The 56,167-nt window shown below is 43.9% G+C and overlaps 1 protein-coding gene across 1 annotated transcript; it reads right to left on the bottom strand.

The window, feature by feature from the left end:
* Window positions 1-1,053: 1,053 nt before the first annotated feature.
* On the bottom strand, window positions 1,054-51,620 carry Adss (adenylosuccinate synthetase). The gene is made up of 13 exons (XM_070527735.1): window positions 51,331-51,620; window positions 31,296-31,398; window positions 28,551-28,661; window positions 27,484-27,541; window positions 26,700-26,745; window positions 26,125-26,186; window positions 21,683-21,764; window positions 18,784-18,907; window positions 13,588-13,742; window positions 12,519-12,643; window positions 9,896-9,993; window positions 9,175-9,324; window positions 1,054-4,479 (listed from the first exon to the last, which is right to left on the bottom strand). The coding sequence occupies exons 1-13, from the start codon at window positions 51,523-51,525 to the stop codon at window positions 4,427-4,429; spliced, it is 1,362 nt and encodes a 453-aa protein (XP_070383836.1). The 5' UTR covers window positions 51,526-51,620; the 3' UTR covers window positions 1,054-4,426.
* Between the last annotated feature and the right edge of the window lie 4,547 nt (window positions 51,621-56,167).

The following is a 56,167-nucleotide window of genomic DNA, read 5'->3' as shown; positions in this document are numbered from 1 at the left end:
GACTATGAATCACCCTTGTTACGCTGTGGCTTGCAAACCTAGCAAGTGGCAACATGTCAAGCTGCGGCACTGTGCCCCTCTGCAAGGGCATAGAGCTGTCGGTATCCGATCGGCACCAGGATTTATGCATTTGCAGCCGTTACATCACACGGAGGATTACTACCACAATAGTTTTAGTGTGTCCAGTATTCCGGTAAATGTAGGCGGACTGGATGTTTTGCCAGATGAGAGGAGGCACAAATGTGAGTGGCCCGCAGGGTGCAGCCACCAGGTGGCACAAAGCTCATACTAATATACAGCTAATACTATTCAGTATAGTGTACAGTAACCATGTGTATTCTACTTTGTTGCTGGCGTAAATTTTCGGCAACAGTGTAGTTGTGAACACATTGTGTGTTTCATAGTTTAAAATGTTTACACTTTGTTTCAAGCAATATTAGCTCTGTGCCACCACATGGCTGCACCTTGCTGGCCGCTCACGTTTACACTAAAGCCCCTTCATCACAGCGGTAGTAGTATGAAGGGGCTTTAGTTCACGCGTCCGTCCAAGCCCTTGGCTAGCTTGGATGCTTGGAAAGCTCTTGCTGGGGATTGATGGCCAGGCAGCTAGCGGAGCGGTTGGAGAGGCTTCGTGCGCTGGCTCCAACACATCGGAAGTAGATGATATTGTTGCATCACGATGCAGAGCCAGTGAAGGTGGAGCTTGGCGAATGAGTCGAGGAGAAAAAGCATAGCTACGGAGGAGGGTAACTCGTAACCGTCCATAGCTCTATTAATATGAAACACTTAAATTGAGACGCGAATATTTTACTGTAGCTGTAGCTTATGCGTATACAAAATTAGTCCAAACCGTTTCAGGCCTTAACAAAGTGCTTTTGATTTCCAGATACATATTCAGACAGCCCAATTATCGAAAGGCTTGAAGCGACTTTATTACATGGTAACATCCTTAGAGGCCACTTAGCTTGCAATGCAACAAACAGAGGTGGCCGATAATGTCTCCAGTGTGCCACCTTCCAACAGCCCCCGATAATCACACCAACACTTTGCAGGTCACATAAAAGAACTGTTTTTATATATACATAATTTTTCATGCATCACGACCGAGGCATTACAGAACACCTCTCCAAAGTGAACCCCACGGCAAGCCCAACTTGCTCACTTCTAGACGCACAAAGAAAAGATGATGACATCAAAACTGTGGATATTTGTATGCAAGCACAACAACAAAAAAAGGCAACCATCACAGCTAGTAGTTTGCATGCTTCTTCGAGGCAGCTACGATTACAACAAGCATTGCATAACCGTTCACAAAGCGCTGCAGAAAACTTTAAAAATAGGGTTCCTCTCGGGCTCTTGGCTGTACACAGCGTGCAATGCCTTAAAAGTGCAGAGTGAACAGTACACCAATGAAAATTGCCTAAAGAAAATAGTGGCTGTTTCAGTGACGCCCACCCACAGTGGTTAGAAAAAGAGAATGAAAAAAAAAAAACCATAAATTCTGCTGGCCCGAGTTTCTGGCCAGTGGCAGACACCAGAAAATGTGCAATAACTGCTTCTCAATCACAATAAAATTTCACTTAACTCTTCAAATATTATTGCCTTAACCTTTGACTGTCCAAGGTATCCTAAATGCTATGCTGAGTTTGATACCTGAAGAATGTGATTTGAGCACAGGAAACAACTCAAATTAGTGTTTTTGATAAGCTGGAGCAACTTTTGTTCAGTTCTGGATAGTTCAGCAAGCCAACTGCTAATTACCATACTAAGTAAGGTTCTACGGAAAAAAAAAATGTCACTGTTTTTTGTGCAAATGCGTTCTCAATGGCCTGAGATAAATGAACAAGTTGTTCTAGTTTTCCTGTATGTGGAACTGCAAAAATGAAGCCGGTCGGTGTTTTACACATGGCCACTTAGTAGGAATCATTCCTGACACCAGTTTGCAGATACCCATCTGTGAGCTTAGAAATTGAATTGGCATTATTTTCCCACAACACCTTTCTAATCCAGGCCATAACTGTGTGGAGCGGCAATTTGTTTCACCGACTCATTTCAACGCTGCATGGGGACACATGCACCAAGTTTACGAATTGTCACTGAAACATCCTATACAAAGAATGAACACACACAGATGACTACACAAGAGTTTCCCAGGTCAGTCTCACTGCAGCGACATCACAGTTGTGCGGCAAACATCCACACTTTCCTATTAACACAGATCTAACACAAGTGATAACGTGAAGCAGGGCTCATGCTTTGGCCAGTGTAATTTGACATATGGAGGTATTGCATTCATACAGCTATGCTTTTTGTTCAAACGCAGGCTGCCAGGCTTAACAACAACAACAAAAAAGCCTACTCCTTTCCAGATTGGCCTCAGACTCTGAGAACTTCTCTAAGGTTAGTGCAATCTGCAATTGGCCGTTGCTGTGGAAATTGGCCCTTTATCGTGCCAATTACTGCCATAAATGGGAGGTGCTTGAGCACCTACCAGTGACCACTTCTTTTTTCAGGCAAATGCCCACATAGACACGTATTTAAATAAAAGCATGTAGACACTCAGGTAGACATAGTGGCTTAGCAAACTTATCGTCCACGAGCAAATCCCAGTAACTGTCTCTTACATGCTCCTACACAAGACGAGATTTGCAAGAAATGCCCCAATTTGCGGATAATCTGTCTGGTGCACTTCTACGGAGATTAGCCACGCCACCATAACTGTGTATTCGCCATTTGGGTGAAGGTCCTTAACAGGCTGTAACTCTATCACTGGGGTGTAACTGAAGCTGTCTGTTCAGCGCAATGCCAACTTATGCAGCGCTAGCGGTTACAGACATTTTTTAGAGAGTTTTAGCATGCCGCTAATGCTCTGCTGTTGCTGCTTTGGCCAGCCGCCAGTTCTGCATGTGCAAGACATTCCGCATCACCCATACACCTAGCATGGACTCAGTAGCACACTCAAAGCTGACAGGTGCGTTGGTAACAAAAGCGATATGCTAAAACTCCCTAATAAGTACACACTACTAAGTACAAATTCAGAGATCCTCAAATGATTACATCTCAGTCACAAAGAAATGGATGGCATAGCAGCAAATGATTAGCTAGGTATGGTGCAACCCATATTTAATGGTGCTCCCATCCACTAAAGTGTACGGCCACACCAAGAAAGTAACAAGTTCTTGATTCATAGAAGTTCTTGGCAGTTCTCGGTGCGTTTCTGCGCACCTGTTCCTAGCTATACAAGGGTTTGCACTTTCGATAATGTCGTTTCCCGCGGAGAAACAAAGCACACAAACTGCAGTTCCCCATCAAAGCAACCATCTCCCTGCTAATGTTTTCAACTGCCATTATAACAGCTGATTTCATTTCGATCTAAACAGCCACGAAGTCCCAGCGACAGTCTTTGTACAATGCAATCTGCACATAAATATCCAGGAAACCTAATCTAGGCCTGTGTTCACAAAGCTTCTCTTTTGTTAAGTGCTGCCTGCAAGTGGCAGCCACGTTGTTATCACTTCAGTCACTTTTGTGAACGGCAGGTACCTTTGCACCAACCAATGAGCAAATGCTTTTATGTAGTCTTGTGAGCACAATGCCTAGTCATTATCACAGGCTTGATGTTCATCCTTGAATATATGTGACAAAGCAGAATAACCCTGTCACTAAAACCTAATACAGTTAAACCTTGATTTAATAAAACCCAATTATGCAACATTTTCTATTTAACAAAACACTTTCGATTCCCAGACATATATTTGTAAAGCCTAATTACTGAAAGCAACGTAGTGAAGTCTACGTCTAGCCTGAAAGATCTGGGGGAAAAATAGGGGTAACATGGGTATGCCAGGTTTCAAGTTGGCGATGGATGCGATTGATTTGTTCAGGACATTTGTTTCTCCCACAAAGAACAGAAGACAAGCTAAAAGGGCTCTCTGTCTACAATAAATGCTAGTGCAGGCAAAAATGACCATTTTGGCTCGCAAAGAAATCACATTATCACGAACGTTATAGGCGATTTAGATTTACTGAAGTTCTCAATTTAACAAATTTGCGCAAGGCAGTGGGAAACTTAACACAGCCCTCAATTCAATGCATCGACAAATGGCTGCCATGGAACAGGTGGGGTGGCATTTAACATCTGCAGAATTCTGCCAAGCTGCGCATCACAAAAATGCATCAGAAAGCGTGGAGAACGTCGTTTGCTGAATGCAACTTGCTGCTGAGGGCTGACCTGAACAAGCGGCAACCACATCAACGATGGCTGGTGAACAACAATGACTGGATATTTTCGCTTTAAAACAACAATGAATTAAAAACAACAAGGGCAGGGAAACAAAGAGAAAGAAATAAAACAGCTCGGCTCTTTTAAGTGTGCTAAGTTCATCGTCAACACGTGCAGTGCGCAGTCTTGTCATTGTGCCACTCATCAAGGAATTGTGATGATGGCTGCACGAGACTTTCCAACGCCGATCCACTTGACTGGAATAAAGAAACAAGTGAAACTATCAATTTTCTGGTATTCTGTTCCTTTTGTTTTTTGCTTGCCCCAACACAATGAGCCAGTACAGTGCTAGCTCCGTACTGCCCAGTCACGCGCACAAGTGCTTGTGTGTGTGACTGGTGTGTGACTGGTGTGTGACTGGTGCGTGACTGGTGCGTGACTGGTGCGTGACTGGTGCGTGACTTGTACGTGACTTGTACGTGACTTGTACGTGACTTGTGTGCCCACACAAGCACTTGTGCTTGTGTGGGCTCACTATATATATATTTTATTCATTGCTCGGTTATATACAGGCTGTGTTGCGGAAGAAGCACTGCCATAAACAAAGTAGCAAGACTGAAATGCATTTTTTTAAAGCACACTGACACACATGAACATTAAACCGTGATTGGATTAGACAAATACGCCTGGAGTAAAGGCCGGGCTACATGGAGTGAGAAACTGGCATCAGCATGACAAACTTCGCTTGGCGGTGAATGCCCGACCCTCGGCGGCCAAAAATTTGACACCTGCCCCCGACCTGGCTTGATCAGAAAAACTTCGCCTCGCGAACTTTGCTGCCAAAAGTGGGAAGCATGCCTGGCGTGCTCGCCAGGTATGCCCACTGCGCTGAGAACGACAGGTCAGTGTCCTTGACTACACGTGAAGTAATGGAACACGCTATATATAGTTGTATTATGTTGCCTCTAGTTAAACACAATCTATTAAATGGAAACAAAGACCGATTTCGGCAGGGTTTTGTACTATGCAGCTTGTAGAATTCACTCACGATTTGGCACTAGCAATAGACAAAAGGCTTCTAGATTTTCATAAAGCATTTGACATTGAGGCTTATGACTTACTTATTAGCAAATTAAATGCCTACAAATTAGACAAAAAGGTAATTGCATGGATATCTGAATATCTTTCCCATAGACAACTGTCTGTGGTTCTCAATAGAATTTCATCTGATGTTGCTGCAGTGACCTCTGGAGTACCCCAAGGCTGTCTTGGGGCCTCTCTTACTTTACATACATATCACTAAAGGCATTATGTCGTCTTTCAGGATGTTTGCGGACGACTGCGGAGTGTATAGTGTTTTTGATAGTGATTGTGATTTCTATGCCATTCAGAGTGATTTAGATAAAGTTTCAACTTAGTGTGCGAAATGGGAAATGTAGCTAAACATTTTGAAATGTTTAAACATTACCTTTACAAGCAAACATTCATATAAGGCATAAGAGTACGATAAATAGCGTTACTCCATGCAAGGTTACGGAATGCAAATATTTAGGAGTTTTATTTACCTCGGATTTAAGTTGGAACAGGCATATACAGGAGGTAAAAGGAAGGCTGCACAAAAATTGGGCTTCCTACGTCAAAATTTTGGCCAATACCAAGTAAATTTAAAGAACGGCTGTATTTCACTCACATCGTTCGGTACTTGAGTACATGTGTACCTGCTGCGATCCTCATATACGTGTCAGTTAGTCGATTTACTTGAAAAAATTCAGAATAGGGCAGTTTGATTTGTTCTGGGGCATTACATCAAAAACCTCAGTATCACCGAAAGCAAGCCTGCACTTCATTGGCAGGATCTAAAGGACAGAAGAAAGGGCCTCAGACTCAAATTTTTTCAGTGTTTACCATTCTAAAGCAGGCATTGACAGGAAAAACATATACGATCATATATCTCGCGTAGAAGGGACCGTGACTTGAAACTTCATGAATTTCCTTTTAAGGGTGATACCTTGCATTATTAATTTCTTTATAGGACCATGACGGAGTGGAATGCTCTTCCATCAAGTATTGTAGGTATACAATGCAATGAAAACTTTTACCGCACTTTGTGTGTTGAAATGAGTGACAATTGATGTAGATATGTATGTACCCCTCACTGTAATGCCTTCAAAAACGATACAGGTACTGAAAAAAAAAAGAAGCTCGCTCAGTTACCGATGATGTCAGCAATGGCATCCCTGTTTTTGTGAGAAAACTACACGGTCTATAAGTGAGTGCTTATGCCGGGCATAGCTTTCTGTAATAATGCTTTATGGCATGCGCAAACTAAGTATGATGAATTAAAGAAAAGCAAGAATCGGTAATAAATTAACAGTCCATTATATGTATCTGTTGGATGACAGTTTCCATTGTTTAAGTGGCTCGGCCGTTCATATTGACTCATCTCAGGGTGGAACAATGCAGCTCATATGTGGAAATATGTTCTGCTAAGTTTTGACATTTCATATCAGCAAGGTGCCATTTCCACAATATCCAAAGCTCACAATGATCTGTGGCTATAGATGTTGATGCAAACAAATGCACCACTTTGGCAAATACGACGCGGAAGGCTGCATTCATAGGCTTCTTCAATTTGTGAAGTGTCCTATGATCATATAAAAAGGAATACAAGAAACGACGTGCAAGAGCAGACATCAGTGACAAAACAACCTGCAAGGCAGCCACGTCAACAGACGGAACTCAATGTACCTTTATTGGCTGCGCTATTAGCACAACAGCACACTCAGGCCTGATCACACAGCAGTCAATGAGTGCTAAATAATTTCCAGGAATGACATGCTGCTCTGGAGAAGCCATTAATAAGTAATAGCGATCCAGAAAACGCACAACTTGGGCACACTAAACATGGACAAATCAACTGGCGAAAGCCTCAGCACCCTTCCAAAATATGTTTCCAGCGGGCAGCATAGGAACATGAAAAAGGCAGATTCTCGTCGATGGTTTCGAAGCGCGGAAAGCTTGACGCGTTGCATGATGCCGGTCGCCGGAAGTCAGCTTCACCGCAGTAAAGCGATGTTACGGGGTGAAGCATACGCGATGTATTGCGGTGAGGCATACTAAGACAGACTAGGGGGCAACTGTCACAGGACCCAAGTACGTATTCTTTAATTATACAAGTGTGCACCGGTCGTCTCCTGTCACAGTAAGAGCACCGATACGCCTAACAAGTGCACTGGCAGGCTTTCAGAGCTATTTGGAATGTGTCTGTGGCGATTTGAGCAGTTTGGGCGCAGTAAAACGCATGCATTCATTCTTTTTTTTGGACTGCCCGATTTTTCAGACGTTCTCGCTGTCCCTAGGGAGTCTGAAAAATCCAACGCCAACTGTACGAGACATGCATGGTAGGCGAAACGAGGGCTCCAATTGCTACAAGAACGTCAGAAATATATCTGAATGGCTGCCAGTATGCTTAATGGGCATCTAGTCATTCGTACTGTGACTGGAGACTGTCCGTGCTTGCACACTCCATGCAAGCCTCTTGCTTGCTGACCAGTTGCCGGCCAATTTTGAGATCGAATTAACGGAAGTTCGGATCCATGGAAATGTATAGGCACTGGCCGGGACCTTCGGTAGGGATCGAATTAACTAAACATTCGAATTAACTGGAGTCAAATTAATGGAAGCCTACTGTACTGGATGCCTGTTGTTGCTTTCAGGAACTTTCAGGAAATTAAAACAAAGTAAACATGAATCATCACAATGGGTTTTTACACAAAAAAGTCAAGAACTAATGTCACAGTTGGAGAATAACAAGCCTGCGCAACGTCTGCGTACCACTGTGCCGCTCGATTTCCGCGACCACAGTCGCTTGCAGGCTTGCACAAGAAACAGGAGGCACACACGCACTATACATGCACCAAGCTCTAAGCTTGTGCAATGGCACAATGCCAGCCCACTAAAATGCTTACAGCTTTAATAGAATGCGCAGAAATTGTTTGCAAGTGCATCTACAAATTAAAAAAGAAAAGTTGCTCAGCAAAACTACTTTTATCATTCTGGTGTAAAAAAAGACAAATTTATCGAGTCTGACAACACTATCAGCAAGGCGGCGAATGTGCAGCAGCGTATGCCTCTTTTTCTCTCCATGTAGCCAAGCCAAGGAACAATCAGAGTCATGCCGCGGCGACTATTACTGTGGTGCGACGTTTGCCATGAATGTGCACTCCATGTGGAGCTCCTTAACAGGAGGAGCTGGGAGTGGCATTCATTCTGCAGTTTGGCATATCATGCTAACTTCCAATGCTTGCTCAGTCACTGACAATGTAGAGCAATGCAATCTCATTACGATAACGTCTATGGGTGCTGAAAAACATGACAAGTGCAAATGTCATGGCCACAGTCATTGCACCACTTAACAATACGTGTGGGAAAGCCGCCTTATAGAATGCCGTGTAGTATTCATAAGGAAACAACTCGTAGTGTAGTACCGAATATAATGCGTCCTCTTCAGCATCCGGCTTTTCTTCCACTAGAACTCAATGTACAATGATACCCCGTATCTGCTTCGTAATCTATAACACCTTCTCCCTGTGTCTTGATTTTATGCCTACTATTTTTTCGTTCAGTTACTGGCAGTTTGGTTTTTAGCTTCTCTAGCTTCATGGTTATCCTCGAAATTTAGCGCTCAGTGCTTGTACAATGCAGTGACTGTACACTTTTGAAGGATACCAGTAAGTTGGCATTCTCGACTTGGGCGTGCCTGCTGAATGTGCTCAAAGACAAGTAAATCCACAGACACTGTTCTCATGGCTCCAGATCAGCTGCACCTAGTAACTAACCAACCTAGCAGGAGAACATCATATGCTCAATATATCGGAATGCTTCAGGTGCAATCAGACGATCCCTTGACAGACGCTCTCCACACCTTGCGTGCGCCAAAAAGGACTACTCACACGGAACGCCGAGCAGCTCCTGGACGGTCTCAACGTAGAGGCGGGCATTAGCAGGTAGGTCAGAGTACTTCCGGCACTCGGACGTCGATGTCCGCCAGCCGGGCATGACCATGTAGTCAACTTGCACCTTGGACATCTCGTCGGCACTCGCTGGAAGAAAAGCAGTTGCAAAGCTTGTTGCAGAGGGCTCATACAATTTACTAGACACAGCGGCTCTCAACCATTAATGTGCTGGGGAACTATTGTGCGTTAGTGTAAAAAAAAAGAGTGGTGTCCCCCAAATTTGATCCCATTAACTCAGTCTCAATAAGTACGCAGAATACATTGCACACTCTAGTACAGTGTAGTTCACTTATAACGACACCAAGAAGAATTAAAATTTGATCGTTATAACCGATTGTCGCTACATCTGGACTGCCGTTTAAAAAAATATCTGTCATAATCACATCACCATAGTCATCAGTGAGAACTGTACAAAAATGATATGATACCATAAAACCACTTTGCATGGAAGAAGGAAAAAGCTGTTGCTTTGCGTTTCTGCTGTGCACAACACCACATTAGCTGCTTATCTTGAGGAGGGCATGGGCATCCTGTTGGAAAGAGTTAGCACCAACGTGCTTAGTATACCGAGAGGACCCCTGACATCAAACTTAAACACCCTGTTCTTGAGTCAGCAGTCAGTGCTATCCGTTATGTACATATGGGTTTGCAACCTCACCTGGTGGGTACTTGTACACCTTGCCGTCTATCCGATAGGCGTTGCCAATCTTGATCTCCTCAAAGGTGTCCAGGATGTCGAGCTTGGTCAGGGCCAGCCTGCGGGTAGGGGGAGGCAGCGAGTGAGATGACATATTGTCAAATCTCGCACACCATGAAACAACAGGTCCATACGATTCGCCTGCACTTTTCGAACTGGTTCACTGGGTGCCGCACTTTGCTATTTCCTTCACACGCTCAACATGGATGCATCAGCACATCGGCATTTGTTTCACTCAGTGCAGGCCTCGACCAGGATGAGTTTGCAGCATTTCCTGCACTTGTCAGACAGCAAGTGCAGCATGAGGTGCCGTGGCGGTTTTGCACAAGCTAATAAAGAAAAATTAAATTATGGGGTTTTACGTGCCAAAACCACTTTCTGATTATGAGGCACGTGTAGTGGAGGAATCCGGAAATTTAGACCTCCTGGGGTTCTTTAATGTGCACCTAAATCTAAGTACATCGGTGTTTTCAAATTTCGCCCCCACTGAAATGCAGCTGCCATGGTGGGGATTTGATCCCATGACCTCGTGCTCCGCAGCCCAACACCATAGCCAATGAGCAACCACGGTGGGTCTGCACAAGCAAGAACTGGCACTGAACTGGCAGGAGCTAGTTCCCAAAATGTGGGGTGAATCGAATGGACCTAATGCTTCCAAATTTCAGTAAACTCATACTAAACTCTTTTCAGGCAAATTTTTAGATAGGCTGAGTGCAGGCTGACACTAAGATATGTTAGTGATTAGTGAAAAGGACTACAGTAAACTCTCAGTTGTACGAACGTCGGTTTATCGAATATTTCAGAATAACGAACTTTTTAAAAATCCCCAGCAGTTTTTTTTATAGATTCTATGCAAACATGTTTCACTGAATGAGTCTCAGAACAGTCAATATTTCAGTTTAACGAACTCGCTCAGAGGACCAAGGCTTATTTTTAACGAAGTTTTGTGCCCTGTACTGCAGGCGCAACCGATGCCCACCCTCATCAAACCACCGCTTCAGCGGCAATGTAACGTCGCTGGCGCTACAGCGCCCCTGAGGCAAAGCGGTGCTGCAGAAAACGAACGGCAACGAGGCATGGCCTTCGAGATCGCCCGCACAAAACGAGCAAGCATGTAGTCCCGGAGGCCATGAAAAAAAGCAACATTGCTGGCATTTACAATGCCGCCAGAGCAAAGCGGCCATCTGTCACACCACAAACCACGTGGTGTGCGTTTTTTTTCCCCACCGGCTAGTCGTGGTATGGTCGTCGTCTCTTTCTTTCCAGTCTCGTTGGGTTCCGCGTGTGCACACAAAGGTAGCATTATAACTGATAACTGTTATGAACCTTGCACTTGCTGATATGTACAAATTCCATTTCACACATTTCTAACACTATGGATGCCATGTCTTTTGCTCCATGAATTGCACTTCAAACTTTTGACTCTGTAGCCATGTCTTATGTTGGTCTAGTGAATATTCAGTTTAGTGAAGTTTCACTTAACTATTTCCTTCGGTCCCTTGACGTTCACTCTAGTGAGAGTTCACTGTATTACATTAAGACATTTAATAACTAAACAACAGGATTATTCAATATTAAAATTGAAACTAATTTTTATGTATGCCAAACGTTCGTGTATGTAAAGATTAAATTAATTAACAAGATTAATTAACATGGTCAATATCTTGTGATGTGGGGGTCCTCATATTGCCTTTGCTCTACACAGAGTAGTAAAACCACACAACAGCCAACGACAGAGTTTCTGAATGCCCCATTTTTCGGACATGCCCAATAATTCATATGCCTTCGTGGCACCGCCCCATACTCTATAGAGTCAATGTATAAGGACATCTGAAATTTGGATGTGAAAAACCTTCACTGTCCAACTTTTCTGACTTGTAGCCATGACCACAGGTCCGAAATGGTATTAACCAAAGCCACCACCACCACCATGATTTTGATTATCTCATGGCCTTGAATCGGTGCTCTCACACGCAGATCTGCTGGCAGCCGTAGCTACCCCAGCGGCAACGCTAAGCCTAGCTACTTCGACACCTGCTACCAAGCTTCTTGCTGTTCAGTGCCATGCTTTTTCATTGCAACCATTCGGCGCCGACTCTGCCTTTGTAATCCTTGCCAACGACTTCGAACCTCGGAAAGCACAACGCGTTGCATAATGCCGGTTCCCGAAGCTCAGCTTCAACTCAATACAGCAGTGTTACGTGGCGAAGCACAAGCAAAGTATTGCGGCGAAGCATACTATGAGCGGAAAAAGGGCCACAGTCATGGGACACAGTATGTATTCCTCAATCATACACGTAAGCACCTGCTGTCTCTTATCACAGTATGAGCATTGATACGCTTAAAAAATATATTGGAAAGCCTTTACAGCTATTTTGGATGGGCCTGTGGTGATTTGGTGCCTTAGGGGCCATAAAAGGCAAGCATTCAATTTTTCGGACGTTATTGCGGCCCCTGGGGAGTCTGAAAAATCGGATGTTGACTGCATTTCCCTGGTCGACCTCCCTTTAATGTTATCATTTTCTCTCACAACTAGACAGACAGTCAGATGAACAGACAGACAGCATGAAGAAAGCCTACTTACGCAGTGTATCCATTAATCATGCTGGAGTAACGAAGCAGCACTACGTCAAGCCAGCCGCACCGCCGTTTTCGCTTGGTCGTGACTCCAATTTCCCCACCAATAGTTTGTAGCCGCTCACCGATTTCCTGCAGCATGCAAGGGGAAAAACTGAGTTACTTGGTTGCGCTTACAATCAACCTAGTTTCACTGATCCGGTTTAGGCTTGTGCGAATATAAATGTTTTGGTTGAAAACTAAGTCAAAGCAAAATAATATAGTAGAATAATTCCGAAGCAAATAGCTCAAGAAGCCGAGGGATTTGCACAAAACCTTTGATACAACAGACAAAAATTGACTTGTCTAAAAATACTTCTTTGCAAGGCAAAGAGGAAAAGCATTTCATTTTCTGGAATCAGTTTTTTTTCTGAATCCTGTAATGCCCAAAGTATCATAAATGCTACACTGAGCTTGAGGCCTCAAAATGCGAATTTAAGCAGTGGAAACTTAAAGCAAAGCTAATAGTTGTGTTATGAATATGCTGGAGCAAAGTTTCTGTTGTTAATAGTTTACCAAGCTAATTACTAATTTAATATTTCGTAAAGTAAATGGGTCATAGCTGAAAAAACAAGATGGCAAGGGGGTGCACGGGAGAAATGCGCCGCCGGCCACACCTGAAGGCGGCCACCGTAACGATGCCAAAATCTTCATCTCAGAGGCTGCACGCAGCAACTGTCACGTTTAGACCAGCAGTGCAAAGATGAAATGGTTTCTATGAACGTTTGAGATGGCAAATATATATATTTTTTATTTATGTAACTCAAATGAGCAATCATTGTATCACTGGGAATGTTCTCACGATCATGAAATCAGCCAACAGCTGAAGTGGGCCCAGCTGCTTGCAATGACAGTGCATGAGATTGCGTAAGCGAGAGCAAGCAATATTTCACTGTTTTTGACATGAAATTGCAAATTCCCTGCAGTATGCGGTGCAATAACATTTGGATCGCATGTTCACAGAAGCCCCATTAACAGACGGGCGAAGATTTCCAACCGTGCTCAAAAAGCGTTTGGCAAACATGCCACCTACTCACATTCTTCTGTTCGGTGGGAAAAGGGCCATCGCCGACCCGTGTCGTGTAGGCCTTGACCACTCCGTACACGTGGCCGATGGCTCGTGGTGGAATGCCGAGGCCTGTGCAGACTCCGCCCACAGTGCAGTTTGAAGACGTCACAAATGGGTATGTCCCTGTTAACGAGGCAATAAAAGAGCAGCCACACATAAGATGACAATGCGAGGGCTACCAGCAGAAGGCAAGTAGAATGGGCAGAAGTGCACCGCTATTTATGAAGTGCAAGCATGGCAGAAACTGACACGAAGATGAAGACCGAGGCTTCTCCCACACCAGTAACTCGCAGAGGTTGTGAAACCAAGTTGGTCACAAATGGTCGAAAAGAGACTGTTTTGGGGGAGTAGCTTGCTGCTTGATTTTTCAGCTTTGAAACTATGCTTACTAACTTACTGAACCAGTAGTGGCACAGAATCGGGACGTCTGTACACGCTGGCACTTATTTCACGTGGTGATATTGGTGCGAGCGGACAGGAATGGCACCCATCGCGAGACATTTCGATTCGGCAACAGGCAGATCATGCTTGATGGTGCGAACATCGGCTGCAGTGAGTTGCTCCTTGGTCACCAGTCTCGGTTGGTTGTGCGACCTCTGTCCATCACCAGTGCGAATGCATTGAGTGAAGAAGAGATTTCACAATGCTAGCCTGAGACAGTTCTCGCCTGACCACTGTTGAGATGATTCGAAGTCACTTGCATAATAGATGACAAGTTCTAAATGTAAGAGAATTAGGGAGACCTGTTGGTCAAATGCGGGGGGAGGCAGGGGCTGCTACCATGAAAATAGCACAAGTAAAAAAAAAAAAGGCCATGGCACCATTCATTAACCTACCCAATTACTTTTACCAAAAATTTATCATGGGTGATTGCAAGAGTCAAGAAAAAAAGGTGGTCTATCAGCATTGCAGAATGGCTGCTAAGAAAAGGGGAGCACAGTCTAGAAAGGCATGTTATTAGGCGGTGTGATGCAATTAGGAAATTTGCAGGAATAGGATGACATAAGACAGGAGTAGTTGCAGATCACTGGGAGGTCCTTGTCCTGTAGTGGACATATATAGGCTGCTGCTGCTGATGTTGAGGATGAACCTTTTCAAGTGCGCTGTCGCCATAAATTGCGATGCCAAATAATTGTGATTGGCATAAATAATGCATTGGCTAAACAAAAATCTATGCCATAAAATGGTCATCAGGATCGTTGCCAACGCCTCTGTACACGGAAAGACACTGCGGAGTGTAGAGTGTAAGCATGACCTCAAGAGACTCTCAATGCACTGCACATCGGCATTGCACAGTTGCAAATTCTTAGAGGCTATGTGTTATGCCAACTATCTACAATGCATTCGGCGAGGGCCACAATTTATTTGTTGATGGCCGCATGGTGTCTCTTATCTATCTGGCTGAAATGACAGTGTTAGAGTCACACAATGGCTCCATAATAGCAGGTCAGCTTTGTTCAGGTACACCAACTACGTTTATTTTTTTGCCCCACAATGTATAGGGCAACACCAATAAGTGGTCCTTGCTCACGAGAATGCGAGAGCCAAATTTCAAGTAGATATATGTTTTTTATCTGTTAAACCGTAAAAAAAACCCATAAAAATTCGTACACTGTAGAGCTACTTCAGGAGGCTTGGCAGGTACGTCTAATATCTAGTGATGCCTTCACTTAAATGCTAAGTTGCCTGCCACATGGGGATATTTAATGCTGCTAGACGAAGAGTGTGTTTGCAATTGAAGGAGCTTGGGAACTCATTTGAATGTGCTTCGGAACCTAATACATACTATCCACCAAAAAGAACCTAAAACACACACACACACACTCACCTGCATGTCTGACTGTCAGACTCAAACAGGGAATACTGGGTCTTTCTATATATAAGCTGCAAAATACAATGACACGAACATGCAGTGGCAATGGGGTCGCTTTACAAGCAGGAAAGAAAAGCATGTCCCCAAGATTTGCGACAACAGACAGTTGTGTGCCACATATTTTGTCCCACAGGGAATGACAAATGCTTCGTGGAAACACAATACAGTCGAATGTTTTATAATAAAGTGCTCGGAACCTCCAAAATCCTTCGTTGTGAAGGTCACACAGCGTACCATGGCACTCAGCAGGCTAAGAATGCTGAACAAAATACCGTAAAAACCAGACTATAGGTCAGACCGGAATATAGGTCGATCCTCCAAGTAACGAATTCTAAAAATGAAAAAAATATTTTTCAGTGGCAAAAGTACCGAAAGACATGACACCCTTACCTATAAACAAATGCGACTCAGTGGGTTGCACAATGGTGACAGTATTTCTTTAAATGCTGCTCGCATGTGCACCTGACCAAGTTTTTAGCGGTATCGCGCGACCATTGACCCGCGTGCTTGTCAACACCGTATTAACGGCGCTGAGCAGTGAAACAAACGAGATACGCGCATGTGTACACATGCCCTTACTTTCGCTATTTCGCCGCTCTGTGCCGTGATGATAAGGTGCTGACAAACATGCGGGTCGACGGTCGCGCGATACTGTTAAAAATTCGTCGGGTGTACAGTACACAGAAGGGCACGAAGTCCGCAAGCGCTACTCCGAATCAGAGCAACACATTTGAACAGAGTCGGATGACGATTGCTTCTCGCTGTCCAGTCCATAGGTACGTTAGATCTCTACCGCTTTCAAACGAATGCATTTGACAACAGGCAGTGATCTTACACGCAGCTCTCGGACGGACTCCGCAACCTTGCCTTCCAGTTCTGCAGTCCGCCGCGATCCGGCCACGAAATGACGTTTTCTTTTGGTTGCTGCAAGTTGTAATACGTTGCTTTTGCCTCCGCCACTACCGAATGCTATTTTCGGATACTCCAAGTTCGCACTGTGCCGCCAGGTTGCCGTGGGCTTCCGCGTACTCAATCGCCTTTTTCTTGAAGGTGACGGTGAATTGATGCTGGCTTCTGCTCATTTTGAAACAAAATGAAAATGCAGCCTTTAATTAATATACCTTTGCGACAGTGGAAACGCAAAATGCCGGTGCCACAATGTCGCCATGCCATGGATGGATGGATGGATGGAAGGTAGGAGCGTCCCCTTTGAAACGGGGCGATGGCAGTTGCCACCATGCTCAGATTTTTATTTTGCCTTTTATTTTCATCTGTGTTGTGTGTAATTGAATTTCTCGATTTTCTTTAAATACGTCTTCCTACCCTTTTAACCTTATGTCACCTCTCTGCTTTTGAGCCACCAATCCTCCAATCGCCTTTTGCTAATTTCCACCGCACATTTATTTACATGACTATCATTATCTCTGAACCCTAGGGCCTCAAGAAGGGTGACTGTGGCCGCATCGACATCGGGATTGATACCATCACATTATAGTATGAGGTGTTCCATTGTTTCTACATATTTACCACACACAGTACATGTGTCTTCTTCTTCTTTAAATTTCTTTTTATAGCTCCGCGTTCTAAGACATCCTGATCTAGCTTCATAGAGTAGGGCACTGCCTCTTGAGTCCATAAAATAAAGAACCAGCGCCGCGCTGCTGACGATGGCGATGGCGAAGGCGGCTGTTTACTTTATCCGCCCATTGTTGCAAGACTTCCGTAGTTTTTCCGCCAATGTCCGGTATTTAAGTCGAGGGTCGACTTTTCGCGATGGTTTTTTGAAAAGACGTTCGACCTATATTCCGGTTTTTACGGTAAAACGTTTATTTAAAAAGAATTCAAGAGAGGCTTTGTGAAGTAAGCTGCTAACTTTTTCGTCCACACTGACAGAATGTGCGACTACAGCCAACTTTATTGTACCAAGGTTCACAACATGTTTCACAGCAAAATGCAGAAGCTGCACAGCAGGCTGCCACAAAGTTACATCATAAGGCGAAATTTACACTGCTGTGAAGTCCCACCTCAAGGTGACATTCACACATAACCCACACCGCGCCTTTACTGCTAAATTTTCCGAATTCTTGGCGCGGGTTATATGCGCAACAATATGATACTGCCTCACCTTCCAAGGTGAGGCAGTATCACCCTTCCAAGGGTTATTAAGTTATCAGTAGCATAAATGTTCACTGCTGCCACCATATTGAAATAGTAAATATATCAGCCTCACATAGGCTGGGGAATGTCTTCAAGACTAAACATTTTAGGGAAAAACCTCATCTTATATTTGAATAAAGATGATAAGCCCTCATCTTACGAAATGTATCACACACAAATTTGCCTTTGTTATGAAATGAGAAAATATTCTGTATACAATTTCACATTTAAAAGTCTTCTTTTTGTTCAAACACTTCAAATATATATAAAACTTAGCAAGGTATTCAATCACCCTTAGTTAACTGAAAGGTGCTCGTGTATTTTCATGAGCACACGCAGGGCAATGAGCCACGGTGACACCACCTGTCTGACACCACATCTCTTACTGTGGTAGCAATTATATAGACACTCCAAGCACATTTTCACCATTGCCGTGACATTCCATATAAAGCCCAAGGGTGCTAACATAGTCACTGCGTGCTCTACGCTTCACGTGCGAGCGAAGGTGTGTAAGGGGAGCCGACGATTGCGATTCAATCTCACTCGCGTGAGAGAGACGAAACTGGTCAGGAAGCGCGCCATCTCCAATCATGTGCGAGGCACCCAACGTTCCGAGACACTGGGGAGAGGGGAGAAAGAGGAGGGTTCTACTCCGGCTGCAAATGCGCATGTGACGGCTGTGCGCAGTCGCTCGGCCGGATCTTGAGAGTGATTTGTGTTGGCGGCAGAGTCTAGGCCATCGGCGACTCGCAGCTTTGTGCGTGCTGTGTGTTCTCGGCGCCCACTTTGTGTTGAAGTGATGGGCAGCACGAAGATCACTTCGCTCGCTGCGGCTGCCGCATTTCCTCACGCCAGCGTTTTGACCGCAAGTTTCCGCGGTCATCGAGTAAGATGCTCCTGTTTGCTTTTGTGTGTCTGACACCATGCTTGTTAATTTAGTTGGTGTGCCTATGTTTACAAGTTTATACTGCCGATAAAACTACTATCTTTACTTCGGATGGCTGTCCACTAATTAGCTATTGCAACCGATGCTTTGCCTTATGGGCGAAACTGCGACTTTTTCAGCACTGAAACAGAGCGTGTCGACATGCACAAACACTGCGCTTCTAGAAGTTTTGGTCTGCTGCTGCTCACCAAAGTCAATGTCTAGGAGGCAGGCGTTGGCACCTTCGACAAGGACGTTCTTGCCTTGGGACAAGGCGTCGTGCAGGTATGACACAGTGTCGATGACGAACGGCCGCAGTTTCGTTGCCAGATCCTGCGTTAAAAGATGGCAGCAAAGCACACCGTATATGTGATGTAAGAGTGGCGTCGGAGTTGAGCATAGCGATGAGAAGGAACAGAGAAGACATGGAAAGCAAATGGTGCAGAAACGAAGCAGACTGAACGACTGCCGTATTACGGCTAACGTTTCATTCACGGCAAGGGCACATATACAGTCAATGATTGACTTTACGGACACCTTCACGGCACCTCCATGTGCCCCAAAGAGTGAATGTATAAGAATGTCTGAAATTTCGGACGCAAAAAACTTTCGCCGCCCAATCTTCCGGACATTTTGAAGTTACTGCAGCGGAGGTATTCTGTAGGATTCCGCCTAGTGGACTGTCCATTTCGGCCGTTCCTGATTGGCTAGGGCTGCTCGTCTCCTTCTTGCTCATACAGTTACATCCAATCAGCAGCGGCTGAAATGGACAGTCCACTAGCTGGACTCTTACAGAATACCCTGCCAGATCTGTAACTGCATTAATCGTAGCCATCATCGCCACCATCTTGATTATTTTGCCTCCTCGAACTGGTGCTCTTACACGTAGATCTGCTGGCAGCTGTAGCCACCACTGCAGCAATTCTAGGCACAGCTTGACTTATTTTACGACTTGTTTCTTGCTGTCACGGCAGAGAGCAAACTGCACGAGTGAATCCAGATCGAAACGAGCAGACCAGGGCAGACTGGTTGCTGCCATGTTGATGTGCAATTGCTGTCTCCAGAAGATGTCATCGTGTGGACTTCCGGGCATAAAGTGATATTTTGTGACTGGCCAAAAACCGGCGACGCGAGAGATCGTCCTCCACAATGGCAAAACCTTTTGCTCATCGCTGTCGCTCGAAAATCACATGCATGCGGTTGTGCCTTTAAGCAGTGAAGCATATGCAAAGCATACCGAAAGTGAGAAGGGGCAAGTTTCATGTGACAAGGTATGTATTCCTTAACTGTACACGTGTGCACCCACCATCTCCTATTGCAGTGCGAGTGCCGACACGCCTAATAAGTGGTCTTCAGGCCTTCAGAACTATTTTAGATGTGCCTGTGGCGATTTGAGCCCTTGAGGACAGTAAAAGACACTTTTGTTTTTTGTTTGGACATTTTGTTTTTTCGGGCTGCTCTATTTTTCTGATGTTTTCGCAGCCCCTAGGGAGTCCGAAAAATCGGACATTGACTGTAGCACATTGCTTCTCAATGACTGTCTCATCAAGAAAGAAAGAAGGAAAACATCCCCTCTGCAGATGTATGTGCATTCAAGACTCTTGCATCTAAGATAGGGAAGCTATACAAGGGAGTTCTTTCACCTTTCAGGGGTATTGGGGGTCTGCTTTGCCACTGCTTGAAATCTACCCCAGACTTTGCATACACTATATCTAGTGCAATTCATTTGCTCCACCCTAGACTTTTCATATGCTTCACTATATAATTTTTCCTAATAATAAAGAAAGAAAGAATAATAATATTGCACAAGCATACTCTTAAGATACAAACCCTTTGTACAGGACCACATTGCATACGCCAAAACTGCCCAAACAAATGACAAAAAATATTGCTTCCGAGTTATTCCTCATGTTTCTTCACAATACCACTCAAGCAGGAACTTCTAGTATGCTGAAGTTTTATTTGTCATTTCCAATAGAGACGTTCAAAATGTAGATACGGGGCACCATACACTTCATTGTCATCTTCTGGCGCTGAGACAGAGTTGCCTGTGCTCATTGAATGCCAGTGGTCTGCGAGTTCCGTGGCGCAAGTTTTGCACTACCTCGAGAGATGGTGCTACGCTGCGTGGCGTCTCCTTCAGGCGATCTTCTACTAGCAGGGCAGTGCGCTCTATCATGCCGCATTCAGCTGGATTTCTTTTTAGCTAGGCAGCGTCCATATGGACCAGCGCACAGTATGGCACGGTGCGGCATGGTGGAGTGTGCCGCTGCGAACGTGCACTACACCCATTTCGAGATTGTGGCTAGTATCATCTCCAACCGATCTGCTTTGCCGGTTGCTATATCATGCTTACGTCTACTCTCGATTACGGGAGAGCCCAAATTCATTTTGTTGGACATCTGATACTGACCCCACTGCCACTGCATGAAAACCATTGCGGAATTCCCCTTAACTTTATTTCTGGGGCTTTATGTGACCAAACCAGTATAAACTTATGAGGAACGCCATAGGAGGGGCGACTATGCATTGATTCTGATCCACGGGTGTTCGTAAATGCACACCCAATGCATGGTACACAGGTGTTTGTAGCATTTTGCCCATATCGTAATGCGGCCACCTCAACTGGGATTCGTTCCCGTGCTCTTGGGCTTCGCAGTGCAACGCCGAAGGCATTAACAACAAACCGGCAGGTAGAACCCATCTGATCAGCTTCGCTGTAGGAATACGGGATTTGGGCTAAAGTGACTATTAGTGCCATCAAAGCTTCATAGAAGAGGTGGACATGAAAGTTCGTGCGATACATAATGAACACAATTTCACTAATTAATCTTTCAAATGATGACTGTAGAAAGCAAGTTGCATAGACCTTTCCAACGAAAGCTCCCAGCATGTCGTCGTAAATTGTTCAGGACTCCTGCAATTATTGTACGTGACCATAAGATCAACCATACAAGTTTAAATTACTCTTCTCAGCCTCATTCTTCATACATTCTTTTTTTGCTACTGGCTATTTCATTTGTTGTTAACTGATGCCAGAGATGGCATAACAACTGTTTGGAGCAGCACAAAATTTACTAATAGGACACTCGGCATAAGTGCACACACCTTGTATTTGATGAGTTCCGCGTCGAGATCAACCTTGAGGGCAGGAAATAGCCGCTGGTACGTGGACACCAGACTCTGGAACCTAAGAAAAGTGGCAACCAGAAGACAGACACTATTACCTTCACAATTAGGAGCCATGACAAACAGCCACAACAATCTGTAGCAACCAATCGATAAGACAATTGAAATTAGGAAGCATTCAGCGTATATAAGTTGTTTCTACAAAATAAATTTCGTATCCCAGCTCTGCGCAATTCCTTTTAATGGGAAAGAACTCCAAGGACGCTACATGATGCATTAGAAGAGGTTTAAAGTGTGTGTATAATATAGCTTAAGAAACAGCAGGGACCATGATGGCAACAGCAGCGCTGATAATGGCACTTTGTGGTGGCTTGTTCGACCACAATCTATCACGAAATGTTTTGTTGCAAGACTGCTCTTGTGAAAAGAAAAGCACTGTTATGTACACAACAATGTTGCCCGCAACGCTTGTACACCTGTAGCTAAGTAGCACATAGTTCTTCGTTGAAAAAATAGTTGTTCGCACTCTGTTTGAACCCAACTCAACAATGATGCCACTAGCATTGCTGCTTAGAGTGTGTCTCCATTACTCAGGGATGCCGCAAATGGTAACACATGTATAAGTAAACTCAAGTTGTTAAATTATTCTGTATGATGCCAATTTAGTCTTCCAAGATAGCCCTGCTTTAAGTTTACTGCCAATAAATCTTGACAATAAAGACAAATATATTCTCTGCCCATTAACATACCACACACAGCATTGTACACAACATGCTATGCTGGAGAACTTACATAGAACACATACACAATGAATAAAACTGATTGTTCGATCTCCATTTATTCCCCAATAAACATGGCACTCCTGATTTCCCATTTATGGTTTTTCCTGCGTTGATACCAGCTGTTCGCATGGGTTGTCTCGCCTTTATTGCTGGTGTGTTGTATGTGTACAATTTTGAACCGCATGAAAAATTGCTGCCACGTACGAGTTTCCGTTACTGCTTGAAAACAGTTACGAGAGCGACAAACTAGGCTGACTAGGCTTCACTGACTACTTAGACATAGGAGCAGAAGTGCTGACATCGCAGGTTAATGTGGAGGACGAAGTTGCCGACAGTGTGCCGGTAGGCGATGGCAGGGACAACAATGAGCACACTCGTGTGCCCGCTTTTAGAGACTGTTATTGAGTCCCCGAATGTCGTCTGCAGCATTATTGAGCGTAGTAGTGGTGATTGTGAGAAATGCTGCGTGTGATTAGAGAGCTAAAGATCATGACCCTTAGTGTAGTGAACTACCGTACCAAGCAATCCCACATTGACGATTACTTCAGGTAGTCCTGCTACATGGTAAATGAAGGTAACATGCACGTGTTGCAGTCTTGCCCCTCTTTTTGTGGGGTTTTACTTCTGTTCCGGTAACTCAGAAATCTGCTTATTTTTACATTTTTTTTCCAGACCAGCGGGCTTTGCATTTGAACATGAATATAGCAAATTACTGAATAAAATATAGTGAATATAAAATTTCGTTGGTCATACTTTATTTCAAAGGAGTCCTATTATAATGAAATTTAAAATGCAGGATCTGACACGGCATCGGTTTTAGTGAAGCAAATTTTCGTTTGCATGTGCCTAAATGTATGTTCTGGTAGCAAAAACGTCGCATACAGTTGCTGACTGACTTTTCGGATGCCCTATTTTTTTTTGACCAAAATGATTATTCTGACTTCCCTGAAACTCTACCACCTGCTCCTGGGCATCAACGTATAATGGCAGTTAACCAACATTTCAGACACTGCATCGTGTTTTCAGAATGTGATGTCGCAAACATGGTGGCCATGAACGATGTTGCCATTTGTCGCATGGCACAAAACTGCAACTTTGGTTGCCAACTCCCGATGAAGCTGTTGGTGACAAGCCATCACAGGAAGCGTGATGTCAATGCGTTCGCACTCAAAGGCCATATCGGTGACTGAACACGAGATCAGGTGCACAAGCTAGACTGCCAGTCGTACGAGCAGAGTACGGACCCATGTACTGCTTTCAGTGTCCAAAAATATTGCCAGCAGGCGAGTGCATTTTCCCCGGCGGTTTGGCTTAATTGGACTGCAGTTGCAAGCTAATGTGCTGATCCTACATGATAATACAGAGTGTGCTGTTGCATATTTGCAGTGGTGAAGAGCGTGTATATAATACGGGTGTCACATGGGGCACTTTCGATAGTGATCAATCCTTATCAGGATCGAGTTTTTTTATTGCGACTGGCTCCATTGCGCGAGTTGTGGTCGAGAAATTTGATTTGAGTCAATCAACGTCGAGAAATCTGATCCCAGTTGAGTTCAATTGAGACCAGAAGTGCCTGTGTGATGCTGGTAAATTTGTTGCTGTTCCTGTGTCTCAGATCGACATGCCAAGATGCCGACGGGCCATCAAAATCTGCAGGAGATCCATTGCTCGCTTGTCAGAGGGCCCCACTTGCATTTGTTTTGCACAAACCTTATCTTTTTGCCTTTGTAGATATCTGCGTGTAGGCGTATAACGAATATCTGATATAAGTGAGGTACTTTCGTGTTTAATGCGACTGTCATAAAAGGATATGACTGTTTACATATAAATAAAGATAAAAGAGCATGTGAAAGAGACAAAGTGTACTACCCATAATGAGCTGCACAAAAGAAGCAAGACAATACAATTGCAACGTAAATGCCTGCTGACGCAACTGCAGCAGAATGGCCAAGATTCATTGTTGCCGTCATGCAATGTCATTAACTGCTCGTTAACACTTATCACTATAGTGCAATAGCATGACATGGACTTGGACAACTCCCTTTGCCATGAAAACAACTGAAGCATGCCAAGAGCCCACAAATTTGCAATGCAGCTGTAATTGCAATCTAGTCTCACGTGCGCCTCCCACATTTCTGCCGAAGCAATCGCCAGCAAGCACGGGTTCTACAATTACCAAGCTAATTTGCCCCCAAGCTCCATTAACGCGGTGACACTGTGTTCCGAGGTTTGCACAATTCCCCATCATACACATAAAAATAAACTGCGTCTAGGGACAACCACTGCTCTCGGGCATCCGGTATATCAACACGAAATGAGGCCTGCAGCAACGTCTCGCCAAGCTGGTGGCGACACATGCTAGATAACAAGCGTGCACTCCGTAACAACCGAAGGCAAGATAAAGAGTGTGGTCTCGTTGTGAAATGCTTGTGACACTCCCCGGCTTGACTACAGACGCAGACGCGTCGGTCTTATCGTCTCGCGTGCACACCTGCGTAAAGGAGATGATAACAATGCACGTGTGTGTGCGCGCATGTCCTCGACACAACCTTGTTAGAGGGAAGCACCGGTGTATGCAGTGGCTTGGACAAGCATAACGTTTTTGTTTGGCTACAATTGTAGGGGTCCAAAAGGTAGAGAACAATGAGCTACTCCACCACCAAAGGGATAAAAATTTAGCCCAGTAATGTCAATAGTTTGGCAGGTTACCCTGTATATCTTTGGAGACATGACAACAGGGGAGCAAACAACAGAACATGGAACATGGTGTGACATGTTTGGCTACTTCTGTTGCCAACAACTTAGATGCTAATATTGAACTTATGTTAGTGAATGAATGGACATAAACCACTAAGCTAAAAATGAAATAAGGCAGTCAATGGCAGATCTTTTCTATCTTCCATTCTCTGCTCACGTCCAGCTTTTGCACTGTAACTGAAATCCAATGGCACGCTCGTCCTTGTGTTTCTTCTATTCTTCGTCCCTGTTTGTTTGTGCACAATAAGTTTTAAGAGGCACGCTAACTATACAAACCTGTTAATGCTATTGAATACCTAGATTTTGATTCGGAACCACCCTTAAACACTAGCACTTCAATAAATTACGTTTAATGAATGATTAATTTTTAGGGACTATTTCTTTTAAAAAGAAGTCACTATGGCTCATTTTTTGATGTGACATACCCTAATATATGGTTAGAACAGAGAAATATGTTGGCAAATGTTGTGGGAAATTTAATTTAATAAAAGCAATGATGACAAAATGTCAACTACCATTGCACATTGTGAGGAGGGCATGTCATCAGCCAAAAAGTGACAATCACTCATGACGAGTTGGGGTTGTCATGATCTTTTCATGCAAGTTGGACACGAAGGGACTGTGGAACTTTACCCTATATGAAGTGTGGTGTAACGAAGGCCACTGAAGCTAGGGGAAACTTAAGCACACGAGTTTGAGCAGTACAGCTTATTAGAAAAGTCAGCTTAACAGAGTGCTTATGAATGGCAGCCCCCTTTAAATAGTGCGATAACAAAGAATGTCACGACGTTCTGGTCATGCCAAACACACCGCCTACAGAGTGAATGCAGAAATAAGAAAAGACGCATCGAGCTTGCAGAACTGGGAACCCACTGGACTCACCTCTGTTCGAACACAGCAAAGTCGCCAACCAGATCTGCCATCCTCAGCCCTGTCCTTGAAGCCTGAAAATTCACATCATGCATCAAGTAAGCAGCTTAAGAAGGTAAATTGGCTTTGGACATAACTAAATTGTCGTTCATCCCAGTGTAATTTCCTTTTCTCAAAGAATATGAAGGTTTCAAATTGAATCTTAATCTGAAATTCATTGAGTGCCTCCCCCCCGCCAACAAACAAACAAGCAAAGGGGAGTTTACTTAACCTATGCTGTCCTTGGCCTCAATGTGTGCTGGCTTTGAATCGTTTTGTGTAGAAGTAATGCTTGCTACCAATGAGCACAACCACATATTTGATCACCGACGCTGGCTTACTCAGTTTAAAAGAAATATATATGTACAGTGGTTTCCTGTTTAACGGAACTTGAAGAGGATCCAAAAATTGTTCCTTTTATCAGAGGTTTCATTTGAGTAATGTACGCATATCTCATTAAGCACAAGCTTATTTAAACTGCATGAACCATTACTCATCTGGACACCAAATTCAGAAAAATTCTTGACATGACATTTGTCTTCACTTACCTTGCATGCATAGGTTGGACCGATGCCCTTTTTTGTGGTACCAAGACTAGAATGGAAATGGAAATTCCAAATACAGTGTCCCACTCCCAAACAACCCAGCGTACAACAGATAGCAATAGTTAATGGAACACTGGAGCTATGAATAGAAAAAAGAAAAAACCACTGCTAATGCATTCATCCTAACACTAAAAGGTGCACAGCGCATGTCAGCATGTAGCTAAACTGCAGGCCAATTAATTTTTTGAAATTTTTTTTTCATATGTGTAATTTTGGAACAGAAAAGATTGTAACAGAAACAAACAAACAAACATCTCGTGGTAAGGGTGAGATGACAGCTTTCAAGCACTGACGAACACGTAATCGCACCAGTCTTCATATGGTTTAATGTTGAACTGTTCGCACTTAACAATACTTGTAATGTTTCATAGTATATATATATTTTTAAAATAACTATATTTTTCGTCCTGTTAAGCAAATGGAATGCAGACGGAAAGCTGAACAAGAGTAGCTTGAGTATTGTCTGTGGCCCAACAACTAAGAACCACTAAAAAGTTTCCTGCTACTTTCAGATATCACTTCAAAGCTGCCGCTAACATAACTGCGTACAGGAACCTAAAGTAGCCGCGCCAGTCTTCATGCCATCTTTCGCAGTGGGAGTGGCTTTTGAGGTGGTTTAGGAGAGTAATATACTAATACAGCTAAACATATTTATTTCTTTACTGTCTAACAGCAGCAGCTCATCAGGGCCGGCTCGCAAAGCAATTCCCATATGCGATCAGCTTACCTTTTGGCACCCTTTTCAATTTCCTGGAGCCCATCAACCGCCTGGTGGAAATCAAAAACTGTAAAGAAGCAAGAATGGAGGGGCATATTTCTGTATGTGATGCACGGCATGCAGAAACCAAAAGCTATCAAGGCTGCAGGTGACAGTTTTGTACTTCTGATTAGGCTAGAAACAGTTATACATACGTATATATATATTTTTTCAGGTTGCATCACAAACTGCTATGACTAAAGCATGCGACTCTTGTTACTGAAGCCATTGATTGCTATCATTTGCCTTCTAGTGCTGAAAAAGCTGTTTGAAATCTTAACATGGGAAACTGAGCCTGGTGATGGAATTGTTTAAACAAACAAACAAACAAACAAACAAACAAACAAACAAACAAACAAACACACATTTGACATTTAGGGCTGCTTACGTGTAGGAATGCAAAAGAATTATACCATTTGTAGACCTTGAAATGCCATGAACGCACTCAGGTTATATACTCATGATGAGGCGCCACCTCTTTCCCATTGGTTGCGCTCTCACTTGCCCAGTGATGCATGCATGCATCATGCATGATCATCATGCATGCATGATGATGATGATGATGCATGATCATCATGCATGCATGATCATCGTGCATGCATCATGCATGCATCATGCATGCATGCATGCATGATGCAAGCATGCATGCATGCATGCTTTAGTCGGCAACATGGCTGCGACTTGACATGTGCAACGATGCACACACTAGGCGGAACTTTAGTTCGTTAAAACTGTGGACGCACTTTAACATCAGGGAAGCGTACTCGTCTCGCACCTAGGAGGGCCATGTTCGATTTCCATGTAGATTGAAATTTACAAAATGTTCTTCTCAAAGACATCAATTTACTTTGTTTACAGGAGCCTCCCCAAGAAATTTGATGTCAATCCAAGCATTTTTTATGTGTTTTTACTGTTTGTGGCGTCGGCCATTTTTGGTACCTTCTTTCAGTTATGCCGCCACCACCGGATTTTCATGTGATGGGGCATATAATGCTTTTGCATCAAAAAACAAACACTTGAACAAAATTACGACAAACCTATATGACATCGGTCTGAAATTAGTAGCCGAGACGAGATCTGGAGTCCCTTCTCCTCATTAGTCTTGATCTCATCGAGGAGCTGTGGAACGTTGATGACCACGCCATTTCCTGCAATCCCAAGCACAACACTTTAAGCATACGGACTGGCTAATAAAAGTGCACGTGACATTTAACAACTTCATTATTTCAGAACATCAAATATGAGACACGAATGTTGGGAGTAGCCCAATAAACACTGACGTGCTTAAGACTAAACCTTGTGCATCACCACTGTGATTTGAACTCAGGTCCCTCCAGTAATGTGTACTGGGGTGCAGGATCCACTGTAGTCAGATCCAAGTGAAGTCTGCAGTGAAGCCCCGCCCACACCCTCATAACCGCCAGCCACTGTTTCTTTCGCGAGGCCACATATAGTTTGTACTTCACACTTTCCCTGTTACCTAAATAAGACAGTAACCACAAAAACTATTAGCTTATTATATGTTTTCACTCATTATAATTAATGAGTGAAAATTATAGTGGGAAGCCATGAATACTTTGTTTAGCGCAAAACGACAGACACAAGAAAGACAACAAGACAAGGCGGCACTCTCAACTGACATTTTATTGCGTCACTCCTATATAGACTGCTCAAACCAGAGAAACATGCGCAGTGAGCACCATGCGGTGGAGCCACCATCATCCGATCCCAAGAGCGCACTTATGTGACAGAATCCAAAAAACCAAATTCAGCGCTGTACAAGGTTAAGGAAGGCACACTAATGCACTGTGACCCGTCTTTCTTGTGTCTGTCGTTTTGCGCTAAACAAAGTATTCATGGATTCGCACCAACTAGCCCGCCAACGCATTGTGCTGAACTATGGTGGGAAGGTTAAAGCCTAATTCTTTATTGAACTGAAATAAAATGCTTGTCTCATTGCAACTATTTATTGTCAAGTTTCACTTCAGTTGGCTGTGAAGTTCCATGTGCAAAACAGTCTCAGCAATGAGATGAACTGTACTGCGGACTTTTGAAGAATGAGATGCTCCGACTCCGTACACTTTGTCCATGTCTGTTGTACACCTCATCGCTTACGACGATAAAAACACTTGAGAACGGCAGACGCTCCGAAGGTATCAAGTACGACACCATTTTTTGAAAAGGTCTGTGATTGGCTGGCAGAGTAACAAAACTCGACGCGGTCCGTGTGCCTTGGTTGCCAACTGCTTTTTTTTAAAAGTTGTACCCTACTATAACCACTGTGCATCTGTAGAACATTTGTGCTTGTTATAAAATGCGCAAGAGTTAAAGAAACCCCAGAGGTTAAAATTATTCCGGAGACCCCCACTAGTACGGCGTGCCTTATAATCAGATTGTGGTTTTGGCAAGTACAACCCCAGGATTTCAATTAAAAATTTTTGCAAGGAATGGTGTCCAACACAGTGAGTGGTGTGCATATACTTCAAAGACCACGGCAGGCACTACATATCGTAGCAAACAAATACAACATTGAGCAAACTTGAAATTTAAATAAAAGTATCGGTTCATCGATACAGATTTAACTTACACGCACATTAGCCATAACATTCTCCTGATGTTCACCAAGTTTGACCTCACTGGCGGTTAATGTTCTCCCGGGACAGCTGCATAAATTCTGAGCACATACGTAATTTACTCTAAAACGTGTAATTAACCCAAATAGTTTAAACTTCGCCTACCCATCACCCATGCTGCCTACGAATGACATGGAAGGATGGCTCAAAGAGAAGGTGTTCGGTGATGACAAGTTCTTAAGAATATGGTGGTTTACAGCTCTGGGAGCCAACTGCCTTAGCCACAGTGAACAAGTTCAGTGCAACAGGCAATGCTGCCATCTGCCAATTCTTTCTTTTAATGAATGAATAGAATTTATTGACAGGAAAGACAGAGAGGTCGACCTGAGCTAGTGCGCTCTAGTCTGCTACTCTGCACTGGGGAAGAGGGAAGGGGAGTGAAAGTATTGGGATGGATGATGATGATAAGAGAAGTGGTGAGTGCTTATGTACATGAGACAGTTGCCTCGCTAGAGCCGCTCATCGAGCTTGGTGTCCTGCAGGAACTTTTAAAGTGAATATACTTCTTTGGCCCTTTCGCCTATTATTATGGTTGGTCGTGTTGTCTGGATCTTTGTCATCTGTTCTGCGCTGTTCGTTTTCGAAGATGGTCGTTGGGCTTTCACCATCGACACAAAGGCGCTGATAAAGGTCACATGCTCTAGCGTGACCAGAGCTGCGGGTCGCGTTTGTCACTTAATGACAACTACCATAGCTCTATGAAATGCACAAGCGGTTGTGTGAGAGCGGCGAAGGTCTAGATGCTGCGGTGAAGTGTTTGGGAAGGACACCCCCTTCTATTCTCCTCCCCCTCTCCCCTTGTGGCAGCTGCGGGAGAGGATGCCAGTCGCTTTGAGTGCTGGCGCTCACGCTGCTGGAGTCAACGCACACATAAGAAATTGGCTTTTATGCATATACCACCTATACTGCTGGTTAACAGCTCTGTCCTCTATGAAATTGTGAAACGAAACAACAAATGCCATTTATATATCTTCACTGTAACAAATGTATGCCTTCAAGCACATGATTGCTTCAATAAAGCGAATAGTTTTCTAGAAGCATTCAGCCATTCATTTGCGTTAACATTCACCATGATTGGTTTCTGCACAGTCTTTTTCTTGAAACTAGTTTGTGCAAGACAAACCAGAGTGCTCTACGTGGACAACTCACCAACGACGCCTGTGCATTTTGTGTTGGTCAGCCCGCTGGGAAGGAGGTGGAAGTCATAGTAGATATTCTCCACGACAACCGTGTGCCCCGCATTGTTGCCACCCTGCAGACAAATGCAGTGACTGTTCAAACAAAACTGCATGACTCCGTATAAAAAAAACATACGAAGTGACTGCTCACAGAGCCAAGTGTGCACGTCGGTGTAGAAGCAGTGTAAAGATGGAACAACAGCTTAAGGACCCGAGGTGTAGCACAGACTGCCAGCTGACCTATTTGGTACGACAACTGTAACGTATGTGCACCTGTCAACATGTGCCCCCTTTTTTGTTTAGCAGCAGCAAAACAACCAGAGAACACGCACACATGCGTGCAGGCATAAAACCTTGACAACACGCACCAATATTCAAGGAGAGTCTAATGTAAACTCAATGTACTAGAGTACGAGATGCAGGACCCGCCGTGGTTGCTCAGTGGCTATGGTGTTGGGCTGCTGAGCACGAGGTCGCGGGATCGAATCCCGGCCACGGCGGCCGCATTTTGATGGGGGTGAAATGCGAAAACACCCATGTACTTAGATTTAGGTGCACGTTAAAGAACCCCAGGTGGTCATAATTTCCGGAGTCCTCCACTAGGGAGTGCCTCATAATCAGAAAGTGGTTTTGGCACGTAAAACCCCATAACTGAATTTTTTACGAGATGCAGGCAATGTATCAGAATTAAAAAAAGAGAAGAAAGAAAGAAAGCCAGCAGCTATATTCATGTGCGCACAAACAAAAGTGCACAAAAAGGTGAGAAGAAATGAGGTGACACAACTTCGCCAATATTCTAAGACCATTGTACTTTGAACAGGGCTGTCACCCTTCAATACATTGCCTTGCGTGAGCTATGTGATGCAAGACTTGACTGTCAAAATATCAGATCGGGGCAGGTAAGGCTACTTGGCATTGCAAGTTGTTATTCTTCAGCAGCGTGCCAAGTCTGCTCTGACGTAGAAGCGCAAGAAGCCAGTCTTGCGGAACACAAGCTTCCAGAGGGCAACAGCCTATGAAGCGCGGGTGTGCATGTGGGAGAGGGAGAGGGCAGGGTTACAATATGTAGATGGCCAGTTAAGAAAATCCTGAACATGTATTGCGGCAGTTATACACACACACATTTCACTTCATGGCGCAATTCCATATGCTTGAAAGTTGTGGGTATAGACCCTTTCATCGGGCAAGAAAAAAAGGGCATGCAGCGAGCCTTTCCTCCTCTCTGGCTTGTGCGACCTGGCGCGGTGCTGCTTGAAAGTATTGCTGATGCGTGCCGTGGAATGATTTCGGGATGTTTTAGCACATGCTTTGCGAAATTTACACAATGTTTGTTCGTACAAGGTCCTCGGTGAACCAGTGTGTAGCCTTTCATACATCAATAACAACAGTATGCGGAAATATCTCTTGAGGGTGCAAACAAGCGATGCACATCGTCAGCCAGAGTGTGCGTATATTATGAAATTTTGGGGTTTATTGATTTTAATTCAACTAAGAGGACCAGCGTCTGTGTATTGCCCCAAAATGGAAAATCTGCTCACTATCGATCGCTTGTTGCAGGAACTAAAACATAAGAGCACATGCTCGTGTACGGCCAACATAAGGCAACCCCGTAACATTTAAGTGCCAGGCGCTATCAAATATTTGTGATACACTGGCATCGTTCTCATGCATTTCAAGTCTAGTAGACTTAAAATTGCTGTGGTATGTCTACACTAGCCTCCTGTATGAGGCCGATGGCGTTGCTCAGCACAGCAATCACTGTGGTTGGTGAACCAGCATGATACATAAGCTATGTGCTTCAGCATTGCCTTTCTTGCCCTGTAAAGCAGTAATATCCAAGAGGTATCGCATAAAAAGAATGCGATGGCTATTTATGAGGACATTTCCATAATACGGGTGAGTGTGCTGTAGAGAACGAGGCAAACAAAGCTGAAAAAAAAAATTCGCCTATTACCCTCTTTCTAAAAGAAGAGAGAGAGAGAGAGAGAGAGAGAGGGGGCTAGTGCCGTAATAAGACCTCACAATGCCGCACAACGTTTATAGATCTATAAACGTTGATGTCGCATGCTTGGGCCATGTGCTACATAGAGCAAAGATATCTATAATCCAGCATCCACCACTGCTTCAAATGCAATGCTCGCGCAGCTCGTACACGGTCGCTTTGCTAGACAAGTGTAGTTTACACTGTAAGGTATGCTGTTATAACTAACCAAAACTATTTTATTCACGGGTAGAAACCACATCCACTGAACCAAGTCACACAATGTAATCTACAACTAGCAGTATGAATGCTTTTCAAAGTATAACAGCACAACTTCTACCATAGCAGAATTCTGAACAGTGCACCCAACTTTATAACGGGCATTACAGATCCCACTGCCTGAATATACCGTCAGCAGCAGCGCAGCTAAGTGGGTCATTGTACGACCTTTAAACCTATTCGATTCCTCTTGGCACGCTGGAAAAGTGCTCCAGCCATCACCCGCCATTCAGTCCACATTCACAGTCACTGTTTGGTTGCACCGCTTACAATGAAAGAATACCACGCACGTTTTTCGTGAATGCGCCTTCAACCATGCCTAGTACCGTCAATCTTGGCAATGGCCTCTACGTGCAAGGGCAGCAACCGAGTACAAACAGCACCAACAATGGTCGCAGAAGCAAGGAGGGGCAGAAAGCTCTGAATAGAAAGGCCAAGCCCACGATGAGGGGCTGCAGATTATACACACCTTTCCCCCTCCTCTTGAATCATTTCTACCCCCCCCCCCCCCCCCCCCCGAGACAAGAATAAAACTTGGCAATCCAGTTGTGGCGTGTGCCAACCCCACAATGAGGTGGAATGCAGCAGCGAGGTTGCGCCACAAAATCCCAACAGGCCAGCTGGAACGACCATGGCCTGAACTGGACGAGCATTTCACCCAATGCCTTCTTTGCTCCAATGGTGCATTTGCGTTATTACTTTATAGAAGCATGAGTGATTGCTACCAGCTTGGCACCCTCAGTGTTGTGTGTGGGAGAAAAATTACGCACACGCGAGTCAGCGAACACAGATATATAAAGCACAGTATAAGAATATAACAATATTTTATCTGATACAGAAAGAAAAATGTCTGGTCATTGGAGTCATGAAAATCTTGAAAGCAGTGAATTGGATTTACGGCATGGAGTAGTAGCAGAGCACCAACTGGCACTATTTCCAGTTAGTTACAGGCGCGGCTTGGTAGCGCGTAAACCCCAGAGAAAAGCAACTGTTTGCTTGGCCAAAGGCTACAAGGTCCAGCAAACACGTGTGTAGGTCATATACCACACGGTTGCCTCATTTCGCTTTTTCAGTTTTTTTTTTTCTTGTTCAGGCACACCAATATAATAATAAAAAAGAAATATGGTGTGACACTTGGATCTCCCGACTAGCTGACAACCAATATAGGGGAACAAGAAACTTTGCTGCAGGAGACCTAGTTAAATATGTGGGAATGGAGAAATTGTTTCTCTCTGCATCCACTACAGAGAATTTGGTGAGGTTTGTCGCATTTAAAGATAAAATGTTAGAATGTATCAACTGTAGGGAGTAGATATCCTATTTAGGCCATAAAAGGTCTTAGAATAGCTGAAAATTGTGAAATTAATAATGATGATGATAATAATAATAATAAACAAGCACTCAATTTCCAACTCTGACTCCGAAATGGAAAACCATGCCACAATGCGGTAAACCGCGCTCATTGAGAAAAGTAATGCAGACAAAATAGATGTATTATACACCCCTCCGATGTACACCACTTATTTACGAGCACGCTTTTGCAGAACGCTCAAAAACATTGTCAAAATTTCGTGTAAGCTGTGAACAAATGTCACATTATGTTCAGAAGCTTCAGCAGGTTCAGATCTATCTGCTTTCGGTGCGGAGTTCTGGGTGTGTAAGCTTTGCTTGAAGACTTGTTTTAGGAAACTTGCCAATTTTCGACGATTTCTGTAAAAGCTACCAAGCCTCAAGCCAAAGCCTGCTCCCAAAAGTCGGTAGAATTGAGCTTGCTCTCTCTAATGCAACAAATGTCCTAAAGTCAGCTGAGCACTTGTCTAATGAGCCTGTTTCTGCGTTTTGTATGTTTACTGAAAAAATAAATAGGAGTTGGCCTTGAGGTTAAAGCCGCCCTCTTAAAGTCAGGCATGTGTTCCAGGCAGCAGCAGCCAAAAAGGTCACAAAAATAAGGAAAGGCCAGCTGAAGCGACAGAGCGACATGTGTTCCCCACATGCGTTTCATCCAATTTATTTACGTTTTTTCTTATGACTGTATTTGTTGGCCAATGCGCCAGGCTGAGAGGCTAAAGTTCATAGGGAAGATAAATGTATAAAATGAACTATAAAGTTTAGACGGACACCAAAGTGAAAAAGGATTTGAGCTGTGTTAGTAAGTTACCCTTCCACAATGCCAAAAATGCCACTTCTACGAAGAGAAGACCCTTGGCAAGCCAGAAATGAAAAACAAGAAGACGGGTGTGGGGCTGCCGCTTTGGAATTCCTGCACCATCTCTCCGTGACATATTGACACTGTCTGCTGGGGCATAGTTAAACGTCTTTTTAGGTAAGAATGGACTGCACTGTGTCTCGAAAGAGCTGAAGACCGAACTTGGACTGTTTCAAGAACTTGTACAGAACTAACCACAGGACCCTAATATGAGAAAGTACTTTGAAATCCATGGATGTCACACTGACGTACCGGCCCTGGGGTTTCGAAGCGAAATTGAGAAATAACGCCTTGAATGTCATTTTACCTTTTAATAATCATCCTATAACCGCAAAACCAACGAAAGTAGGGTTCTTAGTGAACATTTTAACAATCTAAAGTGATTCAGTGTTCCTCTTTACTGTCCTTCTAGTGTCCTGAAGCTGCCCAGCTGTCTACAAGGGATGCTGTCGAGGAGTATTCTACAGTCCAAGTTTTTGAAATCGAAATCAAATTATGGGGTTTGATGTCCCCAAAGCACAACACGAGATATGAAGGACACCGCTACCTGACAACTTCGTATTAACTTCAATCACCTCGCTTTTTTAACGTGCAGCTATGCCAAAGTACAACAGATTTCTTCCTTTTTGGCCACAGCAATATGTGGCCACAAGGGCTGGGAATCAAATCCACGATATCATGCTTTGAAGCAGAATGCCATAGCAACTAAGCCGCTGCGGCAGCTGTCCCAAGCTTCTGCACAATAGGTTAGGAACATAGTTTAGCACTGATAAAATAATGGAAGTCCATCTGCCAGATGCATGTTATTCATCCCACCGAGACATCAAACAATGAATGCATTAACGAAGAACAATTACTCAGCCCTAACCAACAGCTGTAAATACAGGGACCTTTCTTTTTTTTTTAGTTCAGTTTTAGCTAAATGTAGTTTGTACATACATAGAAGAGGGAGTTCCCAGAATCAACAGACTGTAAAGAGGACCTGCTGTTAGTATAGTGCAAAAAACTTAAATGTGAGGCAGTTCTAGACAATTACAAAAACAATGCATTACTGAGGTCAGCTGATAAAATGAAAAAATTATTTCAATAACACAGAACTGTAAACAGTAGAAAGATTACATCGAGTGAAAAAATTTCCAAAGGTTTGATTTAAATCTTAACTCTGAGGATTCTTCCACAGGAAGCGTTAGCTTGGAAGCTCATATCTAAATACATGGAAACGGAGAAATAATTTTTTTTCTTGCAACTGCCTCACCGATTTTGATCAGGTTTGTTTCACTTAAAAAAGGAAAAGTTACAATCTAGTGACTTTAGGAATAAACTTTTTTTACTGATACCATCCATCTTTAAGTATGCTTGAAAATTGCAAATTTACAAAAACCCAAGTATCAAGTTAACTGCAACTCGCCAATGAGAAACGATATCCCTATTTTGTATGCTGCACCTAACAACACATCTAAAGCTGACAAAACGATGTAGTACCATATCAGCATGTTGGGAGCTCAGGATTGAGCAGAGAGATTCATCTTGAGTAAGGACGACTATCTTTCTAGCATTGCTTGAATTAAAAAAAAAAATAAAGGCACTTCAATGGAGTCATTGGCAACTCATGACGTGATCGCTCTTCTGTGTCTGTTTCACAGGTACATTTATATCAGTAAATCTGACCGTCTGCCAATTCACGCACATGTGCCCACGTCACGACGCTTTTACTACACACTCAGTTTCATGGGCACACATTGGTCAAATGCAGCCGTTTAACTCATCATCACTGCGTCACACATTATAACAATCTTTCAGACCACATCATCTCCATGTCAAGCCACAAAACCTTTCATGATAGCCTGAATACGCTCTTTGATAACATAGTATAATGGTTCACTGTACTATTTGTAACCTATGTTTTGTTACCTCTTTATTTGATGCTAACTTTTTTTTTGTTCTGTAGAAACTGTTACCCCCTTGCTCAATGCCCTTCAATAGACCTGTAAGGTATTCTGAATAAATAAAAATATTACCATGCTCTGACATGTACCACTAATCTGTAAGACTTTCCAAACCTTCCCAAATGTAATAGGGTCATGTGGGCTGTAAATTCGTATATCCCATGTGTGTTCTAAATGTTATAACCGATGCAGCGTCACAAAATTGCAAACTTCGTGCTTCAATTTTTTTTTAACTGGCCAATTTTCGGAAATGTTTGTCAAAAATTCTAGACCCTACATCAAAATCCTGTTTCCTACAGTCACTAGAACTTTCTTTCTCAAATGCATCAATGTCATTCAAATAGGTCGAGTGGCTGCCTCATAAAAGCATTTCTGCATCTCACATGCATTTGAATAGGCAGATTGGATTTGGCTCTAAGCTAAAGCTTCCTTTTAAGATGAAGTGGTAATAAATCCCATGGTAATGTGGCTGAAAGTGCTACCGAAGCTGCTGTCGCAACCAGCCACAGTCAGTGTTTCGTCCGGAGCCCCTTGGAATAGGCTTTGCACATTATATAGAAGCTGCATGAATCCTGTGTCTTTTAAACGTGTGCTGAGGCAAATGAAGAGATCATGCATCTTGCTCTCAATCTGACATGCCAGACACTACAATCTTCAAGAAGGGCACTATCAGCTGCCTCAATGAGTCACTGAACTGCGTACTGCCCCAGCTCTTGATATGATGCAGGCTATATCTGAGATCCAGTAGACGGGAACGTGCTGAGAGATAATTTTTTTATTTCTTATTTCTGGTCCTCCTTAAAAGGGCAACGGACTGATCTTGGCCCGTATCAGGTTCCACAAGGCATCAAGGGGTCAGCATATGCAGAGAAAAATGTGCTGACATAGATGCCATCTTTTTTACATCGTTAGTAATGTTGCACATGGGATTACGGAGGTTGACAAGAATTTCTACGCAAATGAAACTTTGTAAAAATGTGCGGCACTATGCAGAACAAGCTTGCATTCTCTTCTGACAGCCGATTCCTTTTTCGAAGGATGTCAAAAACAAGCTTGTATTCGCAAGTGCATCAGCCTCTGCACTACAAAGTTAACACTATTAGTTGAGTCACTATACACAGTCACACATTTCCCTATCATAAGCAGCTTTCTCTAATGCTTGAATGACCCTGACAGTAAATAAGTGAGATCTGTTACTTGTGCACAGTTGTTTTGAAGATTAATGGTCTAATATATCTTGGGCCATATATCTTAATATTTCACTTAATATTTCTATGCAGACCTAAATGTGCAAAGTAGTGTTGAAGGATAACGCATGGCGCTCTTTGCCCATACTTGGCCCTTGTGCCAGGAAACACCACATGTCATCATCACCATGAAATGTTATTGCATCTGCACTTGCTGTATGTTCTGAAAGGTTGTAAATTCTACAAGGCTAGATTGTTATCAGACCACCAAGTGTTTCCTATCTTGCGCTGCCATCAGTGGGTGCCGGAATACAAAAAATACAACAAGCGGCATCTACCCGAGCCCTTCCGTGCGGAGTTGATAAAAACAGTTTCTCGTACCAGAGCAATGTCCAAGGGGGCATGGGAAAGCAAATATTTCAGCCTAAGGAAGTGTTGCAGCCTGTTTGCGATGTTGAAGCAGTTGTAGAGACGTCGGCAAAGACTGCGAATGCACAGCGGCACGTTCCTGTTGTGCAAATTTGACTGACCTTGTGACACACTCATTGGCGTGTGACGTAGATACCGGCAAGCTGTCGGGCCATAATCTCGGCGAGATTGAGTGAGAGCAAAAGGGTCGACAAGGAACTGCAACAATGTGTGATAAGTGAGCGCTAGTAGCCACTTCAGTCAGATTAGGAGTTCCCCCAAATAGGGCTGGCTGCCGTCATTTGCTACCCTACAATCAGCATGAACTTTTGGATTATAGATTGAGATTGTAGTGTCATGGACGTCGTAGGAAGCTTTTTTGTGTTGCCACTGGCAGACAGTCTCCCCTTCACTGTGACCATTGGGTTACAATTAAGGATGAAAGGCTTTGTTATGCATATTTTCAATAAATGTTGAAAGTCAGACTTGTTTATGTTGGTGGCAAAGTGTGCAATGACCTTTCAAAAATTTTTCAGTGTTATAAGATACAGAATGTGCTATAAAAGTTGCATGGTTAGCTATCTGGATGCAATGCCTCAAATGTGAAAGCCAGGCACAAAAAAAAACATAGTTACCATTTTGGCGAAACAGGAGGTTTCTGTGTAATGAGATGAATTTACTAACATGTCTGCTATCTGTTCAGGAGACATTTTCGCTAATGAACAAGTAAAAGTTGGCTAAATCTAGCAGGAAATCCCCTACAATGGCAACAGATGTGGTACCAGCAGCAGTTTGGTTAGTTAGTGGGTTTCACCGAACCCAACCGAACCCCCCCCCCCCCCCCCAATTAACTAAACTGGAGGGCTTCACATTGATTCTGATCACCTGGAGTCTTCTAATAAGCATTTTGGATCACGCTCTCATTGCCATTGCCGAAAACTGAACGCACAAACTTGGGTTCAGTGGCAGGACGCTATAGCCTCGAGCTACCAAGTTAGAGCTGCAAGCCAGTACCAGCGTTGTACCAACAGTCATCATTATCAAGTTATTTTTATGTCCGCTGCTGCACGAAGGTTTCTCCGAGCAAACTACAATTAGCCCCCATCGTGCGTCAGCTGATGCAATCCTGTGCCTGTGAATTTCCCAGTTTCATTACACAACCTAATTCTCTTGCATCCTTGACTGCCATTTTTCTTTCCTTAGCACCCATTCAGAAACTAAAGCAGACCACTACATAATTTTACACAGCTTGCCCAACTCCATTTCTGCCTCTTAAAGGTAAACTGCAAAAAAGTTTTGGACTGCATAAAATGCCTAGTTTCAGGTAGAGTAAGCATAAAGCAGCCTTCGTGCAATATTTTGCGCTTGAAACAAGGGTGGATGCTTTAAAGAAGCTCTCAAAAATAGACATCAAAAAGGGACATTTTTTATTAAAAAAAAAAGTAAAGAGACAGAAGAACCAACTGCTGCCAATATCACTTGTCACAAATGACACAAAGTCCAAGACACTGAGAACCTTGGCATGACCAGTAAAATTAGACAGTGCCGGGATTTGCGTCATATTTGCTAACCACCAGTTGCACACAGTAAGACAATTAGACAATTGCCAGCCATGCAGCTTTGACAAAATGGCTTCAATAGTATGTACTTGCTCTTAACTAATTTAGCCAGAGCAAAATTTTGTTGTAGTTGGCTAGGATATTGGCCGCCCCTTGTTCCTCTATAATCCATACAACATATTTTCCTGTCTCATAACACTAGAGCATACCAACAGTATGCTAGGGTATTTTTCAGCACCATACCTGGTATTTCTCTTTTCTTCAACCACATTCATTTGTGCTGAGAGCAGAATTGACAATGCACAGTTCAAGCGGCAGCTGCTCGAGAATGCTTGAATTTACAAGTAAAGAAAACGGAAAGTAGCCAACACCAACAGGATGTCCATATGTGGCAACCAAAACAGTCATCGCCAGGACGCAGGAGATAACAGCCTGTCAACAGGGCTCTGCTAATTGAAAAACAACTGCAGCAGACGTCAACAGGGATAGGTGCAGCAGCTCTAAGAAGCAGACAATGCCTGCTTGCCAAACACAACATCTCCCCTGTCGAAGCTTTGCTGAAGCAGTGTAGAAGCAAAAGAAGTTACCAGATTATCTTGCATAAGCAATCTGTACACAAGTTCAAACTTTCATTACATATCTGTAAGCCCCTACGTAAGTTGAATAGAACTAGTCATCAACTAAATATGTAACAGCTGTGCCCTTCTTTTTTGTGTGCCAGACTGTGTATGATAATGAACAAACGTAGACTCTGGAAAAAAAGAAGCGAGTATCTTGTGACGTCATCCTAGAAAGCAATACTTGCCAAAAAGCAGTATCTTTTTAAATAAACTGCCTGATTAAGCAAGAATGAAGATGGAAGATAAAGCAGTGGAGATTGAGGCTCACTGGCTGATCAATCAATGAACTATACAATCAATCAGGGTCTTATTACTGTGTAGATTCAATGCACCATTATTTTATACAGGCAAGGCCCTTAGTATCTTTTTGAAGGCTTTAGCAGAGGCTTGTGTGTTTGTGGCATGCAAAATGGCTGAGGAATGGCACAATGAAATGAAATAAGAAGAGAGTTAATAAAAACGTCACAAATCAATTCAGGCATCAGGAGAGACTCTCCACAGGTAGAGCCCGCATCGGATTATCAAGTTTCCCAGCCTAAATAAAGCTTAGGTTATGTAAGAGTTTCCTATAAAAGTACACTGTCAGCCTCAAATGCAAGGCTGTAGATGGAACAGCCATTACAGAAAATTTTGGAATACCTACCTCGAAAATGTTTAACTGAAGATTGCTCCTGACACCTTGGAAATTACAAAAAATTCACTTATGTGTTCTGTTCAAGCTTTTGTAGATAATGTAAGGCTACTAGCTGTATAATTGTGAATCTAAGTGATAAGTTGTGTCAGTTGCACAGCTGCCTAGACTAAAAAAGGCAACAGGCCCCAAACACAACAGATGCAACAGCTGATCTAGTCAAGGTAGGACTAAAATTTTTCCATCTCAAAGGGGGAGGCAGGGGCAAGCGAACCCAAGCATTCAGGTTGCACAACCAAACAATTGCCCAACTGAACTCCTGAACAGCAAAGCTCAACAATACACCGGTATGAAGGCCAAACGCCGCATGGGGTGTGCAGCAAGCTTAAGTGGGGCTCCCTTCGAACAGAAGACACGTGCGCAGTAGAAAGTCTCCAGACGGCCTGGAAAGATTCCAAGTGGGAGAGTTGCCTGTTTCTTACTGCTTATATTGTTGGGAAACACCCTTACAGCCTAAGCAGGAGTAGCTTCACATGCGCGCAGCGCTATGAATGCAGACAGCTGTTTGCCGTCGCCGCTCTATCTGGATGGCTAGCAAGCGTGGCGGAGTGCTGGTGATAAGGCTTCCCCCCGATTTTGTTGGTAAACACTGCCGGCCGAGCAAACATGCAAAACGAGCTGTCGTGTGGCAACGTCCATTCAGTGCTTGCCCCGTCTCTTCCTTCTTGTGCTTTCTGTTGTTCATGCGGTCCTTTTCCCCCGACCATGTTCAATGTTTACCAATTCATCCAATTTTCTCTTCTATTAAACATACATTAATTGCTGCCAAGTCTGTGCAAGCAAAATTTCAACCGAATCGAGCAATGATTATGAAGCACACTGTAGTGGGGGAGTTTGAAATGATTCTGACTGCCTGGGGTTACTTAATGTGCATTCAATGCACATACATGAGCGTTTTTTGCATTCCCCGCCCATCGAAAGTTGAGCACTGCGGCTGTGATCGAACCCGCATCCTTGAGCTAAGCATAGCACAATGCCATAGCTACTTAGTTACTACATTTGGGTGGTGATACAAGTGAGAGGCTGCGTATTCACACACAAAACCCTATTCTAAAAAAATGACTCCATCCATCACCCTGTTTAGGAATGCTACAACAAGGATACTACAGAATATAACACACACACACGCGCACACACACGCTTCATAGGTTTGCTCTAATGTGACAAATCTGTCGTACAAATACAGGAACAGGCGAGTTGTTGCCCTGCTTAACTTTTGCAATGGCTTGTTTTTGAGGCTTGCTGCTGTTATGCTGTCGAGTTGTGCTGGTTATTTTAGATTTAATAAAAGCAGAGCTGCCAGGGGGACTGAGGTAAAAGCAATAAAGTCCCTAACAAAGCGTCACAGCATCTCTCTCCAAGCGACACGCTACTCGGTGCTCAAAGAAAGAAAGGAAAAAAAAAACAACCAGAGGACCTTGATTACCTTGTTGTATGGTAACATGGTTATGAAATCATCTGGGGAAACAGCCGCTTTTATTAGTGGTAACACCAAGATTCTACTTCAGTAGCTTTGCACCCTCAGAATGTTTATAAAACTAGCCATAGTCTGTGTGCCCTTCTAGTTTACCGCAGTACAATCGCATTCTTTGCAAGATGGATATGAGTGCTTTGTTCCATTCAAGTTCTAGTCGAGTATCATCACCTTAGTCTCACCGCCTTTCAGGAAACACTTTTAAAACATCACGACATCCTACAAAACTGAACTAACGATAACAGGCTTTGCAGAAACAGCAACATTACATGTTAAAAGAAATTTTCTGGCACTGGAAATTTTTGTTGCTCTTTGCATTGTTTAACTGTTACAAGTGTCCAAGAAACATTAGACAACGTTCAAAGTGCCAGCCAAAGCAACTATGGAAGTTGCGCAATGTAGACAGTTTTCCAGCATAGCATGGATGGACATACGACACCTCAAGGGCTGAATGAACCCGTAAGTAAGCTACCACTGCAAAACAAGCTATTCACAAGAAAAAGTATGGAAACTACATTTGCAGACAAGTCTGGAAATGCGAATGTAAAATAAGTGTACTTTGTTATACTCTTTAATGAGTACAAAGGTCAGTGCCTCTTTTACCCTTAATACACATATTAAGCAAGGCTTTTCGCTGACCTGGCGGCTACATTTCAATGATAACAGAGACAATAAATTCCTCGCATACAACTTATCATAGTGTTTCGTTACCGGCATGACAGAGCTGACCGGTCAATAACACATTGCTTCTGAAGTACCCATTCAGTTGTATAACAGTGAATTAATTCAAATTTAATCTTATATGTCACAGGTTGATCAATTTACCCTTTTTGGTTCTAATTTTACCCCTCAAATGAAAAAAATTATATAATGTGCAACTTGATGACAAAGGACCAGTCATAATAAAGGAGAATATTCCCGGTGGAGCTTTTGACCACATGCTGACGGAAGACCATTTTTGTGCCAGCCAAGGCAGGCGACATGCTTAGGCAGCAGACTGGGCAAAACTATTTCGCAAAGGCCTGACGTGACACGCTGCAATTTGCTAGATATTGGCGAGCTTCACATTTATCTGTGGCATGAAGTTGACAGGTTATGTTATGTTAGGAGGGCCGCTGACGCTCGGATTTCAGATAACCATTTTCGAGTTTGCTTTCTTCCCTGTCGGATATTTTTTTCTTTTGCTAAATATCAACGATTACCGCAGGTATCATTGGACCAGAAAGGGTTAAGAAACGACATAAAATTGTTGAGAAGCCTGCTGTCGAGTTCGCCTGCCACTGGTGACATAACTAGCGCTCTTGTCAAATTTTTCATCTTGGCCACTGGCAGGTCAACATCATGGAGACCAGTTCAGGGCCAGTATAATGTAGCGATTCCTTTTGCACAATTCGATTTCTTATAGTCCGCTGCTCAAGACACCCGTTGATAACATAGGCTAAGCAGAGTTGGCGTTAAATCTAGTGGATTATCAGTGACCTAGAATACAGTCTTGGCAATTTTTCCAGTGATGCAAATAGCCAGCAAATTGCTCCAGTAAAATTCCTCAGAGGAATTTAGGTAACTTCAATGTCTTGCCTGCATTTTGTCCCAAAGGGGATATATGCCTTCATTTGTCACTTCTATAGACATCCCAAAAAGGCTATTGGTGAGCCACCTGGGTAAGACGCCCCTTTTCTATGCAAAATAAAATCTTAAAATCTGCCACAGCTTTAGGAAACAGGGGTTGTTGAAAACTACAGCTTAATAATAAGGAAGATATGTAGGCACAACTCCAATTTAAGAAAAGAAAGGCACGTCAATCAAAGTCGACACGAAAGAAGACAAGGTCAACGTACATGGTATACGATTTATACAAACTAAAATTGGGACATTAAAGATGATGCAATGTTGCATAACTGCGTGACATCTTTGCATTTTTACTTTATTTGCTTTGTTACATTGTCAGACCTGAGATTTTTCTGGACCATCTATTTCTTTGATTAATGCATAGTTTTTTCCCTTCTCTCTCCCTCGTTTTTTCGCATGCATGTACGTTGATGTTGTCTTTTTTGGTGTCAAATTTGGTTGACACTTTTTTGTTTTACCAGGAAGCCAGTCGGGTACATCCCGGAGATACAGCAGTCTATGGTGCAATGTGGTTAACTTTCAACTATACTGGTGGTAATTACGACCGTAACATTAATTTTATCTACTCTGTGACTAATTCACATTTCTTGTCTCGTTGAGACCTACATTATGATCAAAAGCGTAGCAGTTTGGGCGAGTTGGTATGTCATGACTGTTTTAGGCTTGTAGCGCAGCTCGGAAGAGCAAAAAAGGAATAAGGTAGGGGTAATCAAAGGGAACGGGAAACAGAGTGAGCGCTAACTTCCAACTGACAGTTTATTTCGTGACACGAGACTACTTATACACTCGGCAAACCATACGACATCAGGAGATAACAAAGACATGAAGCAACAAAACCGATAGTGACCAAGTGGTAACATTCAGACAGCCTGTGGCTGCAGTCGGGGATACGCCAATTCAGTGTTTGATAATGATAATGAAGGTGAGCTTACACATGCATGGCCCAGACCAATGATAGCCTTTGCTTCGATGATTTCTCTTGTGAGCTGATTACGACTGCGACCAAGAATGACGCATTCCTCTAAGACAGGTTCGCAACCACACGTTTTGCAGTGCTGCGCCAGAAACCCCCCAGCTGTAATGCTGGGGGGTTTTGAGAACTTTTGAGCTTTTATTTGTCATCTACGTTCATTACATGGAATGACACCATCTATTTGCAAAAAAACGGAGTGTGCATTGGTTCGAGCATTGCCCCGCTCCTCAGTGATTTGTTTCTAGCTCGCCTAGACGTCGCCTTGTCAGTCAACCTTTGTCAGACTAACATTTTTAAAATATTCCGTTACGTGGACGATTTTTTGTTTTGTGTTCAGTGTTCTCCGGCTGACCTTGAGACTGAGGTCGCCTTGGTTGTGCCAATAGTCCAAGAATGCCTAGCGCCCCTTGACGTTACCTACGAGCTCCCACAGGATCATGAGATCCGGTTTTTGGATTTGCGCTTAGTTTGTTCGGATATTCATACGTGTTGGTCCTATGAACCGCGTGCTAACAAACCACTTCTTCCGTTTCATTCGGCCCATTCCAAGTTGATCAAGAGAGGCATTGCTAACCTTTGCCTTAATAATGCTTTGAAAAAGTCGTGCCACCATACTGTTTCGTCTAGTTTTGCCTCTCAGTGCGATCGGCTTTCGCAGGCTGGTTATCCCGTGTCCCTACAAGTATCAATAGCAGAACGAATTCTAAGAGAGCGAAGAAAAGACAACCAGCACGCAGATAATCCTGTAACTACTAGGGGTAGGACTAGCGTCATCCCTTATATTCACACCGTCTCGCATAATCTTAAGAAAATCGCCCAGCGAGCGAATGTTCGTGTGGTTTTTTCTGCCCCTAACAAGCTAATGAGGATTTGCAATCTCACTAATCCCAATAAGGTAGCTCCTCTTTCCTGTGATAAGAACCACAAAAATAAGTTTGTTAATTGCACACATTGTGTCGTTTATTCTTTTCCACTCAAGTGCGGAAAATGTTACGTTGGACAGACTGGGTGATGTCTGAATGACAGGCTGCGCGAACATCGTTATAATGCCAAGAATTGCATTACAGCTGGGGGGTTTCTGGCGCAGCACTGCAAAACGTGTGGTTGCGAACCTGTCTTAGAGGGATGCGTCATTCTTGGTCGCAGTCGTAATCAGCTCACAAGAGAAATCATCGAAGCAAAGGCTATCATTGGTCTGGGCCATGCATGTGTAAGCTCACCTTCATTATCATTATCAAACACTGAATTGGCGTATCTCCGACTGCAGCCACAGGCTGTCTGAATGTTACCACTTGGTCACTATCGGTTTTGTTGCTTCATGTCTTTGTTATCTCCTGATGTCGTATGGTTTGCCGAGTGTATAAGTAGTCTCGTGTCACGAAATAAACTGTCAGTTGGAAGTTAGCGCTCACTCTGTTTCCCGTTCCCTTTGATTACCCCTACCTTATTCCTTTTTTGCTCTTCCGAGCTGCGCTACAAGCCTAAATACATTATGATACTTTACGAGACTCACTATGCCACTCTGGAGGTGCAAAAATGCTGTTTTTTGACCAAGAGGCCCAACAGGTACCCAGATCCCACGTACACAAAACCTGTGTGAGGTTGCAAAGTACCTTCACCATCACTTGGTTATTTTTCGTTAAAGATGGAGCATTTCAAGTTATAACCTAAAAAAAAAAATACTAACGCCACTGCTCAGACCACTTGCAAACCACTAGAAGGAAAAGAACTGGAATACAGTCGGTATGTTATCCTGCCCAAGTTTTTCAATCCTTCCTTTTCTAATTGAAGGGTGCATTGAATGTTTAGAGACTTCACAAAGAGGAAAAAAGAAATGAAGGCAAAAGAAATGTACGCAAATAGTAATTGCTCTATTAAATGTAATGCAAAAAAGCTAGGTCGAGTTTTTTTTTTGTGCAAAATCAATTGAGGCTATCTTGCGCAAAGCGCGAGCTAAAGCTACTCTTAACCGCGTTTTATTTACACGTCTATATAGTTTACCTAAACTTTAAGACTGATGCTTTTAAGAATTTCGTGACATTTTCATTAGGTGTTATCAATTATTTTCCAAACAAGATGCTTGGATAATTGACATATTTCTCTCGTAGAAGGAAGGAAAAGACTTCTACTTGGTAGATTTTGCAACTTTCTATGCTGGCTGCAATAAGCTTTTTGCAAAGACATTGAAACAAGAATGGCAGTAGAATTTAAAAAAATTTATCATGGTTTAGTCTGATAGAATATGTTTCCTGGAACAAGGCTTCACTCCCCCCCCCCCCGTTTTTCGTATAACTACCCCCCCCCCCCCTGCAATGGCTTTGTGTCAGACTGCAATGTGTGCAACCAAGTTGCAGATCAGTACAATGGCACCACAATAAAATTAAGCTTCTTTAATTCAACATCATCATTATCAGCCTATTTTAGTCCACTGCTAGACAAAGGCCTCTCCCAGCGATATCCGTTGCCCTGTGCTGTGTCAGCAGACTTCATCCTATGCCCTATTTCAGGAAAACAAAAGGCAAAGTGACGGATAAAACTAACAGCAGAGACAGTCACATAGCTTTAGCTAACGGACGAGGTTAAAGAAAGAGCCATGATTGCAGAATGAGATAATTCAAGTTGGACAATGTCAAAAAGGCAAACAGTCGCATGTTTCATATTTCCACGACATTTGGTTGTCTAGTATAATGACAGCCTGCCTAAGGAGAAGTGAGTGATGTGAAAAACACCCCTATGTGTCAACAACAGGGCCCACAATGAAAGCTGCATCGTTGAAAAGGCCAAAAGCCACTCACTGAGATAGCTTGTTACACAGTCGCTGCTGAGCACTATTTAGTAAAAAATTTTCAGTGACAATCTTGGGTGCAGAGGTAATTTCAGAGTTCTATTACTTTGAAGTGAAGAAGCAGGTCGTATTACCTGTAGCACATAGGGGTATGTAGCTGTGAAACTTATGTGCTATGCTACACTAGTGAACTATGGCAAGCATCACCCAGCCACAAACTTGTGTAATATAGAATCTTATAGCCTTTTCTAAACATCTCATCATCGATCCTTTCGGCTATCCTCTGTCCCTGTCCTGCATTCCCAAATTCCTCACTCTTCGCTGGCTGCTGTTCAGGTGTCGGCTGCTCGAGTTGGACAAGTGTGGCCAGCCAGTATATTCTGTCCTCCATTGAAATTTCGACCATTCCTTAGCCTTACATAGTTCAATAAACAACCACTGAGCATTGTGGAGCCCAAGATCGAAATGAAATTTGTGTTTTTAACAGCCGAGCACTTCCAGCCTCCTTTGCATTTCACTGAAACGACTGTGCTGAAAGGCCTTGCATTTGAGACCACTCATTGCTCTTGTTTTTAAACGTTGTAGCCCCAATTTGACTGGCTGGAGGTGGGAACTACTTTTCTTTCACCAAGCCGTCACGCAGCATTAGTAACACTGTCAGTGCCTGTGCTAAAATTTCATAGCCTGGCACCTTCAGAGGCTATCGAAAGGTGTTGGAAAGGAGTGTTTATCAAAAAGCTCCTCATCATGGAGGAGTGCTGGTGAAGTGCAATTAAAGTTTCTCGTTACTTCATTGGCTCCTGCTGTTCCCCGACCCCCTTAGAGCACCCTACGCGCCTTTTGTAGAGACTCAGCAATGCCTACAAAGTGTAGAGACGTAAATATATGACTAGGCGGCAATGCCACGCCGTTTTTGAACTGGTCAGAAGGACTAGGCACACTAAAATTAGGAGCAACAGCCAGAGACAAACAGGCGCTTCAGTGAATACGTTCACAGTAGAAGAGGTGTTGAATGCAGATTTGCGGATGAGCTCAAAACATCCCTTCAACACGCGCTGTGAAGACAATATAAAACGGAACAAAAACAGCAAAAGGCGCCATTTTCTCTCTCTCTCTCTTTCTTTTTTTGCTATCGCACATAGAGATCTATGGCGCCAAGGCGCTTGCAAGGCCCGGGTATGACTAATCCCTCCCATCAAAAAGCCCAATCCGAAAGCCGTGGTCCTATAACACAATCAATAAAGCAAACAGAGGCTTTACGCCCAGCTTCCAAATTATCTTCTCCCGGTCTCCCACGCTTTTTCTCTTCTCACGAAAGCAAAGAGGGGCCCATCCACCGGAATGAAGCAGTGGAAACGGATAGGGTGGCCGCAAAAGCCCGGCCGCAATCAAGGTCACGTGAAAGAGACTTCTGCAGTCATCACGAGCGAGGATGCAGTTACGAAGATTGCACGATTCTTTCAAAGCGACACGCATACATTGCCCGTTTTTACCGCAACAGAACGAATTAAACCCTGCCAAAATCACCGGAATGCCACGAGTATAAACAGAGAGGTAAAGAAACTGGGGCGAACGACACCGGCACCTTGACGGCATTTTCACTGCGAGAGCTTCACTGCAAAATCGCGCGCTCGCCGACAGACAAGCCGACTCTCGCATTTCAAAAAAAGTCCAGGCAACGGCTTATACGAACGCACGAAGTATACTCGAAGACGACTCGATCTACGTGGTCACACACGCGCGAAACAGCGCGATGGTTGTGTGTCACCGTTGCGTCCGCGCGGTTCCACAGGACCGTAAACAGTGCACCGTGCAATTAGCTCATCTGACAGAGCCTTCCCACCAGAGAGAGAAACACGATCTGGTCACATGCGCCACACACACAGATGAAACCGTAGAAGCTGTACTACGCGGCACGCTGTCGTGGTACTAGGCCGCATCGTTTTTTTTTTCGCCCCACCTGCCCTAGACCGGCAACGCGCCTCCGCAGCGGCTGATGCCTGTTTCACATGATTCTAAAAATCGCATTGCGACGCGTGCGACAGCACCGATTTTCGTCGTTGCAGTCGCATCATGTGAAACAGGCTTGAGCCGGCGATGTCGCCTCCTCGCTGGATAGCACGGTCGCCGCGAACGGAAATTTACTGCGACCGCGGCAAGAACGGTGCGGGCGGCGTCCCCACGTGCACCAAAATAATTAAACGGGGCAGCATACAGAAGGAAAGCCCCGCTGCTGCTGTCGCCGCTAGCGCTCGAAGCCGCTCTTACCTGACACCGGCACACTATGTGAGCCTCGCTGGCCAGGAGATCGACGATCTTGCCCTTGCCTTCGTCGCCCCACTGGGCGCCGAGAACGACGTTGGCGTGGCTCTTGGGTTCGGGTGGTGCCCGGTGGAAGGAGTCCGGCAAGTCGGTGCCGCCGTTGACGCCGTTCGGGCAGCCGCAATTAATGTAACCCGACATGTCCTACCCCCGCGGACCGCTGCGCGCTGGCGAGTGGGGCAGTGGGGCCTAGGCTTGCCTAGCAGCCGCGCGCCAACCACGCTATTTGCCGCCAGCAGGCGCAAAGCGCGAAGACGTCAAGTCGGCAAGTGGCCCGGGGGAATTTATGAAACAAAATAGTACCTTCACCTCTGGTAGACGTCGTATATCAAAACATCACACACTTGCTGAAACAAATTTTAGGTTTAACTGTTTAAGGCGCTACCTGTGGACAAATAATAAAACTAATTTTAACAATATCTTGTTTTAAAAATAAATTTTCTTGTAATATTAAATTTTGCTAGATGGGGCGGCAAAACAACTGTTCAAGAAACAGTTGTGCAAAAAAATGGAGGTATTGACGGCCCTGTACACTCTCAAGTTCAACAAATGGCCACAGAGGGCGAAAAATCAATCGAGGCGCGTTTCAGCGTAAGCGCGCAAGTGGAGTTACTGTAATTTGGTCGAATACTTTAATTTGTGCTTTCTCTGCTAGGGGCGCTAAACATGGTGAATTTTTTACTTTACACAAACCATTGACATAAACAATCGAGGTGTCTAAAGATGTTTTGTTACCTCAGACAAATAGCCAGTTGATTTTTTTTAAATTTGATTGTTGAAGCTGCTTTTTAGTCATAGCGTCAAGGTTTTTGTACTTGATTAACCACCGACAGCCGACAGCCTATTGGCATCGATGTGTTTCCTGGCCGTTGGCGTTCGAATACTACGGCGGTAAAACATTTTCGAAAGCATGCTGGTTTCGTCTGCGAGTCATTACATAGACTTTCTGTAAAGAGGTCTACTCTTGGCAAAAAATAGTGCTTCATTTTGTTTAGGCGTTGATTATCATGATGAATGCGGCGGAGGTTGAGGGAGTACGCTTGAAGGTACGTTTTTATGCCGTTGATCTCCATAACACCGTAAATGCGCAAAGCGATGTCACAGAACACCCGATCATTGTGTGTTCTCGGTCATCGCTTGTTTGCTGTACGCCTACTAATTCTTCATTTCTTCAAGTGTTGTATCCTCCTTTTGTCCTTGTTCTCTTGTGCTTCACTTACAGTATGTCGTTCCGTCAGCTGTAATGCGCATTTGCAAAACCAATACGTTTGATAAGACGCAGTGGTTGTCATAATTTCACTACACATGTATTAAGCTGGCACATATATGGTTCAGATACAGATGCCTGTATGCGGACTTGCACGACGTTGATACGGAGATTAGGATAATTATGACAGAGGCAGCTGACGGTCGTAAGCTGTTGCATTCTTTCCGCCAAACTACCCGGCCTGGTAGTGCTGTAAAGATGCTGTATAAAAGTGACACGCGGTGACAGGGAAATTATTATACTTAGCAGCCGACCGTACGTTTTGTAGCTTAGGTCTTCTTTCTGGTGCGTTTGTGCTACCCTTATTAATGAGCCATTTCTTGCCTATGTTCTTGACTATGTAACCGCGTTTGTGTGGATGCGTAGACGTGTGCTTTTTGTTGTACTTGTAAAATGCAAATAAAACATTTTCAGGCTTACTCAATCTTTCGTGTCGTGTGCGTTTATTCCAGTCGAGGCCATCGTGCCACCTGGAAACCGCATTTTGTCAGTAGCCCTACACGAAATGCAACAGCTGGAGCGCGGCGGCACAACTCGGCGTAACGGCGGCGTAATAAACGAAAAACCGCTCGGGATGCCCTTAAAAGTCAGTTCAGAGTGTGCCTTAACTCGATATGACTCAGCGCTACATGTATTCTGCGCCTCGATCGTGCTCCCGCCAGTTTGGTTGCTGTGTGGCAAACGTAGCACCTACTAAATATAGGCGCTACGTTTGCTACACAGCAACTAGACTGGCGGGAGCACGATCGAGGCGCAGAAGCCAGAAACCCAGTAAAGCCACAGAACACCTGGTAAAGCGTGTGCAAAACCCCGTTTCCGGATGGATGGATGTTATGAGCGTCCCCTTTGGAACGGGGCGGTGGCTTGCGCCACCAAGCTCTTGCTACTATGCTGCCTAATATCCTACCTAGGTTAACCCATGAGAACAAAAAAACACACTATGAACTACCACGTCCAAATTTTCTGATACCCTATTGCGAACTGTGCTTTTGTACGTCTCCGTCCTTTGTCGTTTCCCTACTTTTCTTCCACCAATCCTCCAATCGCCTCTTACTGATGTCTATTGCGGACCTGTTTGCTTTTCCACTGCTCCCGCTGAACCCAAGGGCTTCAAGGAGGCCAGTGGTGCCTAAATCGACCGCTGGATAGATGTCTTCACATTCTAATAAAATATGCTCCGTCGTTTCCCTAGCTTTACCGCAGCAAGCACATGCTTCTTCTTCCTTCTTATATCTCGCTTTATACGTGCGTGTTCTAAGGCATCCCGATCTCGCTTCGAAAAGTAATGAGCTTCCCTTTGAGTTATCATAAATGGTTTCTTTCCTAATTTCGTTTTTTCCCCTTAAGTAGTTACTCATGGCAGGTTTCTTTTCCATTGCCGCCACCCATGAGATTAATTCAGCCTCTCTGACTTTCCGCTTGACCTTCTTTGTTGCTGTGTTGCCCACCCCACAGGCCGCATACTTGCTGGTAAGCTTCCTAGTTCTTTTCCTCCACTGTGAATCAATGTTTTGCCTGTACAGATACCTGAACACTCTCCCAGCCCATTTACTTTCCTCCATATTCCTCAGCCGTTCTTCATACTCAATTTTACTGCGAGCTTCCCTCACTTCAAAACTAGTCCAGCCCATATCCCCTTGCACAGCTTCATTTGTAGTCTTCCCGTGAGCGCCCAATGCGAGGCGACCCACTGACCTTTGGTTCCCGTCGAGTCCTGATTGTACCCCTGATTTAAAGCAAACAACCGCATTTGCAAAAGTAAGTCCTGGAACCATTACCCCTTTCCACATACCTCGGAGGACCTCGTACCTATTGTATCCCCATAGCGCTCTGTGCTTCATTATGGCTGCATTTCTCTTCCCCTTGACTGTTATGGTTTTTTCCTGTGTTTCCATATATCCGTTGCCTTCGTTTATCCATATACCAAGGTATTTATATTCTGTTACCCGAGGTATTTCTTGGCCCTGTATCTCCACTGTCTGTTCACTGTTTTCATTGAATACAATAACACCTGATTTTCTAACACTAAATTTCAAACCTAAATTGTTGCCTTCCTGTCCACAAATATTAGCCAGACGTTGCAAATCACTTTGGTTGTTTGCGAGCAACACAATGTCGTTTCCTGTTGTACAGCGCCACCCGTGGTCACATACTTTAGTTCACGACGCCACCGCTACGCTTATTTCCGTAGCACTGTGGAAGGTACAGTTTCCCTTCTCTAAGTTTGTATAGGTGTTCTGTGGTATTGATGCCTAACGTAGGTAACTCAAACATCCAGACACTTTCAGAAGCAACAGGAAGTCGGCTGGGCGCCGGAACTACGCGTGTAAATCTCACATTTCTGCCATGTGCCATGGAGTTTTTTTCCTTCTTCCATGATTTCTGCACTGTATGCAGTGCTTTGAGACATAGGAGGTGATGTTTGAGCCATGCTTGAATTTCTCGTACGCCAAGTTGTGCGCCACCTTAATAAGCACGTTGTCATTTGATCTGAGCGATCATCAACAGCGCGCCATGAGATAGGGCGCGCTTTTCGAACGCCGTTGTAGCGTGATGTTCATCTCATGTGCGAAAAAAAAAAGACTAATTAATTCCCATGCTCGGTGCATAATAATACTACTATTATCTTGAGCCGACCCTTGGTCAGCCTGTACCATCCTGTACTTGTCTGGGGCGGACGTTCGAAGGATATGTGCATTTGTTCATAGGTGACGTGCCAGACATAAAAGGGAGCAGGGCGGCGGCCGGAAACATTTCTGGGGTGGGGGTCTGAAGCCCGGTCAGCCCTCCCCCCCCCCCCCCCTCCTCTCCTAGCTACGCCACTAGAAGCGTCTAAACTGAATGACTTGCTTCTGCAATTAATGATACAGTAGTTACTTTGTTTAGCGCAAAACAACGGACACAAGAAAGACGACAGGACAAAGCACGCCTTGTCCTGTCGTCTTTCTTGTGTCCGTTGTTTTGCGCTAAACAAAGTAATTATGGATACGCACCAACTAGCCCGCCAACGCATTGTGCTGAATGAGGCAGTGCCTATGGAAACAGGGCTGGGCGCTACGCTGGAGTTATACCGGCAAGTTGATATCACCTCACATATCTATCATAATCCGCTCCTTATCAACAATCATCCCAATCAATTCAAAGCAGGGATATTTTTAAAACAAAAATTAACGTGTGTTGATTGAATGACCACGTAACCTTTTGCCGCAGATACAAGAAAAATAATTAGCAGGCGTATGTATACCGCACTGTCGAAAGTGTGGGGAAGGGAGTATGTCATTTACGCACGCCCTCCCCCCGACACAGACACTTGTGAAAGTGGGTACTTTCAGCTGCACGCTGGAAAGTCCAACAAAAGTATAGCTGAAGCTAAAATTTCTTTCTTGATAGAGTGACCACATAAGAATGCTTTTTTTTACTACCCACTCCCTAGTTGATTGGGCAGCGAGCATTTTTTTGTGCCTTCTCGGGACACCCTGTATAGCGGAGGAAGCGCGGGACTCGCCATGTACATGC

The sequence above is a fragment of the Dermacentor albipictus genome, chromosome 10 (genome assembly GCF_038994185.2).
Source record: "Dermacentor albipictus isolate Rhodes 1998 colony chromosome 10, USDA_Dalb.pri_finalv2, whole genome shotgun sequence".
NCBI classification, from domain to species: Eukaryota; Metazoa; Arthropoda; class Arachnida; order Ixodida; family Ixodidae; genus Dermacentor; species Dermacentor albipictus.
This window is presented reverse-complemented; position numbering and strand designations above follow the sequence as displayed.

Bases quoted from the DNA above. Each gene is read 5' to 3' on its own strand.
- Adss (XM_070527735.1), bottom strand. From the start codon at position 51,525: ATGTCGGGTTACATTAATTGCGGCTGCCCGAACGGCGTCAACGGCGGC. The intron at 21,765-26,124 runs GTGAGTCCAGTG...CACTTTTCTTAG, and splicing joins TTTGCTGTGTTCGAACAGAG to GTTCCAGAGTCTGGTGTCCA. The intron at 9,994-12,518 runs GTAAGTAGGCTT...CCCTACCCGCAG, and splicing joins ATGATTAATGGATACACTGC to GCTGGCCCTGACCAAGCTCG.